The 69,425-nt window shown below is 52.3% G+C and overlaps 8 protein-coding genes and 3 pseudogenes across 8 annotated transcripts; 3 read left to right on the top strand and 8 right to left on the bottom strand.

The window, feature by feature from the left end:
• The window catches only part of SAPIO_CDS2986, a pseudogene marked incomplete at both ends in the record, with an annotated part of 2,607 nt that extends 2,224 nt beyond the window's left edge, over positions 1–383 (top strand).
• A 1,355-nt stretch (positions 384–1,738) lies between these two features.
• SAPIO_CDS2985 lies at positions 1,739–2,908 on the bottom strand (annotated as a pseudogene; the record flags this gene model as incomplete).
• A 5,857-nt stretch (positions 2,909–8,765) lies between these two features.
• SAPIO_CDS2984 (FACT complex subunit pob-3) lies at positions 8,766–10,790 on the bottom strand (the record flags this gene model as incomplete). Its single annotated transcript, XM_016785877.1, has 4 exons — positions 8,766–9,381; positions 9,453–9,824; positions 9,899–10,606; positions 10,783–10,790. The coding sequence occupies 4 exons, from the start codon at positions 10,788–10,790 to the stop codon at positions 8,766–8,768; spliced, it is 1,704 nt and encodes a 567-aa protein (XP_016644659.1).
• A 573-nt stretch (positions 10,791–11,363) lies between these two features.
• SAPIO_CDS2983 (Uncharacterized protein) lies at positions 11,364–12,578 on the bottom strand (the record flags this gene model as incomplete). The annotated part of the gene is made up of 4 exons (XM_016785876.1): positions 11,364–11,647; positions 11,718–11,834; positions 11,917–11,934; positions 12,002–12,578. The coding sequence occupies 4 exons, from the start codon at positions 12,576–12,578 to the stop codon at positions 11,364–11,366; spliced, it is 996 nt and encodes a 331-aa protein (XP_016644658.1).
• Positions 12,579–13,057: 479 nt separating this feature from the next.
• Positions 13,058–19,570, bottom strand: SAPIO_CDS2982 (uncharacterized protein; the record flags this gene model as incomplete). The annotated part of the gene is made up of 8 exons (XM_016785875.1): positions 13,058–14,014; positions 14,092–14,163; positions 14,291–14,311; positions 14,378–14,467; positions 15,370–15,453; positions 16,109–16,253; positions 16,349–18,697; positions 19,545–19,570. 8 exons carry the CDS (start codon positions 19,568–19,570, stop codon positions 13,058–13,060), a joined length of 3,744 nt encoding a protein of 1,247 aa, XP_016644657.1.
• Positions 19,571–29,075: 9,505 nt separating this feature from the next.
• SAPIO_CDS2981 (Uncharacterized protein) lies at positions 29,076–31,495 on the bottom strand (the record flags this gene model as incomplete). The annotated part of the gene is made up of 4 exons (XM_016785874.1): positions 29,076–29,576; positions 29,683–30,971; positions 31,037–31,389; positions 31,473–31,495. 4 exons carry the CDS (start codon positions 31,493–31,495, stop codon positions 29,076–29,078), a joined length of 2,166 nt encoding a protein of 721 aa, XP_016644656.1.
• Positions 31,496–43,536: 12,041 nt separating this feature from the next.
• Positions 43,537–44,313, bottom strand: SAPIO_CDS2980 (annotated as a pseudogene; the record flags this gene model as incomplete).
• Positions 44,314–45,138: 825 nt separating this feature from the next.
• On the top strand, positions 45,139–47,636 carry SAPIO_CDS2979 (Actin-related protein, ARP8 class; the record flags this gene model as incomplete). Its single annotated transcript, XM_016785873.1, has 3 exons — positions 45,139–45,178; positions 45,331–45,409; positions 45,512–47,636. 3 exons carry the CDS (start codon positions 45,139–45,141, stop codon positions 47,634–47,636), a joined length of 2,244 nt encoding a protein of 747 aa, XP_016644655.1.
• A 953-nt stretch (positions 47,637–48,589) lies between these two features.
• SAPIO_CDS2978 (putative MFS transporter) lies at positions 48,590–50,602 on the top strand (the record flags this gene model as incomplete). The annotated part of the gene is made up of 4 exons (XM_016785872.1): positions 48,590–48,762; positions 48,842–49,051; positions 49,125–49,647; positions 49,739–50,602. The coding sequence occupies 4 exons, from the start codon at positions 48,590–48,592 to the stop codon at positions 50,600–50,602; spliced, it is 1,770 nt and encodes a 589-aa protein (XP_016644654.1).
• A 1,341-nt stretch (positions 50,603–51,943) lies between these two features.
• On the bottom strand, positions 51,944–53,852 carry SAPIO_CDS2977 (uncharacterized protein; the record flags this gene model as incomplete). Its single annotated transcript, XM_016785871.1, has 6 exons — positions 51,944–52,541; positions 52,652–52,709; positions 52,811–52,915; positions 53,212–53,337; positions 53,514–53,532; positions 53,835–53,852. The coding sequence occupies 6 exons, from the start codon at positions 53,850–53,852 to the stop codon at positions 51,944–51,946; spliced, it is 924 nt and encodes a 307-aa protein (XP_016644653.1).
• Positions 53,853–56,122: 2,270 nt separating this feature from the next.
• On the bottom strand, positions 56,123–61,708 carry SAPIO_CDS2976 (U3 small nucleolar RNA-associated protein 10; the record flags this gene model as incomplete). The annotated part of the gene is made up of 3 exons (XM_016785870.1): positions 56,123–57,055; positions 57,140–61,250; positions 61,332–61,708. 3 exons carry the CDS (start codon positions 61,706–61,708, stop codon positions 56,123–56,125), a joined length of 5,421 nt encoding a protein of 1,806 aa, XP_016644652.1.
• Positions 61,709–69,425: the final 7,717 nt, after the last annotated feature.

Raw genomic sequence — 69,425 nt, 5'->3', positions numbered from 1 at the left:
CAACCGGCAGATCGGGAAGCAGCACCTCGGAGCCTCACCAGTCGATCGCGTCGGCATCAACGTCCTTCACGAGATTCACGTCCGAAAACTCGGACACTTGGAGTTCCAAGAGTCCAAAGAGTCCCAGGCTTGAAATGGCCAAGTACGGCAATGACTGTTCGTTTGTCGAACAAATGATTCCCGGACAGTCGCTTCCTCTGCAGTCGCCTCCTCTGCAGTCGACGGTCGATTTCGAAACTGCAGTTTTAGCTCGGGAGCCGAAGCTCAAGTCTCGTCTCGACATTGGCCGCCCCCGCGCCAAGACGACGAGTCTCACGACGCCGCCTCCCCAGCTGGGCAGGTTCTCACTGTTCCCCCGCCCAGACCCGATGAATCGGATCTAGCTTGATGCTATCATCCATCTGGATACCCGGGCCTAATCCGGGCAACACTCGTTTTTATTCGTTCCAAAATGGCGTTCGATTTCTTTCTTGCCCCTGAATAGACAGGCGACATATAAGCTAGCGAAGGTCTTTGCAAAAAAACCTTGCACTCGGCGTTTTCTTTTTTCCATCCTCGTTGGAGAACTGTTCCGAATGGTACCGACCCTATTCACCGCCGGGACCTTTTAACTATTTTTGGGTCCATGTTTCTCCTATGTGCCTATATTCTGCATCCCTGTTTTTTTCATACCACCTTGGGTATGTGTCAAAAATCTTCTGTTTGACTATTTCGAATTTTCCATCTTGTTTCTACTAGCGGGACGCATTTCTCCTCCTTTCTTTTCTTTTTTTCGGTTCATTTTCTGGGAACAAACATTCATAGAGCGCGGTTACACGGAGGCCAATCTTGTCGTCCTTCGCAAACGGGAAACCTCATTTCTTTCCTTCTTTCTTTTTCCACCTCTTTTCTTGTCTTTCTTTCGTGTATATGGAAAATTTTACTGGGGAAAGGAAGTGGCGGATCTATTGTCCAAGGGGTGTGTGTGTGTGTGTTTATATTTGAAGGGGGGAAACAAGAAGGGCAGAGTTTTCTGTGTGGCTGGCCATGATGGGATGAAAACACAACTGAGGAACTTGAAATCGAAAACAAGGGTGGCAGAATGTTATAAGCTCCGACCGAGTGCAAGGATGAAGCATCGGTATCTACTGTTCTTTTCTTCCCTTTATCGATGAATAAAAGAAAGTGGCTTGAAGATATACCACTAACAGCGAGCGCTCTGGTCAAAACTCGTTTGGCCTTCGGCCTCTTTTCGATGTGACATGTTGCTGCAAGTTCCCCAGATTTTTGATAAAAAGCGAGAGAAAAAAAATATGCTGAGAAAATGTCTATTCTATTTCTTTTTTGTCGTGATCATGATTATTCGTGTACGTCTTGATCCGTTTCATTCCCCCCCTTGGCCGCAACTCCCAAAATCTCCCTTCCGTTTGCCGATGTAGATGTGTATAGCTCGTGTTCATCGTACCCGTTTCTCTCATCATTTCCAGCTCTTAGCCGATCCGATGGCATTCAGGGGTATCCTCATCACCCAAAGGCCAACCAACATAAAAAGAAAAATAGGAAGGTAAGAAAAAAAAAAAAGGTAGAAATAGAAAACGAGGAGGTCCAGACCCTCGAGCGTAACAACAGAGAAAGTTTAAGTGAAAAACAACAAATAAAACGGGAAAAAAGAAACAAAAAAGAAAGAAAAAGAGAAGAAGAAAATCAGGCAGAACAAACAAAAACAAACAGACCTCCATCCAGAATTGCTCGTCTCGGATCACCCCTTGGCTCCCCCGGGGGATTGAGACTGCTTCGCATTCCGCATCATCTCGACCTGCTCTGCCAACTCATCACGCTCGCGCGCGAGCGCAGAATTGCTCCGTTCCAGCGATTTGATGTGTCTCCGCGCCATCTCCAGAACCTCCGCCTTGCTCACTCTCCGGTCGGTAGTGTCGGGCATGGGACCTTCGGAGTCGTCCTCTTCGCCGGGGCCTCCGCTGCGCACGTGGTCCGGCAAGACGTTCAAGAGATTCTCGAATTGAGCGTTGAGCCTGTTTCGGTACTGCTTCTCGACGAGGTTGTGAGAGGCGCGGCTGCGACGTTCCTCTGGGGTTTCGGCGGGCTTATGATGGGTATTCTTTGATGTTCGTGATGCGCTGCGGAGTTTGCTAGGCCGTGCCGTGGTCGACGATGACGGACCCACGACAGGGCTTGGCGGCGCGTTCCTCGATGGGCCAGCCTGGATAGAGGTCTGATCGCCTAATCCGGTATATTCGCGTATTGGCTTTTTCACGCGCCGGGACTGGGATGCGCTGGATCGGGAAGAATCATCCAGGCCAAGGCCAGTCTGGCTACCCTCGTCACCAACCAGGGACGGATCGTCATCGTCATCGTCGGCCTCGAACCATTGTTTGCCGGCTCCTGCGGTCGCTGGCACGGGAGATATCGGTGCGCCGAAACTGACGCTGGAATCGGAAGGTGGGCCGGTCCAAGGGATGTCGAAATTGTAAGTCGGCTGTTGCTGTGGCGGCTGCTGTTGCTGCCGAGCGCCGGCGTCGTGGATTCCTGCAGGGTCGACGAAGTTAAAGTTCGCATCGCTGGCTGCGAGGTGCGCCTGTTGCGGGTTGAAGTCGTAAGCCGCAGACGGGTTGGTGGGCAGGTGATTGTAAGCGGCTAATGGCGGGTTGGCCTGGCTAGCGCCTTGGTGCCAGGGAACGAAAGGCCCGTGGTCGTAGGCCGGCGCCGGAAACTGCCGATGGTCCAAGGCCGGCACCGGGCCGGGATGGTGAGACAGTGGAGTTATTTGCCGGGGCGGTGCAGTGATGGGTCGATTGTCCAGCCCCGTGGCGTGGTGCGCGGTACCGTGACCTGAACCGGGGCCAGCTGAACCACCTTGGCCGCTTGAGCCGGCGCCCTGGAGCGTGCGCAGATCAAATTGTGGGGACATCGGCGTAGCGATTGGCATCTGCTGATATCATTGCGTGAGCTTCTTTTCCTTTGGAATCTGACCGAAGCCTCTGTTTTCTAGCGAAACTTTCGTCCACAATCGTTTATCTTGGATCATGCCCTCTGCGCGCATCTTCCAGAAAGTTCGTAAACTCCCCAATTTGAAAGAATTTGCCTCTTTTCTTTTTGCCCCCCTATTTTTCCCCCCCCTCTCTCTGCTTGACGCCCTTCACGCACACCACAATCGGCATATCGCGCTGCTGCTCTCTTGCTGCAACTGTCGATCCAAACCACCCCACCGCGACGATGCAGAGCTGCATTGAGAGCTGCAAGCGGGAAAAGGGGGGGAGGGAGGTTAAATACGCCCAGCTGAGAGACGCAATTAACTGTTAGAGAAAAAGAAACACAAAACTGAAAGTTACTTACATCTACATCATCCACCAAGAAGTCGAGATATGTCTGATCTCTCAGGGCGTCCTGAGACATTTGAGAAGGACTTTGCCGGCTCATCGCTAACACTGCACTTTCTCGCGTCTCTCTGGGCCTCAGGATGAAGGGCTTTGAACCGAAGTTTCCTCCTTCCAGTTGGAAATCGGTCGAGGCACGCTAGCTCTGAGCTTATATTCTTGGCCAATTGTGAAACTCCGGCAACTTGTCCTCTTTCTCCCCCCTTCCGTTGCTCGTCCTCGTGCGCGTCCTCGTGCTCGCCTTCGCCTCTCCGAGGGGAGGAGCCCTTCGCTTCGGTGTTCGCCACATAAAAGAAAAATGGTGAAAAAAATAGCCGCAGCGTACCAAGTAGCAGTGAACAGGGATGGCACAGCGAACGACGGGATTCAACGGCTCTTATCCATCACTCTGAGGATTAGACCCAGGGCGCAGTGGGTGGCAACAAGGATATCGGAGAAATTCTCTTTCGGTTTCGCGGAAAGACGACGAGCTACGCAAGGGTCCCCTCGTGTTCCGCACCAGTCTTGAAGAGATTGGGTGGCCTAGACAGGGCGAGGAGGGGGGAAAAGAACGGGGTGGGGTTGGGAAGGCGAGATTAGAGAAGCTGAAGGTAGGCAGGGTAAGTAGAATGAAATTTAGCGGGGGAGACGAGAACAAAATAGGTTCCGCTCCACCGATCTCTGGAAGCCAGTTGGGTGGGCGGCATCTGCGGCGCTCTGGCACTTGACGCCGCTGGCGGGTGGCGGACTCCTTCCACGGGTGCCATGGCAATAGCAATGGCATCGCCGGGAATAGAGTGGGCAGTACCAGGCACTTCTCAACTTATGACGACCGCCTGAGTCCCTTTCGATCACATTCTTCTGAGCCGCAGCAGCCCGCTTTTTTGGTCACTGGCAAGTTTTGTGGTCCCGAGCCAGTTGAATGGTTAAAGACCGTGATTTTGATGGTACCATATTGCTTTCCCGGCCGGAATCCCCATTGCTTGGGTTTCTGGTAACAGTGTATGGCGATGTGGCTGACTCGGGCAGTTTCAATAGGGCAGAAAGGGCCTTTGTGCGAGCGGCAGGCGGCGAGCGGCGAGTAACTGCGCATGTTCTGGGCACATTAGGAACAGGTGGGACCGTGGTGGGAAGAGTCTTCTTCTGTTGATGGAGAGAGACAAGTGACTCGTCAGACCACCTCTTGGATGTCTCGAAACCTCTTCAGCCCCTGTCCTGCCCTATGCCGGATGGGGGGGATCCTTGAGCCGGCCCTCTATTCTCGTGGGTCCCGTTCCCGCAAGACCTCATTTTGCATTCTGACCCTCGGCCTGTGCCTGTCATTGTCAGCACCATCGTCACTCCACAAACACGAACGGTTGGACCAAGTCGATCATTGCCACCTCTTATTACCCATTGTCGCTGGGCCCACATTCCATTGGGATCGTGCGCATGTTTCGTTGCTGTTTGCTTGGTATCCCCAGTACATTGGTGATATGCAACTATATTATACCATGACCTTCCTCTTGCTCTGCTCTCGAGTCTTGGTCGTTGTTCGTGTCGTGTCGCGTCGCAGTCGTCACAGTCGCCGTCCCAGCATCGGCCCAGGTTGGGTTGGTGGTTGGTTGCCCCTGAGTGCCTGAGCTTCGTGTTAAGCTATGTACTTCGCCTTCGCCTTCGTGTGGCGTCTGCCCCTTCTTCTCCCAGGAAACTGGCTCCATCGAACCGGTAGCCGCACCTTCTATTATTACCTTCCCTGGAATCCAACTGCCGGCTAGGAAACTATATTGTCCGTGGTCCCTTCCTTCATTGGTGGCCGGCCCATGTGCTAAACTTGTGTGTATTAAGCTCTTCGTTAATTTTTTTTTCGGGGCGGAGACTAATAAGCCTCATCGCGCTTTACCTTTCGGTGACTCGGGATTCTCTGTCGCCGTTTCCCTACAATCTTATTCATGCTAGGGGGACCCGGTTTAGATTTACGGAGTACTTCTTCATGGTTCATGCTTCACGGTCATGCTTCACTTTCCCTCTTCGTGGTTCTCATACCTCTCGTTCCTTCCTCATACTTCGTCTTCAATCTTCATGTTTCTCGTTCTTTCTTTATATTTCTCGTTCCTTCCCTATACTTCTTATCTTTTCCCTCGTCCTTCCTTCTTAAACTTCCCGTCGCCCCGGCTAGGTGACATTGACTTTGTACCCCTTTCATGTGGCTGGCCCCGTTGGATACTCTTCTCCCTTCTCCTTCCCTCGAATCTAGTCGCCACCTCGCCGCTTCCACGGTTGTTGACCCACAGGATTTCCTGAAGATGGTTCGTTTCACCCGAAGTGTTCTAGACCCCCCGGAAACTGCTCAACGGCCGGTTCCTCTTTTGGTATTCAGCCCAACCGTCCTGTCACGGAAGCGACAAAGGGCCACGAAGGATCCCTGTGCGCCGTTGCCTCGCCGAAGCCAACTCACTTTCAAAAGGGCTGCTGCTACTGGTCCGCTGGTGGCTGCAATTCCTTGCACAATATCCGGGGATGTGCCCTGGGGACCCCCGTTTTCCGTAAGGACGCTTGCCGAGACTTGGACCCTCTCCCAGGATGAAATAACTTTATACTTTGTGACAACTGGCCTCATCTTCTTCACCCTTTGGCACTGATCCTCCACTGATCCTCCACTGAACTTCGTTTATACGATGCGAGCTGCATGACCGTTGCAACCTTCCAACAGCATTTGTCCCACCCTTCTAGTAGATATCGACACATGTGGACCCCCGTTAGCGTTTTCCCTTCCGACATATCGGTTCATATTTTGCCCTCTACCGTTGCCACTCCCCGTTCGTGCATGTCTTCCTGCCGCTGCTCTGGTTACATGGCCACCAATACCCGGATTCCGAGCCAGGACACTCTGCATTCGTGCCAAGAATGGCTCTCCTCGCCGCTCAACGACCCGCGTCCTCTCCTCTCCTCCTCGACGATCTCGTTGAGTATTCGCCCGTGCTTCACTTCTCCTCTTAATGTTATTGGATGGTCTTCTATCTTCCCCGCGACTACCATTTGTTCTTTGCATGAAAAAAACACGTCTTTCTGCATAACAGGGACCTTTTAGCAGCATGCGCTCTCTCCCCCAGCCAGATAGATTTCCTGATGCCGTCCCACTCCGATTCCGACTTGCGACCCCCCTATTTGTCCTTTTACATCCGAGGCTCGAGAGACGCCCACAAAGAACCAAGCACTACCATCCCGACCTTGACCCGCAACAGTGGCGCTAGACCCTCCAACATCCGGAGAACGTTGAGATACCCACTTGGGAATGGACACTTGGAAGCTTTTAAAACTGCTGCCATGCAAAGCTTGTCATACCGAGGTTCCTTCCGAAGAATACGCCACTCCGCCCCGAACGCCAAGTAGATCTGGACACTACCATACTTCGTACATACGCATTCCTTCGACCTTTTCCCGAGACAAACCTTTATCCTGCAAGTGATCCGAACTACCGACCGCGACCTCCCATCCTTATCACTCCTGTACTTGCGTACTACCCCCAGACACTCGAGAGCCCCAACCCCCCGCGCTGCCCTGTCTCCACCTGCGTAACCTTGTCTCATGGCTATCTATCCCTTTGATCGCATCGATACACGTGTTCCCAGTTCCCTCGGTGTACCCGGTAGTCTCCATTTAACCAGGCGTCGGCCCAGTAGATCTTGAAAAGGACCCAGGGTATTTCCAACCGCCGGACCATAACAATCTTGACTAGGATTTCGATCGCAACCGTTTCCATTCTATAACCGAAGTACGCTTTACTTGGTGCCCTCCGACAACTCTACCAGAGTCTCCCGCGGCTATAGATTCCAAACCACGTAAGTATACCAGACTATTTCGAGTTAACTAACCCTTTAGTTCGAGACGACGTTTCCCCCTTCGCCCTGGACGATATTCCGCGATCTTCGGGAAGGCCAGCTCGATATTCTCGAATCTAAAAGCGATAACCACACGTCTAGATCGCATCGATCCCACGGCAGAGCCCACGTAATGCCCGAAGGGGAAGGAAAAAGGCTGGAAGAACAATGGAATTGGTTAAGAATATTTGGGATAGTTGGGCTTGGGCCGCAAAAATCTACATCTGGATGGTGGATGGAAAGAAGAGAATAAAATACATTGAAAAATACATTGGCTTCGATGGATTGAACTTGCCTCTACCTCCGACTAAAGGAGACATTGTGTAGCGTGCCATGTAATCCGCGGTGTGATCTATTAACGCGCTTCTCCCCTTCTATTTCCTGCTCCTGAGCGAGTTATTCGACAAACCTGGAACGGTGTATCAGTCTCGCGGATACTCCGTTAGGTCCGTCCTGGTTGGAACAGTTGGAATAGGCCGAGAGGTTCGTTGCCTCTCTTGGTACCTACCTACTTTCAGGTTTACTGGACAGAAGAAGTAAAGCACAACATACGTTTCTGCGGTTAGATTATCATGAAAGGCTAAACGAAGGTAAACGGATTCCATTTTTCCATGTGTCACAACTTGCCACGCTGAAGGATCGAACCTATCCTCTCCTCCTCTAGCATTAGCGGTGAGGAAAGATCCTGGAACTCCTCCTACCCTGGTCGAGCGCCCATGGACCGACCGAGACTAGCACATTGGAGCAGCAATGTAGTGGATATACGACTGAAGGTCTCCCGAGGGTTGGGACGCTCATTCAAGTGTTCGGAGAGTCCTCGCCGAGAGGTATGAAGTTATACCAGCAGTTGAACTGAGACTTCGGCTTGAAGAAGCAAACGGACACTTTTTCTCCTCTCAAGGCCCTACCCTAGTTTTGTTCCTCCTACCTGACTGCCTAACTTTGGGATAGGGGGTTTCCCTTTAGAGCCCCCTCCGACTGCTCTCCGAGTTTTAACTCGGATCCCTTGGTCCTCTGGCCCGACGGGACTGCTCTGGATTGCCAGCGAGATTCCCGTTCGCGGCCCGCAGGTTCTTCTCACGTCCTAATTGCCGGCGCCGAGAACTCTCCTAATTCCCCTCCCCAGTATTCTCGTTTAAGAAAAAAAGAAACCCAAAAATTCCCGAGGTATTATCCCCCCCCCCCCCTTTTCTTTACCTTTTGGCCATTAAGGATATCGCTTGTTAAGTCTTTATACAGGGCACTCCGGCTTTTAGATACTTGGATACCGATATATTTCCTTCCGCCAAGGAAGGGGGAGCTAACGACTAAAAAGACAAATTCCCTCCTGTTAAAACGCCTCCATTACGCCAATGATTTTCGGCTCGTTCCGTATAGTTACACCAAAACTTCAAAAGTAAAAAGAGAGAGAAAAAAAAAGGAGGGGGAAAAGGGGGGAGAGGATATAGCTCGAGACCAACAGAATAGAGAGGGGAACGAAGGAGAAGGGCATGTCTGGCAAAATCCCCCCCGCCTCACACAAGACAATTCACCTCCTTCCTCAATCTCCTCTTCACGCCTTCGACTTCTTCTTCTTCTTAGGCCTCTCCTCCTCTTCCTCTTCTTCCTCCTCCTCCTCATCGACCTCCATCTCATCATCAACATCACTCTCACCACCGCCCGCACTCCCACTCTCATCCCCAGAACTCTCATGATTACTGTCATACTCCTCGGCGACATCACTCTCGCTCTCCGCCTGGAAGTCCTCATCGACACTCTCCTCATCCTCGTCCGCAGATCCGCGATCGGCCTTGGCGCCGACGACCTCGTCATCGGACGAGAGGAGCTCCTCGCCGCGGAGGGTGGCGGCGAGCAGCTTGGCGTCCTCGTCGATCTCGTTCTTGACGCGGATGCCCTTGATGCGGAAGAACTCTTCCAGGCCCTTGAGATCCTCCCTGTTAATGTTGGAGAACTGCGAGGACCCGGCGCCGTTCTTGAGCTGCACGGTGATGTCGAAGGTCGAGAGGGCGGAGATGGCGCCCGTGACGCGGGAGAAGGTGACGGATTGGGTCTGCTCGTAGGCGATGTAGGTGGCGGGCTTTGGGACGAAGATGAATGCCTTTTCGAGGCAGTAGAGGAAACCTTCGCTCGCTTTGATGGAGCACTTGATGCCGAATTGCTGGCGGTGACTATAAAGAGCAGTTAGTTATTCTATCATTGTAGAAAAAAAAGAGGGAATCTGTGAGAGTTAGGAACGTACGTCTGGAAGTCCTTGGCAGGAGTTGAAATCTTCTTGTTGGCGAGACCCCTGAAGATGTAGGTCACAACTTCGTGGAGGGGCTGCTCGTAGTGGGACTGCAGCTTGTCCTTGTACCTTCCGGTGAGCTCCTCCTCGGGTAAGTTGAGATCGATAGTGACTTCGTCATCCTTCTTAAACTGCATGACAATGAAGGGGTATCGAGTTTGACCTTGTCTCAGGGGCGGGTCTAGGCCGACACAGAGCATGTAGTGCATGTCGTCGGGCTTGGGAAGTACCATAAACTTCTTGATAGCCTCGTACTGGATCTTGTAATCGTACGTCTTGCCCCGCATCCTGAACGAGCTCTCGTACATGTCGATATCGAAGCGACCTCTGTAGAAAACGAGATTAGACGAGCCCCATCTTGAGATTTCGTGGGTGGAGAGGGGCTTGGGGGGAAAACTAACCTGGGAGTAAGGTGGAGCACGTCCAAGAAAGTGGCAATAGTATCGCCAGCAGTCTCACCGATTTCAGCCTTCTCAATCAATGTCTCATAAAACAAAGTTGCGGCATTCTGCTCCTCCTCGTGACCACTTCCGCCCTCCTCGCCCTCGGCTTCCTTTCGCGTCGTCGTACCAGGAACGTAGAACCTCATCTCGACAAGCTGATCATCACCCGCGGCCGCCTTCTTCCCCTTTCCACCAGCAGTCCCGTTCGCATCTCCGTCAGCAGGCAGCGAGAATTCAATAGACACCTCATTGCGGCCGGCCAAGTTGGTGTTGGATATTTCCGAGTAAGGAACCTCAAAGGCGGGGCGGTTCTGCACGTTGAAGGTGAGCTCAGCTTTTGTGAACTCGGCTTTGCCCCAATTCCATCCCCTCAGCGCGTGCTCCTTGTTCTCGAGGTTGGAGCTGTACCAGTTCTTGAAGATCTTGGCGAGGCGGTCGTGGTCGTCGTGCTGGAAGCCGTCCAGCTGGATGACGCGCGAGGTGCGGTCGAGGATCTTCAGCTCGTAGCCCCGCGCCGCGCGGCTCCACTGGGCGCCTCCGATCTGGCTGCCGTCAAGGGTGAAGGTGTCGCCGCCACGGGAGGGCTTCCAGCCGAAGCCGTCCTTTGCGAATCTGCATTTGCCGCCCTCTTTGGAGAGGTCGAGGTAGATGTTGTCGAAGCTCTCGCTGGAAGTAAAACGAACTTGTGGTTAGCTTGGAACTTGCTGAAGAGATGGAAACACTTTGAGGGGATGGAAATTGGGGGAAGGCGGGGGAGGCGGGGGAGGGCTGGTGCTGGAAGAGTCGAACGGTCGAGATGTGCTGGCATGCCGGAGCTCACATGTAGCGGGGAACAAACTCACATCGACATGGTTGGAAGCTGGAAAGAGCTCAACTCCTAGGATAAAATACTGAAGGAAAAATCCAGCTAAATAATTTGTTGACTGGTAGCTGGTGATTGTGAAGAAGAGGCGATGGATTGAGGATGTAGTGCGGAGAGGTGAGGTTGGGGATGCGATGAAGCAGAGGTAAGGTTAAGGTCAAGGCAGAAAGTTACTAGGCTATTAAAATTTCGCGATTGGGACGTTGGAACCGCGTCTGTTCGTTCGAGAGGCAAAGAAATGTTCAAGGTCAGGTACCAAGGTACAATTTGTGGTACACGAGTATAAAGGTACCTGTGACGAGCTAAAATCTTGCACACAAAAATAGCAGTGGGGTTAATATGCTTATTAAATTAGCGAGTATGCAGCTAAGAGAGGTGCTGCAATGAGGTTGGTGATTGCATCCTCTGTGGCAGGTAGAGAAGTTGAACTTATATATACTTCCGTCAACCTTGAAAACTCCTGTTCAATGGTGGAATAATGGTAATATTATATCGATAGTATAGTATAATACACTCACTTCTTGCTTGAGAAGGAAGGGTAACTCCCAGTTACATCTCATCTCAATCCACCTCATGCTCCAACCCAGCTTCCTCCGCCTTCCTATCCGCCACTCCACACAAATACTCCCACTCCTCCTTACCAACTTTACTCACGCTAAGCCTCGACTGCTTGATCATCTGCATCGCCTCCAGCGGCTTCCCGGCCTGACCCATCTCCTTTAGCTCCTTGAGCGTGATAGGTACGGCGAACTTCTTGACGAATTTGACGTGGACGAGGCCCCATTTGTTCTTGTCCTTGGTGGCGGATGGGTCGTAGTATGGTGTTCCCGGACGTCGGGCGCTCTCTAAACCGGGACGTAAGAAAACCGCCATAGAGGAAAAGCAGGGAAGAGAGCCACGCCGGTAAAGACTTACTGTCTTCAGAGTATTCCTTGACTATCTCCATGATGCCAACGATACCGGGCTCCTTGCAGTTCGAGTGGTAGAAGAAGGACTTGTCGCCGGCATTCATGGCTCGCATGTTATTCCTAGCTGTAGAGATGGTAGGATGTCAGTCAGCGCGTCGATCTCCCAAAGATACGGGTAAGCCGTGATCAGAGGAACGACATCATACCACCGTAGTTGCGAATTCCTATTTTCCAACGTCAGTAAATCCGGAACAATAAGAACGGAGGCCAAGTAAAGACGAAGAAACCCACCATCCCAAGGCTCCGGCTTCTCCCTCGCCCTCAAATCATCAATCGAAAACCTCACATCAATCCCATTCTCAAACCTCGACTCCGGCTCCGCCTTCATCAGCCAATACCACTCTCCCTCGTGGCGCTCCACCTCCGAGTTCCGCGTCGGCAACGAATCCGGATCCGGATCCTCTGACACTGCTCTGCCCGACGCTTCACCACGGCCGGCGCCGCTCTCCCCACTCGGTTTCGCACCCTTTGCCTTCGCAGGCTTCGCCTTCTTGGAGTCTTCTTCGTCAGCGTCCTTGGCTTTGCCCGCCTGCTTCACCGCCGACGCGTTGGCCTTCCCCATCTTCCTTTTCTCCTTGACGCGTCGCGCCTGTGGCTCCTCCCGCTCTACTTCGGCGTCGCTATCATCCACTTTTCCCTCCTTCTGCTGCTTCTTCCCCTTGCGCGCGCTTGCTACTTTCGCCGCGCCAGATTCCTTGGGCACAGGCTCCGAGGGCTGTTGTTGCTGCGCAGCAGCCTGACGCGCCGACCGGCGCTTGGCGACGGGCGCGGTGGAGGGAGGCTCGGCTTGCCTTTTCCGAGGAGGCATATTCAAAATCAGATATATTTCAGGTCAATTGGGTCGAGTGGTGGGGGAAAAAATGAGATATTCTCCCGGTGATGAAGTGGAAGTTGAGGTTTTGAGGTCTTTGGGGAGGGGTGTGGGATGTCAATGGTGGGGGTGCGGATAACGATGAGGGTGGAAAATGCGAAGGGCTGAAGGGTCTACGACTTTGAATTGCTGGGATCGTCAATTCAACCACCCTCTTCACCACTGATCACTCGCTATGCGGGACGGATCAACTTACCGATGCTCCCAACAACACCTCTAAAGAGCGGTCGCATAATAACAGTTTCTTTTCGTTAGGACTGGACATCACCATTAGAAACAGTGGCTTTCGAGGTTGCAGACGAGGAACACAGCACCACAGAGTCCGAAGACAGTAAATCGCTTCATCACGGCATCTCATATTTTTTTTATGTTACCTGTCCATGGCTCACGTCTAAATCCCTCCCGACAACACATGCCTACTGCTTCAAAATAGCAACCAATTCCTTCACAATCGCATCACCCATCTCCTTCGTCCCCGCCGCACCACCAAGATCCTTCGTCCTAACACCCCCATCAATGGCCGTCTTCACCGCCTCCTCAACAGCATCCGCCTCCTTGGAAAGGTTAAGCGAATACCTCAACAACATGGCGACCGAAAGGATGGTGCCGACGGGGTTCACGACGCCCTTACCCGAGATGTCAGGCGCCGAACCGTGGATGGGCTCGTAGATGCCGTTGCACTTGGACTTTCCGTCGGGAATGCCGCTCAAGCTCGCGCTGGGGAGCAAGCCAATGCTACCGGGGATAACGCTCGCCTCGTCGCTAATAATGTCTCCGAACAGGTTACTCGTCACGACGACACCGTTCAAGCCGCGGGGGTTCTTGACGAGAATCATAGCCGCGCTGTCAATAAGCTGATGCTGCAACTTCAACTGCGGGAACTCCTTCTCAAAAACCTCCGTAATCACTTTCCTCCACAACCTACTCGTCGCCAAAACATTCGCCTTGTCAAGACTCCAAACGGTGTCATCTCCCCTCTTGAGGGCAAGGAACCCCGCAAGGCGCGCCACGCGCTCAACCTCCTCGCGCGAGTAGGGCTCCGTATCCCACGCCTTGCCGTCGCCGTCGTCCTCCTTGCGCTCGCCGAAGTAGATGCCACCCGTGAGCTCGCGCACGATGACGAAGTCGGTGCCGCGGCACACGTCGGCCTTGAGCGGGGAGAAGTCGACGAGGGTCTCGGAGGCAAAGGAGCACGGGCGTAGGTTGCCGTAGGTCCCCATCTCCTTGCGGATGCGCAGGATGCCCTGCTCGGGGCGGATCGTGCCCGTGCCCCATTCGGGACCGCCGATGGCGCCTAGGAGGACGGCGTCGGCGGCTTTGGCGGCGGAGAGGGCTTCTTCGGTGAGGGGGGTGCCGTGGGCATTGATGGAGCACTTGTCGAGGGAGATGGATGGTTAGCTGGAAAACAAGGACTTTAAGAGCTGTGTGGGATAGATCCGAGTTAACTCACGCCACCCATCAAATGCTCTTGGATGTTAAAGGTGCCGGAGGAGGGGCTATTCGCCTCGATGGCCTTGAGGATCTATGCCGGTCATATCTGTTAGTTCGCTTGTTGGTTTGGCCATTGTTTTCCGTCGCGGTCGACATTGGGTAGTTTCGGGTTGCGGAGGCGAGGGAGAATTGGATGATGAGGTGGGGGAATATCACACCTTGACACCCTCGGCAACGACCTAGAACCGCAAGGACACCCGATGTTAGCAATCACCTCCTCCTTTCTCTCAGGGAAACTTCTTGACCTCGATTGGCGAGATGGCGAGGAGATCGAGGCCTTGAGTAGCAGCAGTAGAAGCATACCTCAGGACCGCAATGGTCTCCTCCGAAAACAACTATGTTGTGCTGCACCATGGTCGATGTCCCGATAAATACTAGAGCTTCAAGAATGTCGAATTGGAGGGATTGGTGATACACGGAGATCCTAGTTCCCCACGAAAATTAAAAAATAAAAAGGGTTAATTCGATCGAGAAGAAGAATACAGAAGAGAGTTTGGGTAGAGAAAGTGCAGCTATCAGCAAGAACCCTTGAAAAAAGCATCCTTTTAGGTCTTCCTCCATCCAACCGTCATTTCCAATTGCTTGCCCCTCATTCACCCATTGCTGCTTCCGTCTACCCCGCCAGGTCCGATCTCGGATCGGTGGCGGAGGGAAGGAGCGACAGGTCTAGCTACTTGTGACTTAGAACCTGTAGTGGATAGTGGATACCTATCAAATTGCTTCAAATTGCTTCGAATTGCTTGCCTTGACGGGGTCTGGAATCTGAACGTCCAAGTTTGGGTGAGAATCAGGTGTAAAACATGCGACAGATGCTGGACGTTTCCGAGAGCAACGGAACGAGTAGGCTTCGGATTGTTGGTCCGAATAGGAAATGCCCACTCGAGTTTAAAGGGGTTTCCTCTCGGTGAGCTTGTCAAACATGCCATCCGACTAAATCGAGCCGTGTAACCCGACTCGAATATTGAAGCCAGCCAAGAGCCGCAGCAATTTACTTTCCCGAAGCCAGGCTGATTCCGAGGTCTCAAGCACCTACCGACGGCCCGGGATGAGAAACGACATTAAAACCACACCACCTCCGCATCTTTCCCTGCCGTGCAGCAAGGGAACTGCTTCGAGAAATGCTACCTTCCACTGCACTCCTATTCGCTTTAATTATACATAGTGCTGCAGTTGCCTTATCAGATTGGGATCATTCGCGACAAAATATGTGATATCATCCTCCTTATGGCTAACTCACCCGCTTCGTGTCTGTGAGCATAAGATTAAGTAGGATGAGTGGGGAATTCATTCCATCCCTCATCCTAGCCTCGCGCCCTACTTCCTAAGAGTATCGTAGAGAAGATGAAGACCCATCATAGACATTCCCCTAAAACACATCGATGACGTTGTAGACATGACCATCCTCACCTCAAAATCCCCATCACATCATATCAATTGGGGAGAAGGGGAAAAAGTTTGGACTATCAGCCTGAAACACCACTGTCTCCTTGAACATGACATCACCACTCAAAAGAAAGTATGAAAAATGAAAAAAAAGAACAATAAATGCACAAAACCCACTTCAATATTCCTTCCTATGCTATACATGCTCGCGCAATGCCACCACCATCCAGCAGTACCAAGAACAGGAAAAGGCCAAAAAAAAAACACAAATCCACGTTTCTTACCCGCACGCCTTTCTTTTTGCCTTTAGTTCGCCATGATTATTTCCCCCAGTGGTCCACATATTCATGAGAGGGAAAGCCATCAGCCGTCATGAGAGAGAGAGAGCCAAAGAGACGGAATGGAAAGCAGGAACTAGAAAAATAAACACCAAATATTTCATAAACCTCATAAGCCATTAATCAAAAACAAAGGGGGACAAGGCAAAGCCCGTTTCACCGAAACGACTTAAACGACTTATGCGCCAAAGGCGAGGTCCCGTGTCCGTGATGACCAAGTCCGCCCCCGGGCGGCAATCCGCTTCCCAAGCTCACGCCCCGAGTGCTGCCACCCGTGTCGCGCATCCTCCCACCTCTCATGTTGGGCGTGTTGGCGCAAAAGGCGCAGATATATACAGGGGGCATCTCGCGCCTTGTAATGTTGATGCACCTGCCGTGGAGCCACATCTCGCAAGCCTCGCTGTTATTTGTCAGTAACCACGAGTGACAGGAGTTGAGGGAGAGTAGAAGGGGGGAAAACAAGAAGAGATGTGAAGAAAGAGAGTATAAACCCACCACTGGACCATAAAAGTATCCGCTACCCCGCCATGATCGTTCCGATGGCAAATACACCGAATCCCAAACCTCCTACCCCCCGTCGACGGCGTCGGCATCGCCCTCCCCTCCATCACTCCCAACGGCGAAACCACGTTAGCCCGTCCCCACTCGAATCCGCCAACCCCGGAGCCCGTTGAAGCGAACCTCTGCTGCGCCCTCTTGCTCGCCCTGTCCTCTACCACTTTCCTCAGCTCACTCGCGGCATCACCACCACCACCCCTAGGTCCGCTCTCGCGGTCCGAGCGGTCGTCCACGACGGTCTCGGCCTCGCTCTCGTCGTCGCCGGGCGATATAGCGCGGCCGTCAAAGGAGAAACTCGCACGCACGTGGGGGCTCTTCCTATTCTTCTTCCTACTACTACTGGAGGAAGAGGAGGAACTGAATATGGAACCAACGGGTTTGCATGGATCTGGGAGGGCGAAGGAGGAGTTACGGCTGGGGATGATGATGGGTTCATCGTCGGTGGCGGAGTCCTCCGAGTCGGACGGGAGGAGACTGCGGTCTCTCCTGCCCGTCATTGTCGTCCTCCGGAGGGGGGCGGGTTCGTCGACGACGAGGGTCGTCTCGGCGTGAGCTCGGCCACGGGCGTCAATGGTGAACTTGACCGAGGTGCGGGTGCGCGGGGGTGGTCCACGGGATTCAGGAATAGAGGATAGGCTAGTGAGGCGATGATGAAGTTTCATCGGGGAGATGCGGCCGGATTGCCGAGAGCTCGACGAAGGGCGGCTGGAGGAAGAAATGCCCGATCCGTTCGCTTGCATCGTCTGCGAGGAGGAAGAAGAACGCATGGCGGCAGGCGCTAGGGTGGGTAACTGTCTCTTGCCCCTGTTCTCACTGAAGCTCCGTTGCAGGCCGGCTCGGGGATTCGAAGGCTTGATTGGGGAGCTAGCGGGCTCGCGCCGTCCACGCCTAGCCGGCTCTTTGTAGCTGAAGGACCGTTGCAGCCCATCGGGTCCCGCAGAGGCTGGCGCCACAGGGGCCGCATCGGCAAGCGTAGGCGCCGACGACTCGGGTTGGCTGACGGGATTAAAAGGGTTCGCAGTAGTGTCCATGCTCGATGACGGCGGCCTACTGTAAAGAAGGCCCGGGTTGACGGCGCCACTAGGGCTCAAGGCGAAGGGATTCTCGACAGCAGCGGCAGTAGTGGTGGTAGTGTAAGCGCCGACCATCTCGCTCGTGACCGGCTCCTGGACACCGGACGTGCTTGGCTTAGGCGCCAACGGCCGGTCCTTCTTAGCCGGGGGTTGGACGTTCTCCTGGTTGGACGATTGGGGTACCCCGTTCGCATTTGCGTTCATGGAAGCATGCGCCGTCGGATCTTGGAAGAGCGCAGAGTTGGAATTCCAATCATAGGTCTCTAACCCACGATGCGCCGGCGCAGGTGTCTGAAAAAGAATACCCGACGCCGCAGCCTGCGCGGCAAAGTCTAAATCCATCGCTGACATGGACACCGAAGGATCCCAAAAGGCAGCGGGAGCGCCGGCGGGCGCCGACATGGGATAGCCGAATATATCATGCTGCGAGGCGGTAAAAGCCGTCATGTCGCCATGGGGAGCCGTCGCCGCCACCCCGAGGAAATCTTGCTGGCCGTAGCCCTGGTCATCCTGCATACTGGTCGCCGCGTTGTCTGCGGCAAGCTTCCGGTCCGCCTTGCGGGCAGAAGGCGGAGGCGTTGCGGTCTGAGTGGGCTGCTGCTGCTGCTGTTGCAGTTGGGAGGCGGAGTTGGGCCCTGGTATTGATATGGTTCCCCTCCGGGCCTTCTTGCGGGCTCGTTCCTGGTTACTTTGTTGCTGGGAGTTTTCGTCGGGTTCGGCAGACCAATCACGAGATATACTGTTCAGAGGTAAGGGCGACGAGGGTAAGCGGAGCGAGGGGTCGACGGTTGGTAGGATTGGGCTCGGAGAGAAGTGCGTGACATGGGACGCAATGTGGGCAGCGATCTCACCGGCGGAAAGCGGGCGGTTCAATAGAATGGACGGGATTCGAGGACGAGTGATGCCTTTGGCGTTGCTGGTGGCGGCTGCGATTGCGGCGGTTGCGGACAGAGTGGCTGTCGGTGTGGTTGCGGTGTTGGTGAGGTTGGTGATGTTGGTATTATTGATACTACTGCCGACGTTGCTACTAGTACTAGAACTGCCGGTGCTAATTGGCGTGTTGGCGGTGTAGCGACGGTGAGCGGCGTCGAGATTTCCCGGTGTGGAATTGAAGACGGAAATATCTTCGGCGAAACGAGGTGTTTGAGCCCAGGAAGCCGAGGGGTCGTCAAATCGAGGTTTCTGGAGATGGTTGGGAGTTTCAAAACTCGGACTAGGAAAAGCGATGGAAGTTGGAGTTTGTCGAGGAGTGGACGACTGAGCGTTTGGATCTCCAAAGCTGAATGAAAGGAAGGGGAGGGGACCAAGCGTTAGCAGGATGTTAGCCGAGACAGGACGGGATTTCCCAGGCAGAAGACCGGGAACTACCAAGTATGACTGAGCAGGACTGAATGGCGAATGGATAGGTAGGAAAAGGCGGGTGAGCAAGGACACACCAACCGGGGCAAAAAAAAGTGAGTGGAGGAGAGGGCGAGAGAATAGACAATTGGAAGGTGTGGTGAGTGCGTGAGTGCAGGTGTGGTGCAGAAGCAGGAGCAGGCAGGCAAGAGGGATGAGAAAGGTACTTTGTACATTCGACGGTCAGATAAGCCGGGGTAATTTTGGTGGGTGACTTGGAGGGGGTTCTGGTACAGGTACAAGTACAAACGACCAAGAGAGAGGCCAGAAGAGGACTGGACCAGACCACACCGGGATTGGGATTGGAACTGCAACCTTGGGATTGTGACAGGGACTGGGACTGGAGTGGTAGGGATTGGCGGGTCCGGACGGACTGTTGCATTCACAGCCAACCTTGAGCCTCGAGTGTAGTGCTTACTTCAATGGTACCAATGTCCTGTGCTGTTGCGAGACGAAAGGGATCGATCTCGAGGCAAGCTGAAGTGGAATCGACTGGAGGACGGTGTTCGGGCAGAAAATGATGCCTTGATGGATTTGGAAGAGCACAAAAAAAAAAAAAGGAAGAGGGACCGGAGATGACTGGGGAAAGGGAACGGATATTCCAAGAAAAGAAAAGAAGGGACATTTGAAAGAAAAAAAATAAAATATCAAAATCAACTAACCTGGTCGCCGGTTGATCCCCACTCATAGCAACTCCAGTTGTGAACTCTCATAACCTGGCGAGAATATGACTGCACCCTAGCTCTGCACAACTACTAGACCCAAGCTTGAGCACTGCAACTGAGCTCTTCTTATCTCCTTCGAGCGGTCCACAAGGCAGAACAGGTCCTGTAGCAACGGGAAGAAATAAGAGAAACAAAAACCAAACAGGCTTTCGATAATGCTGCTTGGCGCTGTTTATGTTTTCCTCTTTTCCTCTTCTGGTATTTTTCGTTGGATTTATTCCCGCCTGGCTTCGTCGTTCGTCCCGTCTCCCGTCTCTTGCTCGAATTGGGATGGCTTTTTTGCACGGTTCGATATTCTCCAATCGGTCTAACCTCTCTAATGTATGTAAAACGGAATCCCCAAGATCGTTCGTTTGACCCGCGGAAATCGAACGAAAGAAAGTGTCGCTTCGCCGACGGGCTTCGGAAACAAGTAGGGACAGAAAGAAAAAGAATAATAATAAAAATTATTATGGCGAGGGCGTGGTGATTATGGAAATGCTGGGGAGCGAATATTCTTTCCTAAGGAAACCGTTCGTTCGGCTCGTTGCGTGAAAGCTCTTCTTCTCTGAAGTTGATCGTATATCCTTTGCAGGTTTCGGTCTGTATCGTATTATAAGATGATGTCGTCGACGTTGATCATTAAGAGTTAAGTAGGTCGTAGCAAGTTTGGAGACGTCGCAACGTAACAAGTAATATGGACGAGATAGATATTAAAGAGGGGGAAAAATATAAAGGAGAAAGAGAACAAGAAATGAGAAAGACAAATATTATTAAAACGAGGAAATACGTTCAGTAAACCAAGGAGAGAGAACGAAACAATAAACTTCAAATCGTTAATACGTCTTATGATAGTGCAATCGTAACTAGGAGAGAAGAAGCGAGGTTGGAAAAGAGACCATCAGAGACATCAGATGGAGGGCATTGCCTGAGTTTTGTCTCTCCCCTTTCCTTCAAAACGGAAGAGTGACGAGAGTGACAAGTCAGGGTCTCTTGCTGGCAGCTCATCGAGAGACCAGCTCGGCGAAAGAATGTCGGGCCAGGGGGGAGACGACCCATATCGGAGACTAAGACAATGGAGCCGACTGAGTGAGATGCCTCAATAGGTCAGTCAAGAAGCATATAGTACAAGGGGAGTATAAAGTCACAGACGCAGATGTACGGGGAACGGGGAAAAAACCTGGCCGTGAAGCATAAACGTTCCCAAGATGTGAAATACGGCGCTACCAAGTAAACCACTAAGTGGGCCAGGAATGTACAACACAGAGCAACATTGCAAAGGAAGGGGGAAAAGCATCTTAACATGAACATGGGCTAACATGGCCCGGCTTCTCGATCTCTAACGGAAAACCGGTGCCATCGAACCTGCATAAATCGTAGTGGTACCTGACAGCAGCGCCCACGCCTTTCCTGCATCTCCAGGGGCCAAGCTTACCACTCCAAGTATGGAACGCTGCAGTGGCTGGCTAGGATAGGCCTCAGTCCGCCAACCCAATGTCGTAAACGTCAAGAGAACTAAATGAGCAAAAACGTCCTTCCGGTCTTTAGTGTTACGCCGGTGGGAAACACGAGGGGAGGGGAGATGCACTTGACCTCTTCGGAAGCCGGGGGCGGCAGAGGCACGCAGCTCAGCCAATGGGCAACCAAAGATGCAGCTTAACGGAAACATCAATCAAGTGTTCTCAGACGGCGGTGTTAGTCGGTGTGGAAGGAGGGGGGGCATTAAGTGGGCAGAAGCGACATTTCTGGACCCAAGGTTTCTTGGTCTTGTCCTGGTTGTAGATCATGGGAGAGCGGAGAGACTAATCCTCAGAATAGCTGGAGGCTAGAGAGAGCTATAAAAGGGGGCGGGACAATCAGGAAGAGCAGTGGTTAGAGCAGAGGCTATTATTAACGGCAACTCCTTGGGATCTGAGAAGAAGCAATAAATCAGTATCGTTTGGAGATAACGTTACGAGGAACAGCTCGTTGAGCAGGATTAAACGGATTGGGTGAATTGAATTGATGGACTCGGCTCTGTGTTGAGGACCAGTCAAGCTCAGAGCCGACCACAGCTGGCACCTTGTGGCTATGCTACGCTGCGGAAACCCTGTAAATCGTGACATTTTCATTAAGAATAGGGGGATTTTTTCAGCGAAACCCACTAACTGGCGGTGCTGGTTGGCCGAAGGACCTGCTAATTAATGGACGGCTTCTGCAGGCTGCACCCGCGGTGGGGAAGCTGACACGATAGTTACGCTGACCTTGAAAGGGCCTGAGCCATTGATTCAGGATGATGGTCAAAATGTACCCGATACGTCAACAGTCGACCAATGTCAAATGCCCTCAGCTTGTCCCCATGGCAAGAAGCAGAACCAACCAGTAACAAGAGTCAAAAGACCTCCATCGATCGATCGAGTTCACTTCGATCGGGAGAGCCGCAAAGGAACAACCAATGGCAAAAAGGAGGAGCAAACATAAGGGTATTGCTTCCATCGAGCGTACTTCAATAATTCTCGGCTTTTGGCCAGCACAGGCCTCAACATCGCTCCTCGGTTGGCGACTGCAAATGAGCAGAGCACTAGGACTGGGCATCAATCATCAATTAGTAAATGAGTGGAGCCCGGTTCTCTCTGATTTGGGTCCTTCTGCTGGCATTTCCAACTTCAGGTCAGCGCCCAGACATTGTCTCCGCCTGGTTCCAACGACGACGTCAATACGACCTCTGGACTTTTGTTGTGCCCCGTTTACTGCCCGCCTACTTCGTAACTGGAGAAAAGGATCTTGATCTTAATACTCCAAAGAGACTTGCGGCAAGATACTTTAGCAGCCAAGGGTCAGGCCGAGCGCTTGACGGTTGCGTCAGGTCAGTAACCGGTAATAATGGCCCTGTCTTCTCCGGGTCCCGGTCGAAATTCGTCACAGCGCACTGAAAAGGCGGAGATTATAGTCTGGGTGCATGTGGGCTTTTGCCTGCAGTGGTATGGCACCGACGGTCCAACTGCCTGACTGGCAATAAGGCAATGCAGGTACAGTACCTGGGGGCAGAGATCACCAGAACCCAATCTCGGCCTTCAAAATTCACCATCAACCATTACCTGGCACGATCCCGTCTGATAGCTTAGTCGGTTAATTCGAATGAGATTTACAACTTGGGAATGTCGTAGCTGTGGTCTCGTGAGTTGCAGTAATCCGATCTCGAGGCAAAGGGCATTTAAATTGATGTAATTATCCGATCAGTGCTCATCAATTGATGGATCAAATGTTCCCAGGATATGTTGATTCATTCAATTAGTGGTTAATTAGGTATCAATTGATTGATTGATTGTTTGTCTTACGAGGGGTGATCACGAGTCAAAGATTGTCTAAGCTCTTAATAGTAGGCAATAGTGAGTCCCAGGTACAAAAGTAGTGTACAAGAATCTCAGACATCGAGGAACAAGATCTCGGGTTCCTTTCAACTCGGTAGTCGACCGTTCAGCACCACTGCAATATCCAGACAAGTCTCAATCTGACCAAAGTGGCATCTTCTCAGTTACTCATGCACGAACCCGACCTCTCGGCTCACTTCTCCCTCTCCCTCTCATCCAAAAAAAAAACTGAGACAGACAGACCACAACCTCGCCTTGCAGAACTTGGCTGCATGGAGCCCTGTAGGGATCGGGGCGCCGTCCCACAATTCGATTGGCGGCGAGCCGCTCTCGGTGCGACGATTCCGTTAGTGTCTAGCGCAAGCCCAAGTACGAAACAGCCATGCTGTGCGAGCATGCGAGGGGCCAAGCATTATTCTGAGATAGCTTACTCTTCAAACATGAATCCTTTGTACACCACATTAACCGGAGAATTATGAACAGAGAATAATGTCATAGCACCGTCGAAGAGTCGGAGAACGTGGGACAGTAGTGTGGTTTTAGCATGGCCCTCAGCTGCTTCGTCTGTGGAGAGACCTAACCCAAAGGCCTTTAGCATCAAGCCGGGCGAGTTGAACGCCACTTGCTAGGCCGGCCAGCCATGACATAAGTGAGGGATTCAATGTTCGACTTTAAATGGTAATGTCTCTTGTGTCTCTTTGTCTTTTTGTCTTTTGGTCTTTTTGTCTCTTCTATCCAGGAACAAGAAACAGTCGCTCCACTCTAGGGCCGAAGCTAACAGTCTTAGAAACAGCTTTAGATCTCGTTCCTGTGGGACAGTATCCGACCTCTCCGTCTGCTGCCCTGCCACTTCGTATGATGAAAGAATGAATGTTGCTCCTTTGTCGATGCAGGTACGTTCATATGTTCAACCCAAGGACGAACAAACAGCAAAGACGCCGAGGTGCCAAGACAGAGAGTGTCATCACACCAGTCCATGGCAAGGGTGGTCCCCCCACACTCTCGAATCTTTACGAATGGTGGAGCGTCCTTGGCACTCTACGCTAAATCCTCCAAGCCAAGTCCGAGAATAGGTCGAATTACGCTCGGTGGGGATCTCTGATTCAACCTCAACATAATCCGCTAGATCGAAAAAGGGGAAGATGGCTTCAACCGCTGCAAGACGTAACGAGCCCACAAGCAACTCCGCCGTTTCTGATATCCATGAATCCACTTCTGAGAAGAGAGAGGGAAAAAAAAAAAAAAAAAAAATTGGAACGACTGTAGTGTAGCAACATATTAAATTAGACATATGCCCAAGGTGGGTTCGCAGGAGAAAAATATCCAAAGAGCTTGGGAGAGGAGAAGCTCCTTCGATCTCTCCAGACTCGGCTTCCCGACATCAGACGTCAGCTGTCAAGCTTCCAAATCTCCTCTATCAACCCACCAAGGGTTTCATATAATTGTGTATCTCCCCTATCTCCCCCAATCCTATGCCACAACGCACAATCTACCTGTCTTAGACACATTATGATATCGATAACCCACATCTGTCAAGGATCACTCGCAAAGCCGCGATGCAGGTCCGCCCCTCATCCCCCCTCTCTTCTTGTGCCACGTCAGTCACGTAATTTTGTTCAGGTACGATCGACCCCGGAGCAAAAGCCCAGAAGTATCCAACGGTAGGGCTACTCATCGGTGGTCCCTTTTTTCCATAAAAAGCTCTTCCCCAAAACGGGGGCGGTATTACGTCGGTTATCCTGCGTCGATCCCCTTTTTGGTTCCTGCAGCCAGAACAATTTGGGTGCTGCGACTGTCCCCGTGCAGGTGCAGCTTTGCAGCTCGGGGATCTCTCTCCTCTCCTCCCGAGCAGCGCATTGGCTGTCCCCCCTGGTAGTGGTGAGATGAAGTTGGGCAGCCACGCAGCAAAAACAAAGCTATTTCCAGCGATCTTACATGGTGGAGAGAACATGTTCCTCAACTCGACTAATCTTGCAGCCGAGTGTTTTTTTTCTTCCCTCTCTTTTATCTGCCTGCCGTCATCTGTACTTCGTATGTTGGAGCTGCGGATATGCAGCTGGAAAGGATCGGTCTCAGGTGGCACGATGCCGGGCCCGGCGAAGATTGAAGATGCTTGGGAACTCTGCTCTTGTCGAAGGGGAGCTGTAGGGAGCCAATCCCTCTTTTTCTTTTCTCTTTTTACTTTTCCCTCTCCGCGCACTTTCTTTCGCCAAGTCCAAGTGAGAATACGAAGTAGCATAGTAAGATTCTTGGACCGTATTGTACCAAGTATTCCTCCGAACAAAGAGGAACGTCCATCGCTGCGAAGTTCGAAGCGCCCGAAAAAAAGACGGAAGACCTTCGTCTGCCAATATCGCTTGGAGTTATAATAGGGTGAAACGTATTGAAGGGATAACCTTGATTCCGCCAGCCCGGACAACTCCCACATTCGAGGTTAGAGATGGAGAAGGCCCCTTTGGGGAAATCATTCCGCCCTCCGGCTCACACTCTCTTCCCTTTTCCGTCCACACTCAGACCCCAAAAAATACTAGAGAGAACGAATAAGTCGAGCGAGCGAGAAGAATCGAGGAGGGAAAAAAAAAATAAAATAAAATAAAAAAAAAAAAATAAAAAAAAGAAAAGAAAAATAAAAAAAAGTACAAGGCAGCAAGAAACCAAAGGTCCAAAGCGGCAGCTCTGGCCTCCGAACCAAGGGAACAATGACAAACCCAGGGAAATGCTACGGTACCTTGCATTCGAGATATTTAATCAACGTCAGCCTGCAAGGAGGGTGGCAATCTAAACAATAGCGTATGCACATATGATGCTCTCACTGCAGTTTGGTGGCGGGCTGTACGCTGCAAGGTAGAGCTTGAAGCTTGGGGTTGTTGGACATGCGAAAGGGCTATTTTAAGGAGGTTTTCCTGCCATGGCCGGCCGTTCCTTCGCGGACGAAATCGCATGGAACCTCTTTGGGGTTATAACATGCGAGGTTCGGCGTTTGAAATTCGACGTTCTCGTCCAGAGCCTACGAAGTACAAGGGAGAGAAGAACTCAGGTTGTCCTTATCTCGACGTTCTGTACTCCGTAATACCATCTGCGGATGTCAGGAGATGGACCCTTCAAGCGTATCAGACAATCATCGCAGCCATCGCCTCGACCGACTTGATTGGGTCTTCGAGAGAACGGAGTGAGTGAGGCAGTGAGGCAGTGAAATAAGAACAAAGGGCCATCGACCGATCAACTTCCAATTGGCCCTCAATCCAGCAAAGAGTCCAACTCCATCGATTGGTTCCCCCATCATGATGGCGTTAAAGTGCTTGCATGTATGCCGAGCCCCCGACCCAACAGGTCGCTGATTCGGCCGCCCCCAAAACGAGCAAACATTCCATGATGCTATTATCCTTGTTCGGGAAAGACCAATTGGGAGAGGATGGGATATCCGTGATGTATATCCGTGATGTCGGTGCACTTCTCGGGATGGCGTGCTGTGTATCTGGCGATGCGAGGAGCTGGAGGCCGAACGAGCCCCTTTGATTCGGCAATGAACATCCCTTCAATTTCGAGATCAATTGATTAATCAATGCAATGCCCGGTTCTCGGGGCTTACAAGATCTCGTGGATGTTAAAAGGAAGACTTCAGACGTCTAATATACGGAGTTACAGAGTCCATAAACCTCCACTGAATCTTCATCCTTGGGCAGACCTCGTGCTTAGAGGCTCCATCGAGCGAACACAGACCGGCGGAAATCATCCATCGATCTCTGCATCTTCACAATCGCCATTGCCGAGCATCTGAGCTCAAAAGCTCCAAGTAATGGCAGCAAATATAACAATAAATAAATAAATAAATAAATAAATAAATAAATAATAATAATAAAGAAAATAAATCCAACCGCCAAATCGATCCCAAGCACAGAAGACCCTCTGCGCATGATCCCACGAAATTACCACCCCCCAAAAAAGCAACCCATCTTCCACAACGACGTCGTCGTCAGTCCGTCACCAAGACGCACAGATTATCATAATCAATAATATTATAGAAATATTATTGTTCTCCTGCCGGCCTGCCTAAGCGGGGGTGCGAAAAGCAACACTTTCTGCACCTCCGTCCACATTCAAACATTCAAACTAACCCTCGCCAAGAGAAACCGGGATCTCGACCAGGGCAAGCAGGTAAAATAGATGTGAGAGACTAGAAGCGGAAAGCAGCCACACGCCACAAGGAATCTCGCGACATCAAAAACGGCATTGTCATCGCTCTTTCGGCAACGCAGGGGGGACATATCTCGCTTCCGCTCTCCGAGGCACGGATTGTAATTTACGTACCAAGTAGATACCCTGCGCACACAAGTGTTAGTCTTGATGATGAAGAGCAACACCTCTCTCTGTCCATGCCCACTCCTTTCCCCCCACCCCTGCCCTGCCCTTCCCGTCCCCCTCTTGAGGCATGCACGTTCCAAGAAGCGGAATTGTTCCCTCCCACTTGGCGAGATGATGCTTCTTGGCCAGCTGGGACCTCAATGTTAAAAGACATCTGCCGCGGAGGAGAAAGCCCCTCAATGCCTCTCACTCAGCTCGTATCCCGATCTATTTGAATCCCTTCATGCCATGAACTCAAGCGAAAGAAGCCAAGATTTCGCCCTCTAGCGACTTCCCCTTCCTTCCATCTCGCCTCCCTCTTACCTGCATCGCATCGCTTCGAGCTCTCCGCTCCCCGGAGGCAGACACCTCCCAACCCACGCCTCTCTCAGCCGCATCAACCTCACCTCCCACCCCCCAAAACTCTAGAAAAACGAAGGAAACGGCCTCAAAACCACTCTCGTGAAACGCCCTCCCATCTACCCATTCCCCCCCACGATGCACAAACCAGGTTCATCCCAGCTCCATCATCTTCGTTCAGTTCCGAGTGTATACCCTGTAGCAATGGGCCAAAATGTATCTTTGAAAACTGCATAGACGACAGGGCTCAGAGCAGCGGTCCTCAAGAGCCCAAGAAAAGGCACCCAAATGTGCCTTATTTGACCACCAAGTCGTCCGAGTTCCACACCTTCGCCTACGCATCATACTTCGTAGAACTCCGGATATCTGCTCATCTCCCCAAAGCACCCCCCTTGGCCATCCCTTCGAGCTTCTCACGATTCATTCCGTCCATGAAGCTCCATGCATGATGGCCAGAAACCCCTTCCCGATCCTGACCTCCCGCCGCCCTTACCTCACCATGAAGCACAGTGTTTTCAAAAATCCACTTAATCACAAGGAACAGATCCAGAGAATCTCCATGTTTTTGTAAGTAGAGTCTTAATTAAGAAGAAAAGAAAAAAGTTGGATCGGAAGTGTCTGCAACTCCACCCCATAGTGTATCCTATCAAAGTACCTACTAAAAGCGAAGGGGAACTGAAAGATAAAAAGGTAAAAAAAAAAAAAAAAAAAGAGTCCAATAATGGAGCGGAGGAAGAAGAAGAAGAATATAAACTAGGGAATGAGGGCATGAATAAATAAATCCAAGAATAATAAGGTCCTCCTTTTGAATAGGACTCGTCTAGTCCTCCCAGTGTCCTGTATTAGAATCATTTCGTATGTTTCCGATCCTCATATACCAAGCCGTAGATAGAAAGACGACGACAACCTGCTGGAAACGCTCCTCCTCCTTTCCAGTAACACAAAACAAACACAGATCGTAAGCAAAACCAGTGCGGGTAGTCATCAATATCATGCCTCTGTCTTTCTCCTCCTCTTTCTTTTCTTTCCAAAATATCCCAATAACCTTGGTTTTTCCTCCTTTTCCTCTTTTCATATCAGTGGTATTGGTTCCGGAGCCTCTTCTCTGTGGGCATCGTTATCATCATCATAATCCTCCTCTTGTTCTAACCAACTGAAAGTTACTTTTGCCACCAATTTCCCAACAAGTCCCGTCGTAAATTCCAAAAAGAAGAGAACGAGATAATCCCTTCAAGTGGCCTTGGTTGTAGAGCGTGTAGAAGGAGGTAGCTGAGGGGGTGTATATATATGAAGGGCCGCATGGAGGGACTCGGATGGGTGGGTGGTATATATCATTCGGCAGAACTTGTTTAGACAAAGGAAATAGACATAGAAGGAAATAAGTGTAAATGAAAGATTTCCGATTGTAGTGCTTGAATATCAGAATACTTTGTATTGCTCAAATCATGCCCGGCATTCCACCATCGACGGGGATCATCAAGTGGCTGGTCTGCGGGATCGGCCGCGGGGGAGGAACTAGCTGTAAGTGATGGTGAGGTGGGTGGTGGTGCTGTTGTTGTTGCTGCTGCTGCTGCTGCTGCTGCTGCTGCATATGCTGAAGCGCTAACTGCGGAGTTTGTTGGACCGGGATCTGCATCATCTGGCCTTGAGCTTGCATTGGCATCAAGCCGGCAGACAACGGGTGGACCGGGCCAACGGGAGTTAGTGGTTGAGGAACCTGATGCTGCGGTGTCAATGGAGGCTGTTGCTGTTGCTGTTGCTGCTGTGGTTGCAGTTGTAATTGAAGCTGAGGGGGTGCTTGAGCCTGTTGGGGGGTCAAAGGTGGTTGCTGCGGCTGGCCATCCGCCATCGGCTTGGTGAGGGGAGGCGGAGCGAGAGCCCGGCTGGTGCTCTCCCTACGACGCTTAGGAGCGTCCTTGATCTTGGGATGGGTATGACACTGTGCGTGAGAGGCAAGTTTGGTTAGCAAGGGGAACTACAAACAAATCTCCATAATCATCTGCCGTGATCGACGCCCCTTGCAGGTTGCATTGACCAGGACTTACCTTATATGCATGCCTGAACCAGGTGGTTCCCTTCTTCTTGCTGCTCACCAGCGCAATCCACTCATTGCAGCTGCCACAGAGGCCCTCCCAGACGTCCGGGTTGCCGTCCATCCGTCTCGTTTCTTGGGGCTCCTGGAATGGGCTTCCCGTCGCTGCGCTGATGCCGTGCGTAAAGGACTTGTCATACCAGAATGCCGAATTCTTGAGGACAAGCCACCGCCCGGGCTTGCAGATTCCGCACCAGCCCTCTCGCTTGTTTCCGTGGCCACGGACCCATCGGGGAGTATAGAGATCCCCCTCAAACCGTAATTCTTGCTCATGGGGGACGAGATCGGGATCTGATGGATTCATGTCCTCCGGAGGAGGCGGGATTTGCTCCTCGTGGAGCGATGCGTAGAGGTCCGGAGGGTCAGAGAGATCAGTGTAATGGGCATGGAGCGCATGAGGGTCCGCGTTACTTTGGAGCATGCGGAAGAGACCGTGGGAGAGAAGCGGTGGTGGCGCCTCGAAATGATGGTGGGGCACGTCGGGGTGGAACCCATGTGATGGCAGCTGTGATGGAAGCTGTGAAGGCAGAAGCATACTGTTACGGTGGAATGCCGGCGCCCCGGGCACTCCGGGCATCAAGTAAGGATGCTGTTGCACAGCCTGTAGATTGCCAAAGTTAAGCGGTAGATGATTGCTCGGTATAGTAGGCGATGAGTGCCTTGACGATGCCATCCTTTGATGGCCGGCAAAGATATCGCTTCCGGGGTGGTACACAAACGGAGACGGCCGCCGGTTGGGGCCAGGACCATAGGATCCCGTAGACCAGCGCTTATTCCTCGCAACATCCACGCTGTAAGGTGCTGTCCTAATTCCTGGACGCGGCGACGGAGATGCTCGACCACGGCTGTGCGTCCTTACAAGCTCTGACCTGCCCTGGGGTGTCATGCGAGGAGAGGCGACGGGAGAAAGTTGCGTCGAGGACATGAGCGAGTTTCGGTTGGAGGGTGGCGGGTATTCGGATCCAAAAGAAGGTGCTTCTGAAAGCGCTGCCGAAAAGTCCTCGTATGATGCCATCTCAGAAAGCCCACCAGATGTCGACATAGTGAAAGACGATCCAGACATGCGACGGTTGCTCATGGTATTGTCGAGGCAGAGCGACTCGCCGTCCGGAGGCGGTCCCTGGTACCTCAAGTCGAGAATCGGGATGGCTTCGTCCGTAGTGTATGCCTGCCCTATGTTAATATCGCCGTCGAGATTCTGAAGCTCAAAGTTGTCTTCACAAGGCTTCTGATTCCACGGATCTGCCAATTTTTTTTTTTCAACATTAGCACGGCTAACTGGACAAGTGATGAGGAGTAAAACTCACTTGACCCTATGGTGGTCGGGGTGTAGAACTCTTGGTGCATAGAGACTGGCCGCGAAGACATGGTATCGCTGGGTGTTTGCTGGAGCGATAGAGACGAAGGGGCCCAAGGATTTATACCGCCGTACTCCTCACCCATAGTGTAAGAGAAACCCTCGTGAATCGTGGCTGGCCGGGGCCTCATAGTCTGAGTGGGAGTGGTCCAGATTCCTGCAGGAGCCATCACTTCAGCCTTGACGGGCATATCGCTGTCGTTCATGGTGACGATGGGTGTGGGCTGAGGACCAGGTTCTCTCTTAAATGTATCGTCGGGACTGGAGTTGAACTGCAAGGAAGGCGTCTGTATTTGTTGTTGACTGTGACCCGCCAAGGCGATGTGTAAGTCTTGTCTGCCTGCCGAGAGTATACGATATGCAAGCGCATGGAGTTGTTAACTTACATTGGCGTCTGGCTGGAGTCCATGGTTGATCCTCCCAATGGACTCAAGGAGTGCATGTAAGTGAGATGCGACTTAATCTATCTTGCACCAGATGCTTTACCGACTGCGAGACTTGCAGTTAGCATTGATGGTCGGACGAAGATGATCATGAATAGGGGAAAGGAGAAAGTGCCGGCGACGGCAGTTGCACCATCCCTCTAGAGGGAAGATGCTTGAAGTCGGATGAGCCGGCGGTTAACTACAGGCACGGCATGGTACAGCATCTTGCAGTTCACGGGAGGGAGTTGATCGGGATGAGTGGGGGAGGCTGTGTCTAGGAACCTGAGAAGAAAAAAAAAAAAAAAAAAAAAAAAAAAAAAGAAAAAGAAAGGAAAACGAGAAAAGGTGAAAAAGATAGAAATGAATCACGTAGTACTTGAGGCGAGAAAGGAGTTCGTGATGTAGGAATAGTTCTTGTCGACCAGAGCGGATCGGCTGGGCTGCTGGGCTTTTCGACTTACAAGCAATATCTGGCGCAATGGCCAGGTGCTTGACTGACCGGGTCAAGATATGATTCTTAGAAAAGAAAAAGAGAGCGCGCAATGCGCACGGGTTAATCTCCGAGCAAAAAAAATGAGAGGCGTCCGGTGAAGTCCAGGTCTAAAGAGATGAGCGGAAAGCGAAGCGATATGAGTGAGGTATTCTTCCAGCCAGTATCGATCGAGGGTTTTCAATTGCGGTGACCAGTCTTCCCCGGTTTGTCTTCCGACTTAATTTTGTTCAACGAAGGATTGCGGGCCTCTTGTAGTCGTCCTTCTCCTCAGGGTCTGTCGAAGAGAATAAATTCAAGAAGGCAGAGTGTCCGGTTCGTCGAAGCGGACGAGGTATCGAGGTCGGGAAAGGAGAGTGTGTAATACCAACTCGTTTGGATGTTGATGCGTAGGCAACTTGGCTGGGTCTTATCCGGGAGGGGGAGAAAAGAGAGGGCCAGCTCTTTAGTTATAGGCGTATAGGTCGAGTGGGTATTAACAAGCGGAAGGAAGGCTCGGGATTGGGGTGTTAACAGAAGAATTATAGATCAAAGCTAAGAGGCAGGAGAAAGGAGTGACTAGCAAAGGCAAGACTAGAAGTGGGAAAATGGGCGAAAAGAGGATCGAAAAGAAGGCAAATATGAGGGGTGGTGCAGGACCCTGGGGAGTATAAAAGAACGAAGAGCGGGAAGAGATCTCACGCGCATCCTCTTCGTACCTACAACTCAAGCACGGTCAGGTTCGGAACATCGGTAGGAGCCCCAGCCGGGTCCTTGATACACGTCTGGGTGGTGTCTGTGGACTTGGACTGGGCAGAGAAAGAGGTGAGGGAGCCACGGCGAGGAGAGCGAGGACGAATACCAAGACGCAAGCCAAGGACGGCGGTACCTACAGCAAGACGCAGCAGGTACTCCGTACCTTACGTATGGTGTGGGTATCTTGGGAGTGGAGGGTGAGGAGTGGAGGAGTGGAGGAGTGGAGGAGAGAAAGAGAGAGAAGAGAGGGAGGGAAGGGGGGGGGGGGGGGGGGGGGGGGGGAGGGGTGTGTGTGGGTGTGTGTAGTACAGCAACTAGCTCCGGTCCTCGCCAGTCGAGCCCAGTCGGATCGAGTACCAGACGCCAGACTAGCTAGGGTGGGCCGTTTCCCACATCGCTTCTGGTTCTTCAAAGAGGCCGGGCGAGGCGAGGAGGACGAGGGTGGACTCGGAGACAAAGTTAGAAAGGGAAGACGGGGTCGATCTAGGATGTGGTGTCCCGAGGGACCCAGGGCGACAGGGATCCATCGCGATCATCATGAACACTCTGAGGGACGGGGATAATGGATGGGTAGTAAGTGGGTACCAAAGATGGGCAGGGGTTGGTTGTCGCAAAGGAACAAAAACGGATCGCACTTGTAGATGATGTGAGAGTGTGGCAGAAAAAGGTACCGATGGAACCAGGGTTAGGCTCAGGATGGAAGAAATGTAGACGATGTTGAACCTCTTTGGGGGACATTTTACAAGTACACTTTTTACCATTACATTGGGGGTGAGAATCGAGGGGATAAAACACCTCCACAGGGCTGTAGCAGACAGGGTAAAAATGTACGTGCGGGTACTCATCACGGAGGATCCGCCGTCTCGGAGGAACATTGGATTCTCAGAAGCTCTTGCTCGTACCACAGCGCAGACAGACATGGTGGGCTGGGGATTGGCTGTGCTGTGCTCATTTTCTCATACACGGGCGAAGCTTTGAGTTTGGGGAGAAGCAATGGCGATTGGGCGGTTAGGCATTTTGCAGCGTTGACGATAATGGAAATGTTCGAGATAATTGGCAGAGGACGGAAAAAAAGGGGAAAACGCATACGCGCGGGTGCAACAGGGTCGCGTGCGTGAGGGTGTGGAAGTGTGTGGTGGACGAGCTTATCTGTAAGAGAAAAAATGCGAGCAAGCCCGTTTCGATCACTCTTGCATCCTCTCTAAAACGAGGGAGATCATAAACTGGCCAGCATCCTCACCCGAGGCTGTGTTGCAACCCACAATCCACAATCCACCTGCCCGGACAGTCAAGAAGTCTCGTCGGTTGAGAGCGGCGGAGATAGATAGATCTCGGCGTGGTCTCGAGCAGCGCAGCAACGGGCAGAACGGTATTACTTCGTACAGTGGTGTAAACGGCGCCAAGGTCAGGATGCAGGCCAGACATGGGAGGTGGGAAGATCCGGCAAGGGGCGTGTAACAGAAAGCGACACGGGGTGTGAGAGAAACTGGGGAACGTCTGGTCTTCGAGAAGAGAGTGGGTATCAATTGAATTTTGCGATCGGAATTGAATTCTCTGAATTATCAATGATTGCTGAGAAATTGTGATGATTTCCTGAGGATGAAGTAATGGTGCAAGTGGAAAGCGGACACGGAATCGGAATATTCAGTTAACTTAAATCGACGTTTGGTTTGCTTGATTGCTGAGATTTCTCTTTCCTCTCTTTTTCTTCTTTCTGCGCCGTCGTTCTTTCCTCCATTCGGGTGATCCCTCTCTGGGAATTGTCGTCGCAGCTTCCCTCGCTCGCTGCAATGTGACGATGGCAGGCAACGACAAAGTACACACGATCCACATCAGGGAACACCAGCCCACAATTGTACCCAAGTAGACCCTGCAGCTAATTACGGCAGCCCCGAGTCGTTCGCTCTTGCCAGACCTCAACCATCTACTCCTGCCACTTAGACCTCTTTCACCGGCTTAAAATGTACATCGATTTATCTCAAGGCAAGAGGCAGAGGTAGAGAGCTCAACGCTCTTGCCCTCTTGTGTGTCTCGTCTAGCTCGACAATTGTCGCAGGGCAGTACTGTAGATCTCGTGAAGGATGACATGAGGGAGGCGGTTTCCATCCCTCCCCTCCATTGTTTCCTGCCCCATGGTTAGGCACAGAGGGGATCTCGAATCGAGAAACGCATCATGAACATCATGAATTATATCATCGATCATTCAAACATTGCCCTTCGATCCTTGAAGATGACGCAGAACAGACCGCCCAACTACGGAGGGGCAACCAGGACATGACCGTAGTCCGTCATCGCTGGTCCGACGAACAGTTGAGAAAAATTACAGGATTGAGAGTTAAGGTATACCATTCGATCACTGCGTCAAATCCCACTCTCAGGGCAGGGCCACTGAGGCTACCCGCTTTTCACTTTGGTTGCCTTCGGGGTTTAGCGCCAGGTACTCTGCCAGGACCCGTTCTTGACCCTTGGTTTACCGAGTTAATACCGTTTGGCTGGACAGGGTAAAGTTAGCGAGGCGGGTCCCTCCGTGTCAGCGGTCAGCCCTTAATACTCTTCCCGGCAAATGAGCGTATTCTTCGTGTAAGTGTTCCTTCGGCTTCCGAGAAGTAAAATACCACATTCTCCACAGCTCACACAACTCACAACTCACACAACGACGCGACAATGGGCAGGGAAAAGCTCCGCCTTTCCTCTCCTACGTGCGTGACCGGAGAATGAGCGGGATAGATCCTCGAGAAACACGGCGCGCCATAGCCTCTCGGGGACGATCCTTTGTCTGGTGTCCGAAATATTCCTACCTTGCTGAGCTCCAACGGCGATCAAATCGGGGGCGCAGCAAGTGAGATCTACCTTTGAACATGGTTTTGAAAAATAAACTCGAAGGAACGTTGTGCGCTCTTCTACTCAGACGGGGGCGAGGTATCAAAATCTCCAGAAGACGGAAATCTTGGTCGCAGCCACCCGTCAGTGTGCCGCAGTTGGAGGGACACACGGACGTCACAAGTCGAGGCTATGACACAACATGCCACCCGACGGACTGACATCCTGCAAGGTTAATCTTCAAAGAGGTTATATTTCACGAGCAAGATCAAGGAAGAGAGACAAAAAAACAAAAGAGAAGAGCGGCACGGTCCAAGATATATCGCGGTAACGAGGGGAAAACCATCGAGCAGGCGTCAAAAGACGTGCGGATCACGAGCGATCATGTTTAGCAATGGGATACTGGAATCAAGTGCATTTTTCTTCCTCTTTGCCTTCCTATCTTGTTCCCCGTTTTGCTTGTTATGGAGAGTCGAGAGAGGCGAACCGTACATCGGTACCGCCCACTGAGTACAGTGCAGCCCTCATCGCCCAGCTTGTGCTTTCTCCCAAAGAGCTATAAGTCTTGCACATATTACCTGTGTATCTGGGTTAAAGTATGGCGGGTGGCGTTGTACACGACACCACGCGCAGACTGAATTCTGCGCTGACCAGTCACGATGTCGAAGCCTAGGCTGGTACGGGTGAATTGAAGCAGTATGCAATGCTACCTCTCTTACCACTGATTCAGAATATCTCACAGTCGACGTGGGCCAATACCTACGCCTCGCATTCCCTTCGTGCGACAAAGGGTCAATTAATGTTCCACTCCAGTCCTTCTAATTCTAGAAACAGCTGGTTCAAGTCGAGCAGTCTGGCGCCTTTCATTTTTTTCTTCTTTCTGTCTCTGTTCTATTTTCACGAATGAAAGAAGACATGTCCTGTGGCTGGGCTCGGCGTTATTTGTACCAGTGGTCGATAACTAGCCAAATCCGGAGGTTTTTACTGGGTAGCGCGACGTGGGCAGGGTGCAAGAGTTGTTTCATAGCAGGGGGATGGAACCGAACAGATGGTCACCAGGCAGGGCTTCGCGACAACACAGTTCCCCCTCTATCAACGAGGGACGATATCAGCAGAGATTTAGAGAGGGAGGCGCAACTTTGCGACGTGGACTGGACCGTTGACCAGGCGATTTTGTCTAGAATTGGCTGAGGTGGTGTATTAAATTTTGATGGCGTCCTATCTTTTCTTTTCTTTTTTTTCCCTTCTTGTCTCTCACGCGCGAAAGGGTTCACCCCCCGGTTATCGTGGAGGAACGGAATGGAGAGACGTGGACTGCTCTCGTCTGACCCGATCCTACCGAGAAGGGGAGAGCCGAACGATTCCGTGGGTTTAGTGCCTACGGAAACCAGTCTCGTTAATCAACCCAAGACCGGCTTCCGACCATGGACTACAAAGGAATAGGTAAAAAAACAAGTTGCCGGGGAGTCAGTCCTCCGCTGGATGAAGAAATACCGTGACGGACTGAGTATAAGTGGTGGTTTTACAAGGTCCTCTGTATCAATCGTGCTGCTAGTATTTTAGCGTCCCACATCGAGTTTGAGTTTGAAGCTAACAACTTGACATGTACAATTGTACCTCAAGAGGCGCCCTATCAATACGCTCGGCCTGTTGGGATTGCCGGTACAAAGAACCAGCTGGAGGGTTAGAGTGAGTGTTGATAATCCAATCCGCCTGTCAGCGCACAAATTTAGGCGTCTTCCTTCAACCATCGAAACTCTTTTCCTCTTCGGAATCCGCGTGCTCCTAGCGTTTAGAAAAGCCAACGCTAAAAAACAGCCACTGAGGGGAAAAAAAGGAAATTTCGCACCACACGGCGCACTGCATTAGCGTCTTGCTGTCCGACGTGCAGGATTGGGGGAAAGAGGGCGCAAAAAAGAAGATGGTGGGCTGGTTTTGGATTGAGGCTCATCCATCCCTCTCGTGCGGCGGCGCTGTGGGATAAGACGGACGCAAGGGGGAGGGGAGGGGAAAGGGAAGGAGGGGTACTTCCCTCGGTACCTGGGAGGATTTTTGGAGTCGTTCGGGAAAGGTCTGGGAGGGGTAATTGCAGGGGTGTTGACGTCTCAGATCTGTAACACACGTAACGTTGGCAGGGGACTGATGGTTGGGGTTTTGATTGATTGATTGGAGTTGGATGTGGGGCATGTCGAGCATGGAGTGCGTCCGTTTTTTGTGCCGTCTGGCCAATCGTATAACACGTAGGGCTTAACAAATGGTACGTACCTGGCTGTACCCCACGTTGTGAGACGTCGAGCCAAGACAACTTGGGACGTCCCCGTTAATTGATTTGAATGACAGTCACGAGGGGATCTGATATCTCAAGGCCTTGAGTTCAACATCGTTCATAAAAATCTCGTGGTATCCGGTGGATAAGTGGATGGAGACTACGGAATTCAGGTTCGGAATCCACCTGTGCGTACATACGCTCATAATTTTCGATCTTGAGCCCTCCATTTCCCGAAAGTCCCCCGACGAAGCGAGCGGCCCGCGCAGGGGTCCCGTCTTCCTCCTCCCACAAATTCTACAATTTCCCTCTTCTCTTTGGATTAGGGACGGAAGGAGGGGGTGCGTAGAGAGGTGATACCACGGATCGATGATCCAAGTAACAGGTCGAACCACTTGACGCCTCGAGGCCTGTAGATCGGCTGCTTATTCACGATTTGCTCATGTTGTCTTTTTACGTATGTTCGGTACCTTTTTCCGAGGCAGGTCACACGTCTTTTCTTTCCAGCGGTGTGGAGGCTCGCGTGGACTTGGCCTTCTCTGTACTGCCCGTCGAGGAGGAGGATACAAAGATAGCGATTTAGATCCTTGCAACGGCGGCTGTGTTACCCCTTGCTGTCTTTTTTTTTTTTTGCTTTTGCTATTCATGGACACACAGGTAAGGAGGGGAGGGAAACCATTCGCCACAAGCTTCGTGGCAGAATCTGCATGTACTGCGCGGCCTAGGGTTCTTTCGGCCTCGGGCTACTCTTGGAAAAAGGGACCTCGAGAGATCAGCTCCAAGGTCCTCCCGCACATGCCATCTTCGAGATGGGGGGGACCCGCCGTGGCGATGCTTGTTTCGTCCCGATGGGGATCTACTTGGCTTTTTTTTCTTTCCCTTTCGTCACTCCGGTTTTTCTTTCCCAGCATAGAGAGGCGGTAAAGCTTGCTGCGCCTTCCCGTGTTAGAATCGTTGGTGATTGCGTAAAAGATGTTAGTGATAGGATGATTTTCCCTCCGTCCTTCGGGACAAATCATGATGGATGGGATCATCAGAGGTCCTTGCCAATATGAAAGACCCTATCTTTCCGGGCGCAGCCTCGTTGGGATGGCACGGGTGTCAGTGCACTCGTCATCTTTTTGATGGGCTGCAGCTAACAGTTAAAGCATGCAAAGCGTTGGTCGCCTTTCTCTGAGCATAGCCTTACGGTATTCCGCCTCAGCTCCCTCAATGTGAGAGGGGTCATCACACAGCCGAGGGATCTTTGAGATATCCATGGCGAGATATCACCAGGTTCTGCGCCTTGACATCGAAAGAGAGCGGCTGATGGAACCATGTAAGTCAGAGAGGCCTCTCTCCAACGGAGCGAGGCCGACGTATCCGCATGGAACACTGAGAGGCCACCGAGTCAGTCGAGCGGCATTGCGTTGACTAGCGCCTGGCTGACCAACCGTCGGATATATGCCGTTGGACCATGTGAAGAGAAAATAGCAACATTGCAGCTTTGAAGCTTCAGCTCCGAAAGAAGAAGGAGAGGGTCCGTTCCTTACGTGCTGGTGACGAATGTATCATGCAGAAAACAACTTTGCGCCGCTGTATCAGATGTGTCGTAGTCTCGTCGCCCGACGAGGGACTCGTATTCGGGGTTGCGTCATGTTAACGGGCTGCTCTATCCTTTTGTTACCGCCTTCGCCCATCGCGGACATTCTTAGCTGGTCTGGTCCTGGGGTACGCGGACGTAAGTGTCGGCGCGTATGAGGCACTGATATATATATATCAAACTTGACTTATAACAACTAGTTCTTAGCATTGTAAGTGTTGCGCGTTCATGTTTTTAGAGGACGCTTACAGTGGATGTAAGGGAGGTATAAGACTTGACCTTTAAGCTCGGAGAAACCCTGCATTAGCTTGGAGATGGGCCAGCTAACGCACCAACTTCGCGAGCGAAGAGACGGTCTCCGCGGTCAATCACATGGAGGATTGATGTCAGGCTAATGGTCGGGCGGTTGGGTCATCCTCACTATCACAGGCAGAATGCAGAGCGGAGTCGGGGCGTGTGTGTGGTTATGTGGTGGGTGGTGGACCGGAATCAGGGGAGAACAATCTCGCCCCGCGTCAAGCTGTAAAGGTCGTTGTGTTCTTCTTTCATGAGAAGATGCAGTGGACCTTTTTCTCATCACGGCACAGTTTTGTCTCGGTAAGCGCTGGTTTCGCTGACCAATTTATTTGTATTTTATTGACTTTCCGGGGCCTTCTTCTCTTTTTTTTTTTTTTTTTTTTTTTTTTTTTTTCCCTTAGACATGTTTCTTTTTACATTTTACGTCACTTGCAAGGATGAAAGTCTCCGTTGCTGTTGGAGGGTCTGTGTAAGTGGCTGGCAGACTGCGAAAAGTCGACTCAGCCTTTTTTTTTTTTTCTTCCTTTTTTTTTTTATCTCGAAGTCTCCTCTTGTACCTCGGTACTTCAGACTATCAGGGACATGGATGGACGAAGCACTGGATACAGGCAGCGAACTGATCCAGGAACAAGGAGGTAAAGGAATAACAAGGAAACCGGCATGAGGCCATCCTTCGGTACCTGCATAAACTCCATCTCGGCAATCCCAGTAAGAGTCCCTTTCTTCGCTGCGAATGGCCAACAACAAGAGAAGGGCCAATTAATCCAAGTCCAATCTCGGTTCATCCCACCACTCTGGGTCAGGAAGCGAGATGGGTAATTCAAAAAGAAAAACAAAATAAATAGGGAAAAAAGTCCAATCCAAGACCGAGCTTAGAGTGGACATCCAACACGCGAGGTGCGGGACGAAGCATCACGCGAATCTTGTTGAATCTATCTATCTCTTACTTCGCCTTTGCAAGTCCCGTCTGATCTTAGATCTCGAATCCTTTCCCCCATGACTTTCAACCCAAGGGAAGTTCCACTTCGTCTAATAGTTGTTATTGCGCAGTACGCAAAATCAAAGCTCGGGACCTGGGCCATTTTCTCCCATATTTGACTGTCTCCCTGTGCCATCCATGCGACTGCGACATCACTTATCCCTTTAGAGTTTTCCTTGGTCTTTCCCATGAACGGTTACCATCTTCGAGGGGAATTTCATTCCCGATTGCTACGCTGGAACCCTGTAAGTGTAGAGGTTTCCCGGCCTCGCCGATGCGCGTGTAAGTAGTGTAGTTCGCGTTTGCGGTTTGCATCGCCGTTCATAAAAGCCATGGAGAAAATGAGGGGAAAGGGCCGAGATGGGAGATGCACCCTGTTTTCCTTGGCATCTGCACTCCTACTAATACCGAGAGCTCTTCACTTCTTCAGGAGCCCTGGTCTGTGGCGGTGGGGAGAGAGGCAACAACGCGCAGTCTACGCAGGTTGAGGTATGCCAGTGTAAAAAAACAGGTAAAAATGGAGAAAATGAGGAAAGTAAGAAAGGAAAGCATCACGCAGCCGGTAGAATCGTCAGAGTGTACTCAAGTCAACTCTCGTCATCTATTTACGGCAAACGAAGTACGACCCTTTGCGATAGAAGCAATATCACCAGGCCACCGAAGCGAGGCCAATTAATTTACACTCGATACCGAGCATCACAGTCGCTTTCCGTAGAATTGTTCGATGGACCCTTCTGTGGGTCTCCCTCTTTATCAAGGACATTGTCCGTGTCCAATTTTAATGGGAAAAAAAAAAAATTGAAAAATTGAATGCTCGCAATTAATATCCCTACCTCGCCGTGCCCTGCTGGCAACGAAGGACGAAGGGGGGCGTGTATAAATACGCATAATAAACTCGACCCTTTTGGGAAATTAGGGCGTCTTCCTTCTCCTTCCCAACTTCCCAGCTCCTCTCTCTGCCCTAAGCTATTCTAAACCTCAACCCACCCCCCCCCCGGCCTGCTTCAACCAGAATATCCCTATGAACTGATTGAACGATTCAGCGAGTACCTCGCTACTTTACGCTCTTCCGATCAAAGAAAAGATACCTCCCGAACCTAGTGAGATCTGTGGGATTGGAGCTAGCCCTGCGCCCGGCTTTATACCCCCGTCTCGTGCTACTTTGCAAGTCTCCATCGAGGGCTATATCTCGGCTCTTATGATCACCAGTCTCCAGAACGATGACTCGCCCCTGTTCCTTCGTTTCCCCCCTCCCCCTCCCCCACTTGGTGGCGCGTCGTCGAGGACGAGACGAGAGTCAGAGAGGGACGAAAGGGCTACGCGCACACGCAAGAGAGACAGTCTGTTCCCTGGCGTGACCTTTTGGCCCACACCTGTTAGAAGACGCCCCCCCCTCCTCGCTGAACTCAGTTCCCACGGCACGATATATTAAGACCAGCTCAGCTATTTGCTGGCAGGCATGACTTTTTTTGCTGGGTCCCTCTCCACTAAAGGAAGAGAGCCAGAAAAGGTACAAGCCGAGGTGTGCTGTTGGATCAGGCTTGGCCCGCAAACCCTTGCGTCCGGGTCTGTGTCCCAGTGTAAGTGCCTTGAACTAGCCAGGCACAGTAGTTTTCCCGACGGCGTCTTCGAGAAGAGACAGGGGAGGGACAAAAAATAGCAGCAAAAACTTACATGGGTAAGAGGGCGGGAGGGGGGGTTCAAGGAAGTCCTTAACAAAGTGTGCTGTTCTGTTTAAACAGTGTCGAAGAAACAAGAGAATGGTCTGGCCAAGCCATCCCGGGGAAGAGGCCGGGATCAAGCGGGTAACTCGAGGCAAAGGACAAAGGGAGAAGGAAAGTCCAGCCAGTACACTACCCATCCTCTTGCCCCCCCTCTTCTCCCCTCGTGTTGGCTGGGCCTTCGGGATCCGTGCCGCTATCGGGAAGTCCTTTCTGGGAAAAGCACACGTTGGTTTGGGTGGGAGGGGCACGCAACTGACTCGACAGACCAACCTCTCTTCGTGACGCGTTAAGTGGTTTTTTTATCACTGGACCATTATAGCGTCAGTTACCAAGGAAGTCCTACGCCCGTGAATGGTTGAGCAATTCCAATCCCTGCTTGGCCTCGGCTCATGGAGTTGAGGAACGGTAGTATAGTGGAGATACCCTGGCGCGTTAACAGAGGGTGTCCTCTTTTGTTTGGAACGTCCGGTATACTCTTCTTGTTAAGTGGCGAGATGGTTTTTTTTTCCCTCTATTATTATCATTATTTTTTTCCGGCTTTCTTTCACCGGGCCCGGTGATCTTCGGCGATCTCGGTCAGTTTCGTTCACCTTGGAGACTAATAGACATGGAACTTTTTCTTGGGTCAGGCTCCAACGCGTCACGCGGTGGGGAGAAACAATGGCACCAAGGGTGGGGAGAGATAGAGAGCGCGACGATAGACCTCTTCTTAGCAAATCATGAGCTATGCTATCCGGATGAACAGGATGGAAAAAGCGCTACTGGACCTAGCAAAAAAGTTTCTTTCCCGGAAAGAATTCACGGATGAATCCAGCCCTGTGGACCTCTCCGGTTCTAATTGGGGGAGAGATCGAGAGAGTGTGGTGGAGCACAGTTTGACAGGTCTTTAGAAGGGCGGTGATGGAGCCGGAGTTTCCACATAGTTCTAAGGGAGGGGAAAAACCAAACGCTAGCCGCTTTCCCAGTGATGTCGTGATGGTTCTCCCTTTCTCTTTCCCCTCCTACAGACACCCCACACCGAGACCGTCTCTCGTCCATACCCTCATTCTCCAAGCTGCCGCCGTGAGCTCAGAAACGGCACTGCGTTTTGGGGGTTGGGGTTGGGGGGGCCAATGACGTTCCCCATCTACACCTAGCCCTTATTGAGTCGCTTCCAGACCTCATCCTCTGCCTCCGCTAGCCGGCCCCCAGCCGCCTGCGCCCATTTCTTCGCCGCGTCCCACATGCCCTGATCCTCCTCGCTGTCCCCGGTTCTCGCCATTCCCTGGCCACCCGCGCTATAGGCACCGGTGTTGTAAGGGGTGGTCTGGGCGGATGGGCCGGGGCCGTTGAGCCCTAATGGTTGGTAATACCCTTGGTTCTGATACTGATTGGCCCGGTTGCTTGCCGGACTGCCATCCAGGCTAGTTGGTCCTGGACCCTGTGGAAAGGTAGCCGCCGTCGTTGACGATCCGCCTTGCGCTGCGTAAGACTGTGTTGGTGGAGGGATGGCCATCTGTGCCGGCATAGAAGTCACGGGCGGCGCTCCTCCTGGACTCAAGTTTCTTGATTCCCCTGCCCTGGGGGGCGGTGGAAGCGTAGATGTCCTCCCGGGGGGAACTGGGGCAGCACCAGGTTGCGGCGGTGGAGGGCTGTTGTTAGACCCCGGCGCTGCAGCTGTTGTGATGGCTGGTGTGTATTCTGTGGTCTTCTGAGTAGGTGTTGGGGTGACTGCTGCAGTTGGCGGGGGTGGTCTCGCTCCTGGTTGCGGTGCTGGGTATGATGATGTGCTGGTAGGAGGTGGAGCTTGGGTTGTGGTGGCGGGTATGTAAGGTGCGGCAGCCTGCTGTGCGGCGTCTGTTTTGGGAGTTGCCCCCTCGGCCTTGTAGGCGTTGACGGGGCTTGATGTGTAGATGGGAATAGGAGGCATCCTGATGTGTTGGTGAATGTCTTCTCTCCTCGGCTGGACCGGCCTGTTTGTGGGATGCCTTGTGCAGGAAGGACGATGTTCTCTTTTGAAAACAAGATTTTATGTAGGAAGTCGATGTGCGGTTTGGCTCTTAGCCTTTCCAGTTTTGCGTTTGAAATACTTGTGACAGTTGGCGAGGTAAGAAGACTGGAGCTTAGAATGTGGCGGCTGGTCGAAGAGGACCTTATATACTGGGCTGAATCGTACTCGGGGAACAAGGCGAGGAATGATTTCCGAGTGAGTAATCTTTTGGAAGGAATGATGTGGCGTGTAACCGGAATGAATCTTTGTTTCCCAAAAGACGTGTTTTTGTGAAGTTGCGGGTTGACTGTTTTCCCGTCTTATACAATGATGTCAGGCGATGTTGCATCAATTGATCTGTTTGTTGAGGCTGTGAATGTCAAAGGCCAAGCGAATAATACAGCATGAGCTGGAGATGAGCGTGGCTGACACTTGCCCACGGAATGACAGCTGTAATCGCCTGCCATTTTGAACATAGCGAGTCTGTCTATTCTGAATGCGGTTTAGCGCTTCCGTTTCAATGGGTCGTCTGCGAGCAACGCTCGGGGTGGTTCAATCTTGTCGGAGTTTACTGTGGTTGCACTGATGGAAACATCTGCGAGCCTCGAGGTTTGTGGCCAAACAAGGCCAGGGAGCTAACCACGGAATTTTTCTTCCCATCACAGGATCTCCCCTTTCTTCCTCCAACTCCAGAACCTTCAAATCACACTCTAATTCAATGACCGCATAATCTATCAAAATTCATCACACCAACCCAACGCAAGGATGGTGGGCAAGGTTAGCGAGCGAGTTCTCCTTCGGGAAGGTATGTGTCTATCCCCAAGTCGAGAGCAGCGGCGAGGCTTTTTCGCAGCCGTGTGCTGGCGAGAGCAGGAGCACAAGCAAGAACCAGAGATGGCGGCTTTCCCCACTCTTCGGATGAATATATACTGACACGTACATTCTTTTTTGCTTTAGGTCTCGAGAGGACGGACAATGGAATGAAGCAGACGAGCTGGCCTGATGTCACGCCCATCAACCAGAAGAACTACTACACGTATGCGCGACGATTAGTCCTTGATACTATCTCCGACATATTACATCCCATTCCCATTCCCATTCCTATTCGGCGCCGTTCCTAACGTGTTTTTCGTTACAGTGATTATATGAAGCGCGATGACCAGATCCTGGCCCTCAGACTCCAATCCGATGCGACCCGCGACCGGATGATACAAAACGCAAAGGAAAGAGATCGTGCCCTCGCCGCCAAGGCCGCCAACAGCGAAGTCCCCCTCCCCATGGCCGACCTTCAAGGCGAAGACGCCGCAGCGCCGACCGCAGATACGACGACGGATCCATCCAAAGTCATCGTGATCCACCCGGGCAGCCAGAACCTGCGCATCGGGTTCGCGAGCGACGCGCTTCCCAAGACGATCCCGATGACGCTTGCGACAAAGTTCCCCCAGACCGAGTCGGAAATGTACGAGGCGTTGCCCAGGCGGCAGTTCGAGGCCAAGACGCCCGACCAGCAGTACGGCGAAGAGTGGGCCAAGAAGTTCCAGAAGCAGAGTAACGATCTGAAGGTGGAGATGCGCGCGAACAAGCGCAAGGTGCTGCCCAACTCGAAGGAAATGGTGCTGAACTACAACCGCCGCACCGAGCCGGAGGAGATACCTCAGCACAACGACCCGCTGCAGATCGAGTGGACGGACATCGGCGCGCTGGAGGACCCCGAGTCACCGGCGTCGTGTTTCATCGGACACCAGGCCGAGAGGATCCCCGATGATTCGGACCCGAAGTTCAAGCTTTGGTGGCCGATCCAGCACGGGTGGCTGAACGAGGACGACTACGGTACGGCGGAGCATCTCTACGATGATTTCGAGACGTTGTTGGACAAGGCGATTCGGCAGGAGCTTGGCCTGACCAAGAACAGCACGTGGAAGCAGTATAGCTGCGTCTTTGTCATTCCCGACTTGTACGACAAGAAGTACGTCGAGAGCGTCCTCCGGTCCTGCATGACCTGGTTCGAGTTCAGCAGGGTCTGCTTCATCCAGGAAAGTATGGCTGCCACGTTTGGCGCGGGCTACACGCAGGCTTGCGTGGTCGACGTCGGGGCGCAAAAGACGTCGATCACCTGCGTGGAGGACGGGCTCGTGCTCGAGGACTCTCGGGTGAACCTCAAGTACGGCGGCTACGACATCACGGAGACGTTCGTCAAGATGATGCTCTACGACAATTTCCCTTACGACGAGATCAACCTGCGGCGGAGGTACGACTTTTTGCTGGCCGAGGAGCTCAAGATTAAGCACTGCACCATGTCTCAGGCGGACGTGTCCGTGCAGCTCTACCAGTTCCACGTGAGAGCGCCTAACCAGCCTACGCGGAAGTATCAGTTCAAGACGTACGACGAGGTTATACTCGCGCCCATGGGCGTTTACGATCCTACGATTTTCGATAATAGCACGAAGCTAAGGGGCCGGAGGAAGCTGATCGATCGGTCATATAACGCATACGATGTCGACATCCCCGACGACCCTACTTCTCAGGCTCAGCTCGCCATCCTAGCGCTCGTCAAGCCGTCTCTCATCTCTAACGGCATCTCTCAGCTATCGAACGACGTCTCGACGCCCGTCAAGGAGAAGCCGCACCCCTTCAACTTTTTGTCGCGAGTCGACGCCGCCTTAACTGGCACGCCGATCACATCCAGCGCGCCGTCGCCCGCACCTGACGGCACGAGCACCCCCGTGCCCCCGCCCTTCGTCTTCGGCAAGGACGGCACCGCAGACAGCCCCGCGCCCAGCACGCAGGCGCGAGGCGGCGGCACACCCAACCCGAGCGGAGGTCAGACACAGTCGGCGCATGGTGCATCCTCCTCGTTCGTCGAGCACGCGACGCGCAGCGCCAGCGACGTAGCCGACGAGCGCGACTCCGTGCTCCCCGTAGCGCCGCTCGACGTCGCCGTCCTCACTTCCATCCAGAACGCGGCCCGCGGCGACGAGAAGAAGCTGCGAGACCTGTTGGGCAGCATCATGGTGATCGGCGGCGGGGCCAAGATCCCGCAGTTCACCAACGTGCTGGAGGAGAAGCTCAAAGCGAGGCGGCCGGACCTGTATGATCGGATCTTGGTGAGCAGGAGCGCGAGGGATATGGATGAGCAGGTTGTCGTGTGGAAGGGGGCGAGCGTTTTTGCGAAGCTGTCGACGAATGATTCGTGGATTGTGCCGTTGGAGTATGAGAGGTTGGGGGCTAGGGCGATTCATCATAAGGTGTTGTGGTCTTGGTAGAACGATGAGAATGGGCTACTGTTTCATCTAGAGAAAGGGGGAATGTGGCTGGTCTTTCTTTGCTTGGGACGGAATGGGCTAGGCAGATATGAGGAGTTGATTCCTTTTGTTTCTTTACTTTAGGTTGTTTGGAGGTTGGAGTTAGACGGGTACTGTAAAAAACTTGATTTGATTGTCTCTCTCTCTCGGCTATGGACTAATCGGACGTAGGTGCTACAAGTGACAAGTCTTGAAGGGCTGACCCTCCAAAACTAAGGAAGCCCAAGGATATTGTAGATGTTGGTGTTCTACAGCAGCGTAGCCCTTCTACTCAGGCTATAGGCCCTTCTCATGAATACTTCACTTAGAGATCTAGTCATAATTGCTTTATGATTATATGAAACATTTATATATATATGTAAAAAGATTTCTCATGAGACGGAAACATGGAATCGCTCCTTGTTCTCGTTCCTCTATCACTCATCTTATATGCAAATACCGGAGATTATATAATCAGAGAGATTCCAGCTCCGGTCTAACTCCGGCTCGGGTCTCAGCATTGACGTTTTCCACCGTCAAGGTGCCATTGTCCTATTGTCCAGATAAGCTGATTGATAAGCCCCGACATTCTCCGTCTAACCTCAACCTCGAAGTGACGATCAATTGCTCCGATACTCGAAACCCAAAACCATCCGCCAAAAACAACCTCCGACCCTCGACCGGCACATGTCTTCGGTCCTGCGCGCTCCGACATACACCGTCATGCCGACTCAACGGGTGTGACATGATGCGATTGATAACGATAGAAAAGAAATCTCAACTGTGCTTTAACAACTAGACCGCCGCGTGCCCTCACTCTGTGACGATCTTCATTTCGAAAGCGAACATTCCTTCCTCAGCTCCTAGATTTTTTCCGATGTCACGATAGAAAAGAAAAACAGGGAAGAAGAAAACTTTACAACTTAAACGAAGCCATGTCCTTGATAACGAGATACCTCCCCTTCGCGGCGTCGACATCAACGTTGCAGGCCCTTACGTATTTGCTGGGGATATCGCTCTTTTCCATATCGTTTCTGGTGTTTCTCAATAGTAGCGTTTCGTTTGTGATTACGGATTTGATCGGCCAGAAGGATGGCGTTGGGGATGTGTAGGTTTTGTCCTCTTTCCTGGTTATGCACCGCCGGATCTATTTGCTTCGGGGACTAACGAGGGTGTTTGATCTGTAGGGTCGGAACGCTTGGTTTCGCCGATGAGGTCGTCGCACTAGTGGCCTGTCCCATCTGGGGCCTCATCTCCGACCGTCTGGGCGTGCGCTGGGTCGCCGTCCTAGGATACCTGATTATCAGCGCCGCGTTGGCGCTGTTTGTCCAGGCGAAGAATGTATACCCGCAGCTTTTACTGGCGAGGATCTTCTTTGCCATCGGGGCTACTGCTGCGTGAGTGAAACTATGACCCGGAACCACTTCCTTTACGTCAAGCATACGAGCTAATTGCTGTATATATATACAGTGCCACAATGGTCACGGCTATCCTCCCGAACCTCACCGACGACAGCAACACCCAAGCCGTCAACCTCTGCCAACGCGGCCGCAAACCCATCACTACCGACGGCCGTGCATCTCGCGACAGCGTCGCCCTCTCCCTCTCGTCCGAGCTTACCATCACCCCCGAGCGCTACACGCGGGCCGTATCAGCCTCGTCGACTTCCAGTGAGGAGCAAGAGGAGGAGGACAAGAGGTTGGGGAAACCCTCGGCGCTGGCGGGCTACGTCGGTCTGTTCACGGGGTGCGGCGCGCTCGTGGCGCTGTCGCTGTTCTTGCCGCTGCCGGCAAGGTTTGGGGAGATTGATGGCGTGAGCACGGCGGATGCCGTTACGTATAGCTTTTATGTTGTGGCGCTTGTGTCGTTGGCCGTGGCGGTGTTTGTGTCTATTGGCTTGAAGGGATTGAAGGGGGAGGACGGGAAGGGGTGGAAGGCACTTTTTGGTATGAAGCGTGTTTCGGAGGATGGGTTTGCGGATGGCCGGGTCCGGGTATGTCTTTTTTCCCCCTCTCTTCTTAGCCTTCATGTCCCTAGCCTGTGTCAAGGCGACCTTGTCTTCCCCTCTTGCTAACCCTTCCTAGCGACCTGTTCTCCCATACCTCCACCTCCTCCGAGAAGCCCTCAAACTCGGCCTCACAGACTCCAACATCGCCCTAGGCTACCTCGGAGGCTTCGTCGCCCGCGCCTCCACCGTAGCAATCTCCCTTTTCATCCCCCTCTTCGTAAACACCTACTTCATCAACAACGGCTTCTGCCAGGGTTCCCCGCACGACCCTTCACCGGAGCTGAAGAAGGAATGCCGAGCGGCTTACATCCTCGCCTCCATCCTCTCGGGCGTGGCCCAACTGTTCGGCCTCCTCTGCGCCCCAATCTTCGGCTACTTGTCCAGCCGCACGCGGCGCACCAACATCCCTGTGAAAATTGCATCTCTCCTCGGCATGGTGGCTTACACTGCTTTCCCGCTCCTGCGCAGCCCCGAGATCAAAGACGTTGACGGCCGCGGCGGGGGCCCGCTCGTGTTCCTCCTCGTGGCCCTCATGGGAATCAGCCAGATCGGCGCCATAGTCTGTTCCCTGGGTTCACTCGGCCGAGGCGTCCTAACCACCGACGTCGTTCTCCCACCGCGCTCGGAAGACTGCGTTCCGTCCCTTATCCAAGAAGAATCCACCGAGACAAGCGCCCTCCTCGCCCCCGGCGACGAAGAAACCACGCCCTGTGTGCAAGAAGACGAGGAGACGCAGACGCGCGTGAGGCTAAAGGGGTCCATTGCCGGCGTGTATTCCTGGTTCGGCGGCGCGGCGATCCTGCTGCTGACCAAGGCGGGCGGGTATTTGTTTGACGAGGTGGCGAACGGGGCGCCGTTTTATATGATGGCCGGGTTTAATGGGGTTTGGTTTGTGGCTAGTTTGGGGATTGATATGGCGAGGGAGTTTAGGAGGAGATGACGGGAGATGGATGGGATGGGGGTGTTTTCTGCTGGAGTATATATGTTGTGTCTTTTTAAAACACTGTCACCTTTTTTTTTATAGGAAAATGGAAGGTAGAGAAAAAAATGAGAAGTGATGGAGGAAAGAGGTCCATCTACGGCAGTTTTCAGAAAAGGAGTTATACTTCATAACTAGACTCGGGAAAAGGGCGCATCTTAACTCAAGCCGCATACCTATATTCCCGCTCTTCTTGGTGACGATATCCACCGCTGAAGGTTTTAAATCTGGGGTTTAGAAAAATGATGTCCTATGTTGTCTTGAGTTGGGGAAACTGTTGCGTGTAAAGAAAGATCAATGGATGGTCCCTCGGGGTGAGTTGATGGGGGAGATGTAGCTGATGTGAAGATGCACAGGTATAAACGATGTTATTGGATGGCTGCTGTCGTCCTTTCGTGCTTACTCTCTCTTTCTCCTCTCCCAGGCTGCTACTGTCTCCGGGACGTCTCCTGTCTTGGACATGAAACGCGAGAGAGAATTTACCTACAAGACAGGCAAAAGGGCATAGCGATGGCAAGGTCCTCCGAATAGGAAGAGCGAGTGCAGCGGGGACGGATGACGAAGTTGGAGTCCGTCCCTCCTTTGGTTCCCCAGCTACAGAAGGACGGATCGTACCAACACTTACAAGCTCATCTCCTACTTTCCAGCTACGTTCCCTCGCTCATGCCTACAACACCCGGATCTGAAAGCCAAGACGCAAAAGTCGACGCGCCTTCCTCAGAGGCAGCTCCCAGGCCGAACAGCAGATACAAACTCACACAAAACCGGAGGCATCATGCACATAAGCATGTAAGAACGCAAGGAAAAAAAGAACAGTGAAAAAAGGGGAACCGAAACTTGGGAAACGGATCAACCTTAAATTTCGTATAAAAACAACTTTTGTCCTCAAGAAAAAAGGTTCCTACCCTTCCCACTTTAAGAATCCGTACGACTCGAGAGATAAACTAAAAGAAAAGAGAAAAACGGAATAGACAATAAAAAAAAAACGTGAGGAAAAAGCACAAATCTTTCCGCGAGTTGGGGTGGGCCTGTCATGGACGAAAAAATGTAAAAGAACACCAAGAAAACCAAATCCCCAAGTGTTGTTTTAAAGGCCCGGAGAAACAATTCCCTATATTTTTTTTTCCCTGTCTCTCTTTTTTCCCAACAAGGCTTGTTCAAATGCCTCTCTTAAAGGCATGCTAAACTTTCGTTCTGTTTTTGCTTTAATAACAAAGGGAGGGGGGGCAAAAAGAGTAACGATGAGGAGGGCCGCCTTGTGCTAATTTCCCTCTCTCTTGGTATGTGCCGGCCTTTTCGGGTTTATTTGCCGAGCGAGGGGAAGGCCTGCTGGTCGTTGGTATTGATGGTGACGTCCTTACCGCCACGGCCACGGCCGTTCTCTCCACGAGGGCCATCACCACGTCCACGAGCACCACCTCGGGGGCCACCGCGGGGAGCGCCACGGGGAGCGCCACCACGGGAACCGCCACGTCCACCACGTCCACCGCGAGTTCGCTCAGGCTCGACGTAGCGTTGGTCAATCTCGACAACCTGCTTGACCTTTCGCTCACGCTCACGCTTGGCCTTGCCGGCGCCGGAGGCGGAGATGAAGTCGTCGTCCTCGTCCTTGACGAGGGGCTTGGCGTTGGCCCACTTCTTATCAAGCTTGCTACCCTCGTTGGCCTGTCGGACTTGGGAGGGACCCTCGAGAGCCAGCTTCTTCTGGGCGAGCTGGGCGAGGTACTCCTCGTACGAGATGTGCTTGTCCTCAGGCTCGGGCTCGACGGCCTCCTTGGCCTCACCCTCGCCTTCAGCCTTAGCCTCGGTCTTAGCGATCTCCTCGCCAGCGACCTCGTCCTTCAGCTCGGCCTCGCCCTCAGCGGCGCCCCAGGACTGAGCAGCCTGCTTTTCGGAACCACTATTGACGAGGGCGGTTAGCGCTGGGTCAACTCAGGGACACGACGACTACCCGCCAGACCTATCATCGATCGGCGCCAGGAGAGATTGGATGAGGGAAAGATGACTTACGGAGCGATGTTCTTGGCGTGACGGTCGTCACGGTCGCGAGGGTAGCGAGAGCCACGTCCTATTGCCGACAGTCAGTTAATCCGTATTAAAATGTCATGGAGAACAGTCCATGCACCGTGAATTGAAAAATGCACAACGCTGGGACAATCATCTGCTCACCTCCACGAACACGAGCGCCGTAGCCGCCCCTGGGAGGGCCTCGCGTGCCGTCATCGGTACCCTTGTTTCGGTTGCGGTCGCTGCCTGCATTACGGTCACGGAACGCTAAATGGCGATGACAAATTCAACAGTTAGCTTTGAACGGATCAAGACGGCTTCACGAGCAAGTTCCGGTTCCCCGAATGCCAATCTCGGTTGATCAAGCTTCATCCTTCCCATTTTAGGCGACGTTTCGGAGAGGCAAAAATTTCGCTCCCGTCTCCCGATGGTCAAATGGATTTCAGTGAAGAAGCGGCTCGAGCAACGAAAAGCACACAGGTCTTGCAAAAAACCGCAAAGGAACGAAAAAAGACCGAAGTCAAAGGACACGTCGCAAGGTAGGAAGGCAAGAAAGCACTCACCAGCCTCGTTACCAGAGTAGCCACGACGTCCGGTGTTGCCTCCCCGAGCCGAAGTTTCGGTCTTAGCACCACGGGTGTTCGCATCACCTCCCTTCACAACGACAGCAGGGGCTTCACCATCCTCGCCTGGTGGGAGCGCAGCATATGTTAGCACATCAAGACCCCACATTCGAAAGCAAAGCCATGGTATTCCATCGATGTAGACAGAGCCGGATGGCGGGAGTCATCTTCGACTATTGAGCTTCTTGAACGAGATCGAGAATTCAATCGACAAGACACCGGAGGGGGTGGGTAAACCGTACTGAGGAGGCCAAAAGGGTTCTGTGGGACACAGGATCGTTAGCTCTATAGTCCGGCGACTGGAGATGTGGCAATTGAGAAGGAACGCGATCTATTGACCCGAGGCCTAATGGAATCGCCAGCGCCCTCGATGACATTGATGAGCAGGGCCAGGGCGAATCCGCAGCTTGCCGAATTGGACGGGTTCACTGGATTTGTTTCCACGAAGCAACCCACACCCACGCACATGCCCACACATGACCGAGGGCAAAAAAGATGGGGAACGGAAACATGGCCCTCTTCCTCGTTTTCGGGCCACACAGCAAGGGTTTCGCAAAACTAACCTTAGAGGCGACAGACATTTTGACCGCCCGATTATCGCCTCAAAAGGCGTGCCTTTGTTGGAGACACTCTGGAGAGTGAGTAGAAGGGATAATTCGGGGGATGGTAGAAGAGAAGAAAAGGGAAGAAAACGTTGCTCAGCAGATCATGACCCCTAAACGTGGAATGGCGTTGGGGGGGGGAAAGGGTTAAGAGGGTTTTGGGTTGAACGGATTGAAAAATTCGGGGGGGAAAATAAAATCAGAAATTGACGGGTGGATTTTGCTGACGGCGGCTCTTGGGGTGTGTGACTTTTTTTTTTGACTGCTGTTTTCTTTTTGGTGTCCCTCGGGGGTGCGAAATTCGGTGCTCGGTTTTTGGGTGGGAGATTTGACGGGACATCAAAATCAATCAATATTGTGTGTGTGTGTGTGTGTGTGGTTCTGTGTGGTTGCGTGTGGTTATGTGGTTACTTTGTGGTGTGGTGCGGTCATGGGCGATACGGGGTGGTGGCAGAGCTGATGTCGGCAAGTTACAGAGCGGGGAGCTAGCACTGGACGCGCTGGAGATTGGGGGAACAGGGCCTGGAGTGACACTGCTGACGCTAAAAACTGGACTCTAGTAGTACTGGGCTCATGCTGGGCCTGCCCTGGCTAGACCTCGTCTGACTAGCCACGAACCATGAGGGCGAGTGCGACCACTATCATTAAAGAGGCACCCGATCAACTGCTTCGCATTTTCCCCATTTTCTGGGGATGGAATTGTGGCACTCATTTGATGCCAGCCGCCGACGTCGTCACAAACTCTCTTTTATGCACGAGGACACAGTAAGAACTCTCCCATGCTTCAATCTCGTCGGATTTCCAAAAGTCTATCACTTTCCGAAGTAGTGTAGAAATCTGAATATCCTGTAAAACCAGGGACACCATATCCTCTATCCTCTGTACCTCGTACTCCAGAACCTCTCCCTCCCCTCCCGGATCACTTCAATTGTTCCCCTCAGAGCTGAGCTCCCTCCACATTCTCTAGGCTATACCCCGCATAAATCTCGGCACACCCCCCAAGCTCTCGCCACAACCCGAAAAGAGGAAAAATTGATCAATAATATCGAAAAAAGCCCTGGCCTTTCTTTTTTTGGTGGTCAAAAACTCGTGTTAGTGTCTAGGGCTTCGCTTTCAAAATCGAGGCACGAGTCTCGGCGCAATTACTAAGGCGAGGGGGAAAAAGGAAGGTCCGCCGCCAAGGACATTCGGTCCGGAGCGAGGCCATTCACCAGATGATGATCGTGAATTTTAAAACATTACGGGAGAGACCTGTGGGGAGGTCCTGTAGAGTTGATTCCTTGCCCATGGTTGTCCTAATTACAAAAGACCCGCTAAGTGAGGGTATCGTGTGCTTTACTCTGATGCTTGGATGATTGATGCTGCCCAATGCTACAAATTCCGGGGTGATCGGGTTGTCTCCACTGCTCGAGATGAGACGAAGGAATCGATCAATGTGGAAAAATTAATTGAGAAGAAAAGAAAAAGTCCGCCGTCAATTCCTTCGCCAGTAAAACAACAGGGTAATGCAGCGGAGCAGAAGAGATGAGGAAAGAGAAAAATATATATATATATATAAAAAAAAAAAAAAAAAAAAAAAAAAAAAAAAAAAGAAAGGAAAACGAAAACGGGAGCGGAGGAAAAGTCTCGCCCAGTTGGGAAAAAAAAAGAACGTCAAAAAATCAAGATGTTTTAGCATCTCCCATACCAGGAATCGAACCAGGGTCTATGCTGCGCTCATTATATGAGAGAGCATTATGCTAACCACTACACCATATGGGATGGTGGATTGTTGAAGGGTGGCCTTCGGCTACCCACCTATAAAGGCAGCTCGACAAATAGAATGGAACAGGGAAACAAACACGCGAGCACAGTATTATTTATACTGAAGATGAAAGTATCACACCGTGTAATGCAATCGGGATGTCAGGGTAATATCGTGGTCGCAAGACGATGGAGAATATGGGAACATCACAAGGAGAGTTCAAGAGTTCGAAAACAAGGTTGTTTGTATGAATCTTCCGGTCACACCAAAGCCACATGTACACACCGGCATAGACGAAGGATATTGGTACGTATTTGTGACCTACGACCATGACAGGCGCGACGGTCTGTCGATCACCAGAAAGCAAGCTGAAGAGCTCTCAAACAAGGTTGTTATTCACATAAAAATCCATCATACCAAAAACCACACATACACATAGCCAGCTAGCTACTCCCAAACCCAACACTTTTGTAGTCCCTCTCCCCACAAGACACCTCCCCATCATCTACTGCAACATATTGTCCAAACTCTCCCCAAGCACCCCCTCAATACCCACAATCCACCGATGCGTCTCCCGCTCCACAACCTCATCGTCATCATCCTGCAACTCGCTAATAAACGGCAACATCTCCGGCAACATCGCCAACCACTCCTCGCCCAACCTATTCGCCAGCGCCTGCTGACACTTGACAGCCGCGAGACGCTTCGACGCCTGCTCCGAGCGCAGGAGCTTGAGGATCGACGTGTTAAGCTCCTTCTGGTGCGTTTGGGAGCTGGCGGCGCGCGCTAGCTCGACTATGGCTGGGGTTAGCGTTTCGGTGAGGAGGAGGTCGGAGGAACTGGATGAGGAGGCGTAGCGGAATTGCTCGACGAGGATGGGTGCTACGGCTTCAAAGTGCGCGGGGCTTTGCCAGAACCCGTCTTCGTCGTGCTCGAAGCACTTGGCGAGGACTTTGAGGACACTCTCCCAGAGGGTGCGCTCCTCACTGCTCTTGGTCGGGTTCGCGGACTTGAGGAGCCGCACAGCGTCATCGAGCATGTACGTTGCGTAGCTGGTGACGATCCTACCCAGCTGGTTGAAGAAGGCGTATAGGAAGCCGTAGACGCTCTGCGACCTGCGTAGATGTCCCGCGGTGTCCGACTTAGGCAGCTGCTGCGTGCCTGCGGTGGTCCACTCGATCAATTGCGAGAAGATGGGTCGGAAGGTGCCGTCGTTGAGCTTGTGGATCATGAGGAGCGCTACTTCGTTGACGGAGCCTTCGATCTCGGCGACCTTGGCGGAAACAGACTCGTTGACAGGGCCCTTTTCGAACTCTTGCCTGCGGAAGTCGAAGGCGTTGAGGAAGATGGAGGAGAGCGAGGAGACGTTCTTTCGAATGGTTTGCTCGCGGTGAGCGATGATGGCAGTGCGGATGAGATCAATGTACTCCGCAATAGCCTGAAATTTTACTGTTAGTACCACCAAACCAAAAAAAAAAAAAAAAAAAAAAGGGGGGGGGGAACTGGTGGAAGATGAGCTTACCTTGAAACCAGCGCCAGCAGCCGTCGGCCAACCATTCGAAAGCCCCGTAAACAAAGTCTTTGGGGTAACCTGCGTCGCCAACGACTTAAGACAGCTCTTCCTACTGTCATTCGCTTCACTATCCCATCCATACTCAGCCGAAGCGTTAGAAATAGCAAGCAGCTGTTCGAGGTATGAACCCGTAATCATCTCCGGCATGTGCTGAACGACAGAAAGAACGAAAAAGTAGCAAGCATTGTGAAGCTCGGCGTTGGCCTCCTTGTTGCCAGCCATGCACTCCCGGAGGTAGTTCATGGCATACGTAGAGGCGCTGGGCAGCACGGGAATGACGCCGTGACCAAGGACGCTGACGAGCGACGCGAGGCACAAAAGAGCCATAACGCGCAGGTGCTTGTCGGGCTGGCCCAAGCAATGCTCGCCGGCGATGATCGAAGCGGCGGCCGCCACGGCCTCGAGGTCTCTCTCACCGTACTTCTCGGCAATCTTGTCGACGCAGGCCACGGCCGTGTGCTTGTAGCGGATGTCGTCCGAGTCGCGGATCGCCGCCGTGAGCTGGGGCAGGAAGCCGAGCAGCACCGCGCGGGAGCTGGGGTCCGCGCTGCTTTCTTGGTTCACGCGGGTCTCGAGAGCCTTGAGGACCTTTTGGCGAAGACCCAGGTTCGGCCTGTCAAGGAGGTTCTCGACCGCCTTGATGAACTCGCCGATGGTGAGAAGGTTGAGGAGGCTTGCGAGCGACTCTCCGCACAGGGCGTAGAGTTCCTTGTGAGCCTTCACGGCGTCGGCGAGTAGTAGGAGGTTCTCGAGGAGACCGGCGTAAAGCTCGCGCACCTCAGAAGCCTGCATGTCGTCGTGCTCGGTAATCTTACGAACTTGGATCCGTAGCCTCCTGCTAGAAAGCAGGGCGGGAAGGGCTGAGAGCTGGTTAAGAGCGGCCGCTTGAGACACCTGGGGATCTAGTTTACTCGTGGGCCGGAGAAGAGCGCTGGCGAGATTGGGTGCGGGCTTGAACAAGTCGCCAATGAGGCTAATGAGCTTGACAAGAGTGTCGAGCTGCGTCTTGACATTATGGCGGTCGAGGAGCTCGGTCACGAAGCTAAGGACGCCCTCAGTGGGGCCCTGTTTCTCAACGAGTAGAGCAATGATGGCGAACAGGAACTCGTCCGCGCCGAGGGTATCAACAAGCGACATGAAAATTCCAAAGCGACGGTGCGAAGGGATATGCTCGTACGAAGACGTAAAGCTCAAAAGCAGCTCGGACGAGGCAGCCACGACACTCCTCTTGCCCTTGCGAAGCGTAGCCACCAGCGGCGGCACAACCTCCTTGATGACTTGGTTGACGACATGCGCCGAGTAGTCGTCACTCTGTCGAATGACGGATACTCCCATAAAAGTAAAGATCGGCATGACACAGTGGATGACCACGTCCGGCGCCGTCGTAGCGAGACTGGCGATGAGGAGAAGCGCGGCGTTCTGGACGATGGGGCTGGAAGACTTCTGGATGCAGTTTACGAGTAGGTCACCGTAGCCGTCGGAAATTGTAATCTTGAGGTCACTGTTGGCCTTGTACGCGGGGAGCATGGCATGAAGGCTCGTGAGGACCACATTTTGCAGGTAACCCAAGTCTGATCCGACGGCTGCGCGGAAGGTATGTAGCTTGGCGAGGGTCGAGAACAGGCTCGGGAGAAGCGCGGCGTGGGCAGCGGGGTCGGAGAGCTCAATAAGCTGGAGGACGAAAGTGGCCTTCTTTAGCGCAGCGGCAATCTCGAGCCCTCCGTGGAGAGGAGCCCCCCGAGTCATTTCGTTGCTCAGGCGGCGTCGCTTGTTCGGGGGAGAGTCGACTACGATGTTGGTCTCCATGTGAATGGACTCGAGGAAGTGAGAGAGGATCTCAGTGGTCAACTTGACACTTCGTAGAAGTTCAGCAGCCTCGACTGCTGTGGGTCGAGGCATATCCTCAGCATCCGATCCGCTAAGAGCCAAGTCGAGCATCTGGTTGGCAATGGCCGACTTGTTCTCGGGCCTCATCAGGGGCCAGAGATTCCGAAGGCGCACGAATATGGATTCAATGAAATCCTCCCGAGTATCTTTCGAAGTCACGACAATCTTCATGAGGGCCTGCAAGCCTGTCGAATCATTTGCAACGACGACGCCCACAAACCTCTTGTTAAGGTCAGACTCATCAAGGCGTTCTTTCCGGACAAGCTCAGATGCCTCCTCGGCGGTCAAACCCGCCCACCAATTCAACGCGGGCAGAAGCACCTGTGTTCTGCTGGTGGTACCGACAGATCGAACGCGGTTAAGCGCCTTGAGGAGACGTTCCTTTACCAGCAAGAAGGGAGTGCGAAGAAGGGCACCAGCAGCGAATCGGAAGAACGCAAGCCTTACGGGCGGGGGGAGGCGGTCGGTTTTGCCCTCGTCAGCATCCTTGGACTTGGGTGGTCCGATGGCAGACTCGAATAAGAAGCTGACGTGGTCTTGGTGCATTACACATTCCTCGAGAGCTGGGATAAACACCGTCTGTAGGGTCTTGACAGCGGCGTCACTGTTCATGGCATCCCTGCCTTGGGAGCTAGGATAGAGCGTCTTCGCCCAGACCGCCGCTCCTTTCGTGTTGCTAGAGTACACCTTGTTAAGAATAATCAAGAAGTCAGCAGCCGCCTGACGCACTTTCTTCGACGGGTCGCTTAAGGCCGCGAGGATATACGGTAAGAGGGCCTGGAAGTCGACATTCTCGTTTTCGCATGCCTTGAGTCGGTTCTTTGCCATCTCCAATGCCTTGGCCTTGGCCAGTGCCGGGAAAGTTCCACACCAGATGCGCATGAAGAAGACAAAATACGTCGGGCTGGTCAGGGCTTGTTCTCGAGATAATATCGGTAGGGAGTCGAATTCGTGGAGCACCTTCTCGGATGACGAGTCTATAATCGCACGCAAGAAGACTTCACTAGCCGGACCGAAAGCATCCCCAGCATCGGGACCAAGATCAGAGGCCAACCCGCCCGACAGTTGAGCCAACTTGGCCAACTCGTCACTAATGCTCTCCTTCGGTACTTCGACGGCATCCTCCGTATCCATAGCACCCTCCTCGGTGGAGGGAAGCATTTTGCTTTGTCGGAGAGACAGATCCAATCTCATCTCCAGCTGGTCCATATCGAAGTCGACGTCGGTAATGGCGCTCTGAATGATGTCGCCACACTCGCCAGGGTCCTGCGAAAGCTGGACAAGCATGGACCCCAGTTCTTTCCTCACACTTCCACTCTTGTCCACCTCTTCACTGAGGTTCGTGCCAATCAAAAGCAGGGCCTTAAACAGGACCGAAGTTTGCTTGGGTGTCAGGACGTTAGCCCGAATGAGGGCGCCGACGATTGGAAGTCCGCGAGCACAACCCTTCCTCGCTGCGCGATCAATCATTGCCAGGCAAAGGCCGTTCGCAAGTCTATCAACCTTCCATTCCCGGCCAATTTCAACGAGGTGTTTCTCGACCTCGGGGACCTTTAGGAGGGCCTTTGCAATCTTTCCAGAGACCTGTTTGGCTGACCTGTGCTGACCCAGAATAGAGAGACAAACCAATCCCGGTCGTACGGTCTCGCCCGTCCAGCCGAGCGCAAGCTGCTCCATAAAGGCCGACACGGCAGCGTCTCCAAAGTCGCCCTTGGACACGAAGACAGTGAGGGCCATATAGGCAGCGATCTGAGCCTGAGGGACTTTCTTCATCATGAGGGCCTCGCCGAAGATGGGGCCGAGTTGGTGGAGAAGAGCCTGGTCATTGTCGTGTTGCAGGGCCTTCCGACCCGACTTGTTCTTATCTACTAGTCCATTCACGGCCTCGGTCAAAATGCCACCCCAAAAGGCGATTAAGGTTTGGTAGTGCTGCTTCGTGCTGCAGGACTCGAGGGTATATTCAGAGATCAGAGCGAGGAAATTGCGATGGTGTATGGTCTGGTGGACGAGAGCAGCTCGCGGGGGGGGTGTAAGCGATCGGATGTAGGGCTGAAGGAATCGATAATCATCGGGTATTTGAGATGGGAGGATCGAGAGGAGCGTGATGAAAACGGGTAGGGTATGATAGGGAAGGAATGTCGTGAGTAAAAAGGCAGTGTTAAACTCGTGTATCCTAAAAAGGTGCGGATCGAGATTAGCGACGTTCTAGAAGTCTCCTGTGAACGGGTCTGAGTTCCAAATGAGGTTTCCTCACCTGAATCGTCGGATCAACCACTCAATGGCCTTGATTGCAGGCATCAACCGCAAGCGGCTACCCACAAGACGCAGGAAAGACTCAACCTTCCCGTCGAGCTCCCTATTTTCGGCTTCGGTGAGCTGCGTCCTATCCTCGTATTGGCTCTGTTCGCTAAAGAGAGTGGCGCGGAACGGGGTGAAGCGGGCGTCGAGACCGCAGAGCTCTTCGAAACCTTCATAGCACACGGGGTAGAGGCTCTGGAAGCTCTGACTCGCGGCAACCTTGGGTTCCCATATCAAGGACTTGGAATGGGCGGCTTTCTGGGCTTTGGCGTTCAGAGTCGTCTTGGATTTGGCGGCAATCTGCGCCAACTGCTTGGCGAGAGAGGTTGCCATTTTGGAAGGTTTACTATGAGTGTCTAGGGGGAATCACGCATCATAGTTTTGGGTAATATTGGTTCTCCTATTGCTCCTTCGCAGGCGTTGGCAGCACCCTTGGAATTCTGTCGTCGAATTTGCGACTAGAAAAAAAAAAAAAATATCTAGGACGTCGATTGGGGAAAAAAAAAATATTGAGACCCAAGGTTTAGCCGTCGAGGTGGGATTGGTGGTGGACAATTGACAGTGGGCTTCAGTTGGCGAACCCCACCATTGATAACTTATCGATAAGCCCTGGGCAGATATTGCACCGCAATGTAAGTGCGTAAACCTACGTTCCCCTTCACTCATCTAACAACAGGAAGAGGAAAAGGGGTGGAAGGACAAAAATGAAACAAAAAAAAAAAAAAAAAAAAAGAGAAAGCGAAGAGAAAGGTCCGGTTGGAGAAAAAGAAAGGCAAAAAATCAAGATGTTTTAGCATCTCCCATACCAGGAATCGAACCAGGGTCTATGCTGCGCTCATTACATGAGAGAGCATTATGCTAACCACTACACCATATGGGATGGTGGATTGTTGAACAAGCGCCTCTCGGTCTGCACCTAGGAGGCTAGTGCTGCTGCAACTGGCAATGTGAACTTCTTACCAACAGGGTAAGTCTCTCACGGGTGAGAAGGCTGGTAATTCTACTTGCATGTTCTCGAAACTTATAATAATTACAGGAGCCACAAGTGTGCAAGGTGTAAGCCTGGAACTGCATGAAGTCAACGTTGGACTTTAGGCACCAGCTCGAATAATGAGTGCGACTACGAGGTGCAATCTTATAAATATGAGAGGCAAGTTCAATTATCTCATCATTGCCTCAAGTCCAGTGGCAATCAGTGTCCGTCGAGTACTGAAAAGCTCTTAACAAACAATGTATGTTCTTCTGGTGTCAAACAGGCTGGACATGGCTAATGTAGCAAGAGCAAGAAATCGCCAATCGAGAAAAGTTCGAAATGTGCAAAGAAGTCGTCGCTCAAACCACACATGTATGCCGGCACACCGTCGACGAGCCTACAACGCTTATCGAGTATAACGACTGTTGGAAGTGTGGTCGGAAGACAGGCGGAACTTCATATCTCGGCGCAACGACAAGAAGGGATCCGTGTGACGATTGCAAGGAGAGTGGCGCCTGGGTTAGGAACAACGCAGGGAGGTGGATAAGATGCTGGCGCATAAACCAGGCGCGAGTGTCTCTCACGTGATCAACTATTCCAGCTTGAAGCCAACTGAAGTCCCAGATTCGCCCTGGCTGTGTTGCTTCACACCTTCACAGATGATGTCAACACCTAACGAACGACATTTCCCATCATCCGAACTAGATTTTCACAAGCCACTTTCTCTCCTGAGAAGAAATTGGGTGGCTATAGAGGACCAGCCATCATATCGTACTCAAGTATGTTTGTACGACTTGTTCGGTAGAATTCGCAAGAGAGAATGGCATGTCTGATCTCTTAAGAAGCATTTATCCCGCCCACAAGTTATTTAAGATACGAGGTTCCTAGAGCTATTAGGGCGCCCTTTCGAATCTAGATTTTGCCAGTGCTAGAGATGGCACCTTGATAACTGAATGATCTCCCGGAAGGGGTGGAAATACTCAGCGGCAAAACGCCCGTCGAGAAGGTTGGCTCCGGATGGCATGACGGTACCCTGATTGTCTTGATTCCCGTACGACTCAAAGCCATACACCATATAGTACGGATTAGAGCCGATAGCAAACTGTTCGGTCCTCGGACCGTTGAGTTTAAACGACCCCACCTCGGCCCCGACCTCAACGGGAGCTTTACCTCGGACCCGAGCCCGGAGGACACCATTCCCAGCCGAAGGCTCGCCGATCTTATCATCGCAATCAAAATTAGCAAGCCTGAGATGATCTCGTACATCGTGGCTGAGCGGCGAGACTGCCAGGCATCAAGTACAAGTCCCAGATTCAACAACAACGTACACACCACCCCAATCCCATCGCTGACCGGCTTCCGAGGGCGTCTCCCCACTCCCAGAGTCGAGAAAACGCCTCGCGGTCTCCAATACGGTCACGATGTGTTCGTGCCTCGAGGCCAGCCTCAAATATTGCTGTGCTGGCATATTCACACTGGCACCTAGACTTGTTTTGGCCCCCAATATCCGTCTGGCTGACCTTCACATTGGGAATCGGGTGTAGCTCGAGTTAGAGCGGTGAAGCCATCGTGAGGCGTAATTCTGCACGAAACTCACATCGTCATCCGGCCGATTCATCCAGAGATCGTCGCCGCTAATCTGACACCTCGAACTTCATGATGGGTGTGGAAGCATAGACCCATTGTTGGTCTAGAGGCACTGTCCAATCAACCAACCATAAACACAAAAGTTGGCAGCTCACTCGTACTCTGTATTCCTATGTATTCACATGTACCAGGCTACAAGCGTTTTCTTCCATCACTCTACTGTAAGTGTGAGTGGGTCTCTCTGTTGACATCTCAGGGGTGTGTGTCTCTCTCAAGAGCAGGCCAGTCGTTATCCCTACACACCCCTTTTCATCTCTCTTACACGTCTCTCTCTGTGTGGCCCAAAGAGCTATCGCGACATGCTTTCCCTCTTCTCTTCGATTGACGATATTGATACACTCCGGGATAAGCAGTGGCATAGAGGACTAAGCGGTGATCAACTTGGCTCCAAGCCTAGCCAACACATAAAGTGTCCTAGGCATCTTTGCTTTTTTCATTTCTAAGGTACTTGGACTGAAGGGATCAATTACTACTGCCTTCTACCTCCTGGGGCGTCTGGTCCTCATCCCGTCTCCGAGATGAAGTTCGTAGAAAAGGGGTTCAAGGTTTCTTGCGTGAACATCAACACCAGGCACTCCCGCAATCGATGAACATCGGTTCGTCACACCCCTGAGAGATCTTGTTAAAAAGGGGGAAGAAATCACCTTGACTTCCAAGATCCACTCCGCCTTTTCTTACAGATTCGGCGGCCCCCCTTTCCCTTCTCGTCTACACATCCCTTTAGGCAGGAATTCAAACGAATAGACCCAGGTGGCAGCACCGGGATCGAGTAGCCTCGGCATCTTGCTGGCTTAGACGAAGGCCAATATTGGGGGCCATGCATGCCATCGTTGTCTATGCCTATTCACAGGCGGAGGAGGAGGGGGCGTGTGACTGTGGGAAGGGGGGAGGGAAGGGGGGAGGGAAACGGAACCCGCAACCGTTGGCTTGAGCCGTGATCGAGAACTGGCCCGTCCCGATTTACGGTTGAGACTGACCACATGGCTCGGGACTGGAACCAGTCAAAGTCTGTCTCTAAGCGCGGGGCGCAGACGCGGGAAGAGTCGCGATATCAGAGACCCTCCGCGATGATACATCTCGATCCGTGTGGGTATTGGGGGCCATGCTTTGGAGCTGATATATCCGTGCAAGCTTCTCTTAAGAGTTGGAGACCTGGCACGCTCAGGAGACACACCATTGTGTGCTCAAGCATGAGATATCACATATCACATGGACAGAAGACAGGGCAACCATTGGTTAATGCCCCTCCCCCCCTTAAACCATCAATGGGCTTCAATCCAGTACTTGTAGATAGCATCACAATAATGGAGCGAGTTACGAACCGGCACGGGGTTGCAAGTGTGACAGCCTACATGATAAGGCGGGGCATGCATAAGAAACAAACGAAGAAGCAAATATGTCTCTTAGGACCTGCTTCTTCCGCTTTACTAGAGGAGACGTGTACTTTCAAATAGTCTTCCTCGCCATCTCAGCAGAAACCTAGCCATCACAGAGTCGCTCCTTCCTCCCTAAATCCCACACTTCCGCCACTCCTTCCTCATCACCTCCTACCTCTCCGCCCCTCGCTCCTTCCCCAATCTTACAATCCCCCCTCAAAAACACCTGCTTATGCGTTATATTGAGTAATCATGCCGCGGATTATCATCAGCAGCTGATGGCCCGTTGGTCAGACGGCGCAGTGTCTTGGAACATAGAGGTTGGTTTACGGGAGAGGTCCTGAGCTCAATGCCTGGCGAGCGAGAGAATTTTCATGATTCCGAAACTGCCGAGGGCATCCGCTGGTGCCCAAGGACCGAGTAAAGAAATCGCCAGCACGACAAAGAAGACCCCTGTTTCATAAGGTGGTTCGCGGGCGCGTGAGTAGCTCGACCTGGTTAATGGCGCAACAGACGCTTTTTTTGCTGTTTTAAAGAGAAAAAGGAAAATTGTAGTAGGAACCTGGAATTCGACGATGTGGAAACCAAGAGAAGAGGAGCATTCATGAGAATTGCTCTCCTCTTATCCCTCGGAGATATCCAAGATGACGATCGCCACACCACCGTCGACAGTTAGAGCCTCCAGTTTAACTCCCGGTGTCGTTCTTACCCTAAAGGTTCGATGTCGCCGTCAAGAGGGAAGGGAGTTAACGGGTGACGGAGAAGATCGGGAGCAGTGAGGGGTTTCCTGCACCCTTAAAGATGCGGGCAGCCAGGCAAGTCTGCATGGATTTAGGTAATCGGTTCCTCGTCCGCCACGACAATTTGGGCTCACGCCCACATCATGATGATAATCTCCCTGGTGACTTCCTAGATTCGGTGGTTAGACTCTCTGATCGAAACGTGCATCAAGCGAAGGGTGTCCTTCGTTTGCTTGAAGCCGCCGGTTTTCCCTGGCTGCAGCCAGCCACGGTGCTCCCTTACAAGCCCTCTGTTGTTGGAGCGATGCTACTGGTTGCTTTACAACAGCCCAGAAGCATCCTTGAACCGGAAGCGGTGCATCCAACGCTGTTACCCCATGTTCATCAGGCGATCGCTAATTGCCAACGTGAGAATGAGCGAATTACCTCTCGTGAGGTGTGTCCGCTTCTTGTCCTCTCTCACCCCGCAACCACCACATCCCGGAGGAAAGGAATGGTTCCTTCAACGTAGGATTAGAAACCACGACGCTAGCAGCGGTAGTGAAAGCGGGCCGTGTCTGTAGTGCAAGTTTCATGCAGCCACCCATTTTGCAGGGTTGAAATTGTCGTGCGGAGACTCTCGGACCCACCTCGATTTTTGATTGATATAAAGATCACTGATCTGTAACTTCGCCGCTCTCCTCTTTCCAAGGTAGCAGCTCGAGTTAGGACCAGCAATCGTTGGCCCTTATAATGGCGTCAATTGATCGCTATTTTTGGGACCGGGTTTTCATTGAAGCCTTGCATATCCTTCCCTCAGAACGACAGGGGCGGCGCCACCAGCGTCTGCGGGAAGAAGGGGTAAGACCGATGTGATTGCCAGGATATCATGCTTCTTGAGTGGTTCACCGTTCCCAAGATATGCATACTCGGCGTAAAACAAGTCTCTTAATCAATCCTTCTCCCTGCCGGCCTGACTCGGTGTGTCCGATCACTGTGGGCTACAAAAGGTCTTGATGCCCCGCCTTGCTTGGGTTCACCCGCCGCTCGTCTCCTTTCCAAGACGTTAAAATCGACACAGCCTATTGCCCAGCTCCAATGGAAGCGAGTATTCGATGCGATGTGTATTAAGGGAGGTAGGGAGGCTCGCTTATTCGGCGCCGTGGATGCAGCTATCCCAAGTTATTGTCGATGGGCATTGCTCGGGTTATCCGGCGCTTGACGCAAAGGGGAGTTCGTCGGATCGTTGCGGTCGGCAGCAGGTGTCGAATCACCGAAATTCGGAGGGGTGATGGCTCCATCGTGACCCTCTATTGAGGCATTTCGTTGCGAGTTTTCGCATGGCCGGTTCGTCGTCCAAGGGGTTTTCAGACATTGGCCCGTCTCGAGAGACGCCGGAGGTTCTAAGCTATTGAGAAAGATATCCTGTGAGAAACACCGTCTGATTTTCTCCTCACCGAGACAGACGGGCACCGAATTCTTTTGCAATGGCGTTTCTGAGCCTCTAAAGTTGGAGGGGGTAACCCACTAACCCCCACCAAAAGTCTGCCTGATACTGGCTAGGCCAGTGTTATGGCATGGTGTTGTTCGATGGCGGATATCACGCCGAAACGCATCCGGTCTCCTCTCTCTTCGACAAGGGATTGTCTGAGAGTGGAAGTGCAGCTGTCGGCTTTGCTGAGATGGGGGCGCCGTCAATTCGAACCGAATAATGCAGACGCTAGAAGGGGTGTGGGCCGATTCCAGCAGTTGGGAAAGATAGTAAGATGGATCCGCCCTCCCAGGCAGACCAGTCAGCCTTACATCCAGCGCACTGTCGATGGAGCGCCACGGTAGCGGTGCTAATGTCGGCACTGGCTGCTTGTTTATCTTGGATCAACATCCCATCGATCAATTGGTTAACCAGACTTGATTTGGCATGACCAAAACAACATCGATGGTGAAGCAGACCCACTCATAGCCCGGGTTCAGACTTTAGAGTAGGATTCAACCTCCCCCTGCCTTGAACAGGCGAGCCCGTACAATCCTTCGGATGAAAAGCTCCGTCTCCCTTCTACTGCAAGTCATTCTTCTCTCACCACCGAAGGCAACTCAACCATCAATCTTACCCAACAGACTTCCCAACAGTGGCCCGTTGAGGCCCGCTAGCGATCCTTGATGAAACGGGAAAACAACCTTCTGACTTACCAGACAAGGATTACGACGCAGCTATCCACTTCCCCGTCTCCAAGGACACACTTACGAAGAATGCACCGGTAACGCAGGTAAACTTTCCCGGCATGAAACGGAGATTCAGCTGCATCCGCGTCCATGGGACATCGGGAATCAAAGAACGGCCTTTGTTTCTTGCTCATTGACATACCGACACGAGGCCTCACGTCCACTCAAAGGGGTAAGATAGTGGAGAATGGGTGAGAAACCCGGGTCTTTTGATCCGCTTTCTCAAGCAAACCCCGGCCTGTTTCCGGTCTCCGCTATCCATTTCTACTCCCTACCTAGTCTTGTTGCATCCCCGAACGCCTCTCGTCCATCCAAATCGCATGCGGGAAAGAAAACAAGGCGATATTTGACGTTGCCCCTCCCCCTCCCCTTGATTTCGCGTTTGGCCAGGGGTGTACGAAGTAAACGAGTATGCTTAAGTTTACGGAAACCTGATACCCCTGTTTAGCGCTCCCACAAACTTGTCGCTCCTCTTCGACAGGTTTCTTTTTTGCTAGGGCTTGGGTTCTGTCCACTCTCGTTTTTGTGGCAACGCGTAACGCACACAATTTGGCATTAGAGGCGATTCCACCTTATCCTAAGAATATATATATATATACTGCTACACCACTCCATACTTTCCTCTCAGAAGTTCTGCGTACAGAGTCACTACAGTTCAGAGCGAACATCTTTCCGTCGGTCGCCCACTGGCAAACAATTTCTCTTCAGCCCTTATTATGGCCCATGCTCCTACATTCTTCGTCGTTGACGCGCTTCCTGTCCGTCATTCCAAAAACCAGGTCTCCCAGTCCCTCGCTTTGACCACCTTGTTAACAAACGAACAGGACACCCCTACAATGGCCCTCTCTTTTTTCCGAAAAAAGAAGGAGCGTGACAACAAGGAGAAAGAAAAGGGAGAGGAGCCCAACAGAAGAAACAGGGACCTCTACGGAAAGAGCTATTACGTTGTGCGCCCGCCGCCGCCGAGTCCCCCACCTCAGGAGGAAAACTAGAAGTGAAGCGCTTTGCGATGCTTGCTTCCGTGGCTGGAAACCGCCCGGGATATCTCCACTATCCGGCGACCCTTCTGTCGGCCAGCTCTGGCGTACCAAACGCCATCTCCTCTGCCGGTTAGT

Source organism: Scedosporium apiospermum (assembly GCF_000732125.1).
Source record: "Scedosporium apiospermum strain IHEM 14462 chromosome Unknown SEQ_SAPIO_0087, whole genome shotgun sequence".
Lineage (NCBI taxonomy): Eukaryota > Fungi > Ascomycota > Sordariomycetes > Microascales > Microascaceae > Scedosporium > Scedosporium apiospermum.
This window is presented reverse-complemented; position numbering and strand designations above follow the sequence as displayed.